This window comes from Cygnus atratus, chromosome 4 (genome assembly GCF_013377495.2).
Source record: "Cygnus atratus isolate AKBS03 ecotype Queensland, Australia chromosome 4, CAtr_DNAZoo_HiC_assembly, whole genome shotgun sequence".
Taxonomy (NCBI): Eukaryota; Metazoa; Chordata; class Aves; order Anseriformes; family Anatidae; genus Cygnus; species Cygnus atratus.
In genome coordinates, this window is record NC_066365.1 from 58,498,078 (window position 1) to 58,563,552 (window position 65,475).

Consider the following 65,475-nt stretch of genomic DNA (forward strand, 5'->3'; position numbering starts at 1 on the left):
CCTTAAAGACCACCCAGTTCCTACCCCTGCCATGGGCAGGGACACCTCCCACTAGACCAAGTTGCCCAAAGCCCCATCCGGCCTGGCCTTGAGCACCTCCAGGAATGGGGCATCCACAGCTTCTCTGGGCAGCCTGTACCAGTGCCTCACCACCCTTACAGTGAAGAATTTCTTCCTTATATGTAATCTAAACCTACCCTCTTTTAGCTTAAAGCCATTGCCCCTTGTCTGTCACCACATACCCTTGTAAAAATTTCCTCTCCGAATTTCTTGTAGGACCCTATTTCATTTGTTTATTTGCACGTCTGGAAATATGTGTGGATATTTAGAAAACAATTGCACTTATGATATCTTACACAGCACCAGTTATCCTACCAGTCATTCACAGACCCAAGAAATGCCTGTCCTGCAGAACATACATTCAGGCATAGGTCCACTTAGAAAACTGTGTCCCATAGAGACCATCGTCAGTGCCTGTTCCTGAGGCAATGCCCCCAGTCCAGGTGAAGCAATTATAAATTCTTCTGTGATTTGCATCTGGGAGGATTGCCAGGACATTAACAGATAGTGTTGAAATGGCCCTTCCTTCTGCTCAGACAGGAGGCCCATCAGCAGCACTGGGACACTTTCCATTAACTGTAGGCTGCCTTGTTGAACGTACACCGAAGGGATTTTGCTGCCCAGTCTCGCTTGTAATCTTCTTAAAGTTTTTCAGTAACGCTAAGTTTGATGTGAAAGCACTAGGTGTTCACTCTCTAGTGAGGAAAAAGGCATTCCACAAAACTGATCTAACATTTCTTTGGGACCAAAGCAAACCAAACTGAAATTAATCTACCCTCAGCTTTAATCCGCTTTGACCTTTTCCTCTTGTGCTGATTGATGACTCCGGAGAGGAAATTCTTTCCTGTAAAGCAAATGCTACCATTGTAAAACATAGTAGCTTCCTTGTGTACCACATGATTTCCATGTTGCTGACAGAGATCCCTTCCTCAGGCTGTGTGTGCTTAACTCTTCTCCGTGGCACTGCTACGGAGGGGGGGCAGGATCTGTCCCAGTAAAACAACTGAGGTAAGTGGGAATCAGTCTTGCAGGCATCGTTTTGCCATTAATTACTTGTTTATGGTGATGGATGAAGCATTTGGGTATGGCACCAGCTTTTAGAAAAATGGCAAGAGAAAGGAGAATCTGTCCAGGCCAGGCCCAGGAACCGGGGTACACTCAGTGCCCGACACCTGCACTGTGCTAGTTGAACCCTGGCTACTCGCTCCTGCCGCATCTCCTGGTTCCTCACTATGCCTGACCTGGGTGTTGTACAACAGCCAGCCCTCCTCACCCAATGCTCTGGGTGCCTCTCACCAGATTTCAGCAGTTATTTATTTCCCAAAGTGCTCTGTCTGGCCTAACAGCCACCTGAAGACTGAGACTTAACAATTGCTACTGATACCCACTCCCCTCTCTTTATATTTTCTTCTACACTTACACCCAGTATCCTTTCTTCCTGTGGGGAAGCACATCATGACCCTAAACTGTCAATCGGGTTTGCCAGCCAGGAAATAAACCCTGCAGGCACCCAGGGCTAGCCTCTGCTCAATCCCACAGCACCGCGTTTTGATTCACAGGCCAACCCCAACAAAATGGGTGCAGCTATACCAACACATAGTGCTGACAGCCAGCACACCAAAACCTCTCTGTGTGCATGTACCTTAGGAGAAATGGCCAGGCTACCATCCTGCACAAGGAGAAAGGTCTCCTCAGTCACTTCCCAAGCAGTGCCCACGATGAAGCCCTGTTGATGAGGTGCCCCTGAACACCTGTGGCTGTTTTCCCTCCTCATGGGCCTCAGCAAACGCCTTGAGCCCACTTTATTGAGGGCTTTGTTGAGATTGTGAATGTATAGGGTGTGGTCTCCTACCTGATTAGGAAGTGTGGGCTGGAGATGTTCCATCACATCCATGATCGTGAGGTGTATGGGGACTGCCAGCTCCATAAACCTGGGCTTAGGATGCCTTACTAAGTGCTTACTATGTGTTTTGTTTTACTCCAGGGGAGTAAAATGGATTCCTTTCCCTGCACCTCAAACTAGTGTTGAAATTGCTGATGATGAATCCAAAGTGATCTCTGCCTGCTGTGATGCACATGCAGTCATTTAACCACCTGGTCCAACCTGTCACCCAGCCCCAGTGTTAATTTCACCTCATCTGCCCCCAGAAGTCAGCTGTGTTTCAGAGCTGTGTTCCCCCAAGCCCCGCTCCTGTTCTGTGGTTCCTTAGCCCCCAGCATCCCAGGCTTGCAAAGGAGGAGAAAGGTAGGAAAAAATGACATCTCATTCGCTGCCCCTATTTTCCCAAGCTGGGTGAGCATTGCCTTGGGATTTCCTTGTTTCAGTGCCATTGTCGTGCTTGAAGGGAGGGGAGAAGAGCACACAGGACTGAAGGCAGAGATGGGATCCCACCTGAGCTACAGTGAGATGCTTGCTTTTTTCCTGTTGCCTTCTCCTTTTCCCTTTCTTAGAGAGATGTCACCTGTGAGGGAAGCGAGGATAGGCCCAGGCTGGCCGAAGAAGGTAACCAGGCTAAGCAGGACAAACGCAGACCTCTTAACTTTCTTTCATCTTCCCCCATGAGAGCCCCTGACCTGAGTCTGAGCTGGCCAGGCTGCCTTGCCAGGCCGCACAGTTTGGAAATGGCTGAGAGCAGGACAACCACCACACTGCCGGGCCATGGACTGAGCTGCGTAGCTCTGTCCTGACCTCAGATGGCTCAGCTGGAGACGGAGACACTGAAAGCACTTCGGAAAGACCACAGCAGGAGAACATCTGGCGAGAGCTGGCCCTGCTAGGTTCACACTCAGTGAAGAGCACTGCGACCATCAGCAGACATTTATTGATAGGTACATCTAAAAACATCTTCTCAGGCGATGTAACAGCTGGAAGCAACAAGCAAGAGCAGATATTGTATGTATATATTATACAGCAACAGCAAAGCTGACTCTCTGCTGGCAATCATTTGAGATCCAGTGCCTGAGGCCATTGCATTAGTCAGTTAAAACAGGGCTTAATGCTATCCTAGTTTACACGTGCACAAACTTTCCTAATGTCAATTACGGTTGCACGTTGCCTAACCAAGGGCAGCACTTGGTCCGTAAGTTGTTTGCATGCCCTGTAATTTATACTTTTTGTACTCGGTAAAAAAAAATATACAACAATCAGCTGAGCTATTGATTGCAAAACATCTTCTCCTGTAATTACCCTGATTGTTTATGTCATGGTAATGTGTCCTTAGACGTTGAGCAGTGTAAAAAGATTGATACACCCCAAAAGTGTAAATGGTAATTAGGAAATTTCATCAGGTGCTGAGTAAGATGGAATGTTTGTGACATTTTAATGCTAGCCTTCGCTCTGTTCCTCTGTCTTGTTGAGATACGTAGATGTCAGTTGTTGTGGGAGATCTGTTTGGGGGCAGTTCAGTGAAAATCAGTATATATTCAGTATGCCAATGTTCTGTTCTTTCATACAAATTATGGGTTTCCTTTGTAGTAAAATTGTAATAAAGGGACTAAGATCTACACAATATTCACTATAAAAATATCACAAGCAGGTTTACACTTACAGTGTCATGCTTTTGGCATGTACCAACAGCAGGAATGGCCATTAGCTAGAGAAAAAAACATCTGAATGCAAATAAATCATGGGATGGAAGCACAGCCTGTGGAAATAGTGCAGTTGCAGTGTGGCCCAGCATTTCCATGAATGTGTATCAAGCATATCCTCCTTCATGAAATAGCTTGTGAAATAGCGGCTTTTTGCTTGGTAGTATTAATTTTTAATCTTTGGCTGACAGGATCAGATCCTTTGCTGTTGCCAAGGTACTGCCAGTGGTACCACACCAGGCTGCATGCACAAACAATCTGCTGTAAATTAGTGAGCAGCCTTTCTCAGCAGCATGGCCAGGGCTATTTTGGGGACCTGATGGGGTGCCAACCACTACAAGGTAAGCTGAAGAAAACAATGATGAAGAATTCAACCTGCATTTCTAATTAATGGGAATCCATCATAGTGGTAGTTAAGTGCAGTGGTATCAAGAGAGTTTGGATCTGGGGGAAGTGAACGAGAAGCTTTGGCAGAGGGTTAGCAAAACCAGAAGCACCAGAAGGAGCCATGACCATCATGGTTAAGTCATAAGCAGAGAGGAAGAGGACTGATCCCAGTCACAGGATCAGGAGCAACTTGGCAATTAGCTGAAGCGTTATTTTGAACGTTTTAAAGGCTTCTGGCCAGTGCAGCACTTCAGCATGTGTCTGTTGTTAAATACGGATAGGCGTCGCTGAACTTTGCCCTAGGTAGCTCTGCAGTCTGTTTGGAAACTGGGAGATGGATGGCACAACCTGTGCATGTTTCCTGGATGTGCTTTGATTCCTGATGGACAGTGAGTCATGGAGGCTGATGGCACACGGAATTGCAATATTTCTGCTTGAGTGTAAGAAGCTGTAAGTTTTAAATCATGGGCCTAGGGTGATTACTGCTTACATTTTAGAAGAAGACTGTTTATACTGTATTGCATAAATATTTATGTTATAGGAAATACTTCTGTTATCTTCATTTCACTAAAATATGGTATAGTTTGAAATGGCAGTTTTTTGGGGGGCTGCTTCCTCAGCTTCTGCTGAGCTTAGAGTTAGGAAACCTAACAACCTTTTAAAATAATCTTTCAGGCATTTAAGGAATACTTTTTATTTCTCTCCATCTCTTCATTTTAAGATCACATGCAATCAAAAAAAAAAAAAGAGCACGATGGCTATTTTTGCCTAGTCATAAGCCAGACGTCACTCATGTCAAGGGAAGCATTTTGGAAATACTCTGTGTGCCATCTTTCATGTAAAAGGGAGAATCTGAGCCTAGCACAGTGAAACAGGCCATTTGCATCTGGTTGTTACAGAAGCCTTGGCTTTGGTCTCCTGTGCTTACCTTCACTGAGGACAGACTGCAGAACCCTGCTGGAAGACATTTCAACCTGCGCAATTGCACTGAGCAATTTTTTTTTTTCTTCATATGAAAACCTTTATTGGAAACAGCCCTCTGATGGGTTTCTTTAGTGTCTGGGGCTAACCTCAGTTCCTTTATGTTGTACTATGTTGTTCTGCAAGCTTCCATGATATGTGTATAAACAGTATGAAAAAAATCTTCATTTTTTAAAACTTCTCTTTATTTTTACATTCGATGCACGAGGACAGACAAGATGAGTATTCAGGACAAAGTATAAAGCCATATACTGTCCTAAAAACAGTAAAAGTGATAAAGTTTGAGAGTTTAAAAAAGTATTTTAGAAACAATGTATTTCCAAAATTCCTCATTACAGAAAATTCAAATCTTTTAGAAAAGTGGAGTTCAATATCCTTGTGCATTAAGCCATATGATGAAAGTATGTAGGTGTCTTCCATCCTTATTTTAAGAAATCTGTCTCTGCATTACAAACAATCTTTACGTAACCCATTGAAGGAGCCAACAGCCTCCATAATACGCAGTATACACAGTTACAAACAATTTTAAAAGTTATATTACAAAATATACAGTAGTTCCTTTTTACATTTTTATAGATAAACATTGCATAGTTTTCAAATACGTAATATATAACACAATCACATGAACCTCTTTCTGTATAACTTATGAAAAGTTCTGTACACTCAAATAATTATAAATAAAGTGTAAATATCTTTTGTTAAGAGCAGGGGGGGAAATATACCAGGACATGTTGTGCTGCCAAGTGTTAATCAGAAGTCGTTGTTTGGAATCTGCCTAAAACAAAGGCACAATATGGCCTGAAGTTCACCAGCAAGGAGAGTGAGAACTGAATATATCATATGGGAAATGTTACAATGAGGAACATAAAGTACTGATAAGTCATAATTTTTACCCTGATTCTTTTACAAGAACTGCTTTTCCTCTAATGCTTTGCTGAAAGTTATCACTGTGCTTGATGGCTTTACTTCGAGATGCAAAAGAAGGTGCATGTTAAGAAATGAGTAAGAGTAGATGAAAATGTTTCCTGTTTCAGTGGGTGTTCAATGGATGCTTAAGATAACTTTGAAATAATTCTGGATAATTTTCACATTTTTTTTTCTGTAGAAACAGAGCATGGGAAATGCACGCTAGGATCTAAAGAAACACAGATCATGAAAGCATCCTGAACTGAGAATAAAATGAAGAACAATTACTGAAGATACCACAATTCCACTTTGAAAATGAGATGCTGACAAAATTCTGTTTGAACTCTATGAAGGAGAAGGTAAATACTTTTCAAAAGAATAGTTAGGTATAACTCTGCTCTGTTACTAAGCCTACAAGGAGCAGAACTACACCAAAATTAAATGCTTTTGGAAAATCACTCTGATTCTAAGCATTTTGTCATTGGCTTACAATTGTAGCAACAGTTGGACTCTCAGTATGAATGTAATTTGCAAACATGTTTTAGGCAACTTAGTTTGCCATTTTAAATGTCATCTTTAAAAGGAAGTTTAAAAAAATCCCCCTCTAAAATGTGTGCTTACCTGATAGCTGAATGCAGCCTACTGATCCTAGTGCTTTGCATAAAACAAACTGTTCAGAAGTAAATGTGTTCTAGCAGCACTGAGTGGCTATGCTAAACTAAAGGTCTTCTCAGCATTTCCATTACAAATGTAATCTCAACTCAGCCATATAAACTGGCTTTAAATTATACTGGTTGGACTACACCCAACCACATGATTTTTTTTCTTTTAGTGGTTGGACCTCAGATATTATCCCGTGCTCACTCATATCTAAGCTATTGAAGGCCAGCAGAAGTACTCAATGCGTCTTTGAAATGTTCTTTTTCTGACACTGAAATGATGCCTTTTCTAAGTCTGTGATTCAGAGCAGTCTCATGAACATTTAGTAGAACATCAGTAATGGTAAGATCTAAGCACAAGCAGCTTCACACCAAGTGCTACACTACCTATGGATGGACTACAAGTGGCAATGACTACGCTACCTATGGATTTTACAGGGGATTTGTACTGCTACATTCAATTGCCAGTAAAATTCACGTTATTTCCAAGGAGCATACAGGGATGGCGCAGAGTGAACACTCCTTTCTCACCATTAAATGCTACTGTATGTCCCGCACTAGCCATAATCTTCTCTCTGGGTTCCCTCTTTTGTAGCCCTAAAGCTACTCTTATAGCTCCACAGCTGCTCTTAAAGGTCACTTTGTGGCTCAGCCAGACAGAGCCATAGTTGCACACAGGTCTCTTGGTGTCAGCCCAGACTTGAGTGGCTCTCTCCACACCTACACCAGCCACTTGTCCTCCCTCCTGTACCATTCCTCTAATTGTGCCAGGGCAAGAGCTTGTGGGGTTACATGGTGAACAGGACTGGGGAGGACTATCTAGACAGAGGAATGGCCACGCAACCACATCCTGAGCCCATCAAGCTCTTTCATAGCCACTGTCTCTCCAAACCCAGTGCTTAACCTTCAGCAGGCAAAGGGATCAGCAATTACTTTTTGGCCTTTAGTGTGAGATGACAAAAGACAACAGCTCCTGTCCCCAGTGTTACAGGAGACAGAAGGCTCAAAATGGGCTTATGCATACCCTTATGCCAGACCAGGACTCCCAGAGCTTCTGAGGAATGTCCCAGCATTTCACTTTTCTCCACACACGGACAATAGATTTTGTCTATATTGGGAATACTGTTTTCCATTTTGACTACTGCAGCCACTGCAGGCAGGCCAATGAAAATGCTTGGATGCTTTTTGTTAGTTAGTTTTTTGTTTTTTTTTTTCATTTCCAGAGCATCTGGGGTATCAAAGTAATTTTTGCTGAATAAGCCAATAGGCCAGAAAGGCTGTTCTACAGGTGCCTTGTTTGTTTGGTTGTTTTTTTAATTAAGTTTGAATTGATCACATTCCTTTCATCCCTCTGTTCATGGGACTACATCAGGATTTCTTTGGTTTGCTACTGATAGCATTGGATGAACGTACAACACAGTAGATCCTCTGAAAGCAAATCTGTCTTTAGCGTTTCAAATGATCATAGATTTTCTAGGGACTCTGTCAAGCTTGTTTGACTCCATTCCTTGATGAGTGATATATCACTGGCTGCAGGAACCTAACAAAATGTTCACTCTGTCCTCAGTGCATTGTCCAAGATGGTTTTCAAGAGACTAACCATCCTATGCTGTATCTCTGTTGATCCGCTACTATAAGGCTGTGTTGTTTGTGCCTGTTTTTTCAACACAAGCTGCAGCTGGTGCCCTTCTTACACCTCTTTCTTCATCAGCCGTTGCAATGGTGTTTTCATAAACCTCCATAGTTTTTAGCTGATTGTCTTTGGCACCCTCCTGTTCTGCATTGACTTTGCAGCACTTGCAGAAACCGCAGCAGTGTTTCCCACAGAAGGCAACTGTAGACATAATCATATTGTCCCAAGGCTCTAGAGAGTGCATCCAGATGGGCAGGAAATCCCAGTTTTGGAGCTTCTCAGGCAGTGAATGTGGTCGTTTCGTCTGCATAACGTTAATTACAATCACAGCAATACACAGAGCAAACAAGGGAAGGCAAACACCCAAAAGGACTGGCCAGCCTGCCAGTGACAGACCAAATACAAACAAAGGCAAAAGAAAGAAGCAGACAAGAAGATAAAATATAGCAAACCATCTGTACTTGGCTGTTATGTTCCCCAAACTCTTGCACAACCGTATTGGGAGCCGGGTAAAAGGCAGCGGGTAAAATAGAATTATCCCAGAGACATTGAAGAAAAAGTGGCACAAGGCAATCTGAAAGAAAAAAAAAAAAAAGTTTGAGAAGTTTGTTCCTACAAATGCCTTTAAATGCTCCTACCTACATAATAATAACTTCCAGTGGTGGTGACTTCATAATTTCCCTTCTCTTGCTCCTCACTTTTTTTTTTCTTGTCTTCCATGCTATTTCACTGCCAGGCCTTTCCTGCACGAAGCAAGGACTGGGTAATACCTCATGCATTGTAAAGATCTAAACCTACACACAGGCCATGGCATTTGGAAACAAGGCAAGCCTAGAGGGGACAACAAACCGCCCTGCAGATGGAGAAGTTTTAAAATGCAGCTTTCCACTGCAAGAAATTGAGTCCACCAGAAGTACAGCTGACAAACCAAGCAACAATCAGGAAACAGTTCTGTTGTTAGTAAGGCATGAGAACCACGTGAGAACTGTTCATTACTAAGTTCTGCATCCCTAAGTTTTCAACTAAGAGATGGGAAGACTAGATTAGATATTGCATACAGGTTATTGAGAAATTGCTAATTGTACGAACCTGGATTTTCCAAACAATTAGCAAAAAGTTTACAGGGCACTGAGGAGATTCCTGAAATGTGACTTTGTCTAAATCTTTTATGATCATTTGGTTTACATATTTCAAAATCCTTTTTAAAAAAATAAGCATGAAGAGACATGTACTTGCTAAAGCTTTCAGAAGTTGCTTGGACAGAATAAGCATACACTGAACAAAACAGTACATTCCCTGCTCCCATTATCTTATTTTTCTTTCATAACTGTTATCAGACTAAAGCAAACATGAAAATACTGGATTCTGATTTTTAGAGTATGTTATAAAAATAGCAGGTTAACACGAGAGCTGATGTTGGTCAAGATAGTATCTTCACGTGATTACATCTGTTCTGTCATGCCTGAGGACAATAAAATAACTTCTGTAATTTTCCTAATTTATTGTGGCTAGTAAAAAGCATTCATCCTATTCACAAAGGAAACTTCGTTATCTTTTCACTCTTTGATGTAGAGGGTTCATTGAAATGTTATCTTCTGACTGGAATGTTCTTTACCGGATGGTAAATGGGAGCCCAAAGCCAGGCTGCCTACATCTCAAGTAGTATGAGGCAAAAAGAAATTCAATAAAAGCTGGCCAGATTAGATTTACAATGAGAATGTAGTTGTCATGATGCTCACTGCAATGTCACACAGGTTGACAACTTGCCATCTTATGAGTTTTAAAGCCTCCACTTAGATGACAGAAATCCCTGTATACTGCATGAACAGAGTTTGGGTCCTGAGCATGGAACTCAACATAAATTAGTAACCCTCGTAGGGAAAAGACAAGAGAGTTGTCAATGTGAGCATGAATTCCAAAATGCTAAGATCCCATGCTCTGTGGTCAAGTGGCCAATCCTGTCTGATTTCTGAATAAATTAATCAGATCAAGCTAAATTTACGAAAGCAAGATCTGACTATATATTGACATTCTAGGAATGCTTAATAGAAGCTTTTTGCTCTGATAGTTGAAATTAATGAGCAGTCACTAGTAGCACACAAAGAATCAAGCCCAATTTCTATGACATATTTGCATCAGAACTAATTTTGTCAAGTCTTTATTCAGAAAATTTGCAATTCTAAATGAATTCAAGAAAGCACTGGTTTATACTGACCTGTAATGAATATTTTAATGTACTGCCTGGGCTTGCTAAAGCTGCAAGTATAGCTGTTGTGGTTGTGCCAATGTTAGCTCCTAAGGTGAGGGGATAAGAACGCTCAATGCTTATAACACCAATGCCTAGGAGAAAAGAAACAGCATTGAATGATTGCAGAATGCTGAAAAAAGATAAAACATGGGGATAAAAATTACAATATTGACAACTTACCAACAAGAGGTGTAATAGCAGATGTGAAAACAGAACTACTTTGGACAACGAAGGTCATGCCAGCCCCTGCAAGCATAGCCAGGTATCCAGCTAGCCAAGTAAAAGGAAAAGGGAAATCTAAAAAAAAAAAATAAAAAGAAAAAAGGAGGACATTGTCTTTAGAATAACAAAATGTTCCAGTCATATAGAAAACACTATTAAGCATTTCAAATGTAAATATACTACTTGCATATTGTCTAAAACAAGAAGATTTGGGGTCAGAGCGAGTTCTATTACTTTAATTTACCCTGTTCTTTGTACTCTCTCTCCAGCCTTCCGCTACTGGTCACACTGTGAGATGGATACTAGACTAGGTAGACCTTTGTCCTGACCCAGGGTAGCATATATGTTGTAATACGAGTAGGTACCAGAAATTTTTCCACTGAGCTCAACACAAAACTTTCTAGGTGTTTAAAGCATCTTGGTTTTGGCAAGCAGGCACCTGCTACAGGAATGAGGTCTTCAGAAAGTTCTGAAGACTATCCTGAGAAAATAAGGTGGTTTGTTTTAACTAATTTTAAGCTGATCATCTCCTCATAATTCACTTGTTACTCTTGCAAAGAAAAGCTAATCACACTGATCAGAGAAACTAAGCACAATAGTCTGCAGATTTATGAGTGACAAGAGGTCAGGACTCCATCAGTCAGGAAGACATAGAGGGATTCCAAGTAGATCACAAATGAACAGTGACTGGCAGCTGATCACTTTCTACACATTTATTTTGATTTGGGCAGTGTTCTTTGCCCAGGAGAAGATAGAAAGGGGACCACTTTGTTGTCCTCCCCATGTTTGTGAGCACTCTCTTCTAACAGAATCAGGTGTATGCCAGGACTGCTTTTCCCTGGTACAGGTCCTGACCTTCCATTCAATGGAAAACGAAGAAAAGGCAGCCAAGTGGAAAACAAACAAAACAAAACAAGACAAAATAGCTGTTTGCACACAATGAAAACAGGCTGAAAAATCACCTGGATAACACAGGGAAAGACATAAAGTACCAATATGCAGGGCTGCTTATCACCCTGAGGAGACGGTTAAGGAATGGAGCAGGGCAAGTAAAGGAAATTAGATCATTAATCTCTACGCACATTTATTCAGCTTACTTTAAAAGAAACATGCAGGCCCTGTGCCCAAGCAGGCAGTCATGATCTCAGCACTATCTTTTGAGGATATGAAGATTACATTTCCAACAGCTAATGATTATACATCAAGATACAGAGCCTGAACTTTGGTCTCTGTTGTTAATCTGCAGTCCACAAGCAAGCTGTTAACTAATAGCTTTTAAAAGGAAGAAAATAGCATGCTGAGCTGAAGAAATATCAGGGGGTGATGACTCTGGTTTAATACTGTTTTCTTGAACCTATTCTGTAATAACTGCATAACAGAACAGGAGATGTCGATAAATGTGCCTAATGTCCTTGCTATTTCTAAGAGCAATCTTCAGGAAAAGCAGGTAATTACCAGTGTTGATTGTCTTCTTGATAACAGTTGCCACTTGTCCTTTAAGTACAGAGTTTAATAGCTTAACGATCATCACCAAACAGGAGCACAGAACAAGCAGGGACAAAGCCAAAAGGATGAGACCGATGGCAAGATCAGGCAGGTCTGCTTCTGCAAAGAGATGCCGGCCTGAAAAAAAAAAAAAAAAGAAAAGGAAAACAAATAGGCATAGTCACATTTTTTCTTCTGATCCCAAGGCCAGCTCTGGTTTTCATGCATAGCCCTAAGAACGTGAGACCAAAGCACACGCAGCTTGAGGCGGTGATGAAAAGAGTGAAAATGCCACCTCCCTGGCTGCACAAAAGCTATGCCTGAGAGGAACTCGTGTATGTACACTTTCATAAATACACAGCGGGCACATCTGCAGGGCAGGCAGAAGCAGGGTGACCACGTGTAAGGAAGGAGAATAACAATGGAGTGAGGAAATTGTGGTGTGCTCCAAGCTGGGCTGTGAGTCAGCTCTTCCCAGGGAGGGCTGTGTGCCTGGGAATGGCTGCTGAACATCCTGAACATATAGGGATGGAGGTATCCAAGCAGCCACCACAGCACAGTAACTGTAGCACTGAGTCACCTGAACAGCAAGGGTGTCATGATACCGAGGACCCCAATTACTGGTATCAGGGAGCATGGAAAGGGATCCATGCGCAGCCAGATGCAGTGATGATGATGATGTAGCTGTACAGCAGAGCAGAGGCTGTTTTGACTGCACCTGTAGTAGTACCTTGTGTATGCATACAGGCGAGTGCCTCTTGATACAACTCTGAAGTGGTCTGTAGGCACCATTAGGAAGATAAGCACCTCTGTAAAAGTCTTGCAGAAGGAGAAATAGTTCTACTACTCACATTTGCTGATATATTCTGTTTCAGATACATTTTTCATGGTCCATGTCACGTTTCCTTCAGTCCAGCAAAGGTCAGGAGACGTGCAGTTTTCTGAAGGTGAAATTGTGACATTCTGCAGTGTCTAAAATTGCCAGAGAAAGTGGATGGTTCAGTCACCTACAGCCTTCTTTAAGAGCCCGTACAAAGTTCTGGGTTTTTGCTGCAACCAAGAATTCATCAGCTGCAACTACACGCAGCTTTGTAAGCTGGAGTATAATTAATGACACCAGAGAAATGACATGGCAAAATTTTTTTGTTTTGTTAAAATAAACAGCTGAGCTGTTACTCAGGTCAGTCAATATGACTTTTAAAGATGAAACCTTCTATGTCAGAACAACCATATCACCAGATCGTCAGTAGCTAAGAACCATAATTACTGATCTCAGGGCTCACAGAAACAGGTTCACAGTTCAGCCTGCACTTTCTGTGCCATTGCTCTCCTTCTAGGCGTGGGAGGACTGCAGGATGCTGATACTCAGACCTGAGGGGGCACTGGGAGCAGCAGGCCCGCCTCAGCCTCCTGCTACACCTGAGGTGGAGCAGCCAGCGCCGCTGCAGGTAACCCAAGTGGAGTTTGACGCTACCACGGCCTGCTCCTGGCCCTGTCTGCCATGGCTAGCATTTCACTGGCCATCCAGATCATCACTCAATAGGAGCAGGGCTCCTCTGAAAACTTAATTTTAATCTCCACTCTGTGTGTCCTTTAGCATCTGCTGCCTCAGGACTTCGGGAATCAGTTTTATACACCCACTAACAAGTAGAATAACTCTCGTTAGAGGTCCAGGGGCTGTTCAATGCTCTAGTTGTTAGTTTAGCTGAACAACACAAACCAGACACAGCTCCACAGTCCACCAAAGTACTCCTTGGTGCCGTTCTGGGCAACAAGTTCCTCAAGCTGCAGTGTTGCTCAGGTGAAGAACAGATGATTTTAGCCACACAGAGGCTTTGTCTGAAGGCAGTTTTCTGAGAAAACTGAAGTAACCAACTGCCAGCAGACCACCCTAGCACATAAAGCTGCTTAGATCAGATAGGTGGGCAAAAAGAGATTTTCTTGGGCCTACGTTGCAGATTTTTTCCACTTTCAGGGATCCTGCAGGAGTGCCAAGTTTAAAGGCATTTGTATGTGAAAGGAGTAGAAGGTTTGGCTCCAAACCACCAGTTCTGATAAGCAAGGGCCTGCAAAAGCAACCAAGTCAAGCCTGCTGCTGGCATGACATGCTTGGTTTAAGCAGTACAAAAGCTACATTAAATTGTCTTCATTCTTTTTCTGCCGCAATAAATACTCATTTAAAAATCTAATTTCACAATCCTATGATAAGCAATGCCAGCTATGGATCAATAAATATTTCCTGAGGAGCCTGACAACTAATTTAACATAATACTCACCACATTGGTTTCAGTTACGCACCAAATCTTTACAAGGCTTTTGTTTTTTGCTGATTCGTCATTTGTAGCAATTGCATTTATTACAGATTTATCAAGCTTAAAAAACAAAGAAAAACAACAGCGTTAGTCCAACTTCCATCACACACTTCTGTTCAGCTCTACCCAGATAATGACTTCCCTTTTGGAAGCTCAGCCACATGAAGCCTACATGACCATCTCTAATGCTGGAGCTGCTGCCCAGCAGGGAGGATGGGTTTTACTCCCAGAAAAGGTACAACTTCACATGCACAAATACACTGTGTCTCATTCTCCCCAAATCACTCACCCCATCATCTCAGCCGTTCTGCTTAAACAGCTACACTGACACAACTGCCTGAAGCAACGGGCTGCCACCCTCCACCCCATATGTCACCTGCCTTCCCAGCCCTCTAGCTAGGCCTACCCTCATGAAGGTGAAATGTGTGGGAAATAGAAGTGGGAATTATGGAGCTGGGTCTTTATGAATCCACCTGCTAATGAGCTTTACCCCAAGGACACAGAGAAGTGATTGAGTCCCTTTCCCATATTCAGAGCATTCCGTTTAGCTGTGGTGGTACCAAGCAAGTAGCTTCATTAAAGAGAGAAAGAGCTTACCTCAATGATGAGCTTTGTAAAAGGGTCTGTAATAACTTTTAGTAGCTCAGGGGCATCCTCACCACTTTCAAGATGAAAGGACTCCACTATAACATTAGTGAGATGGTAAAGATAGCCAGAAATTACTTCAATGGGCAACAACACAAACACAGCAAGCCAGTTGAAGAAATCATGGATTGTTGCCCCAGCAAAGGCCCTGCAAGAAGAAATTCAAAAATAGAGCTGCTTTTAATTAAACAATATGTGCACAACTTCAATTAAATATGAAATCATAAGGGTGGGGATGAAGCCCATTTCCAGATAGGAATTATTTCATTTCTAAGGTCCCAGAAGATGGTTGCTTTATTACAGAGCCCTAAGTTTTTTCCACACCGTTGCCCAAGTGAAAGAGTCAGCCAAGGCAACCAGAACAAGAAAAACTAGAAAATACAAAAGTAATCCTCAACACAAGGCTGCCAAGAGTACTTAACAGCTTACATTGTTTTTGTATCGCACCCTGTTTTGGTACACTTCTAATTCTCAACCAGGATTTGCTTCTAGGATCTGTTCTCCCTGACTCATGCAGAAGACGTCTCTTTGCAGCCCTCTCACGTGCTCTTGCAAAGCATGGGTGTACAGCTCCCTTCCAGCCTCTCCTTCACAACCTGAGGAGCCACAGCTATTTCCTCAAGGGCACTCTTTCCAAAGTTCCTGGTAGGTGCTTGTGCTCCTCTTAATTCTATGCAATATGCCTGTATTTGTTTTAAAATATAGCTCCTTAAATTAAGCATTGTAGAGGAAGAAAAATGTGGAGGAAATATTCCTTGAAATGCTAATCCTGTAGTTTAGGTTCCAAACTGCTTGAGGGGAAATTAGGTGAAGCATTCAAAGTAGGCCAACAAAATTGAGAGTGCTACCACAGAGAGAATATCTTAATCGGTGGTAGTCACCAGAGTTTTTCTTTCCATTTTGTGAAAAATACACCTGTGAGTGCCCTACAGAACAAGCATACGCAGAGGGTATTTAGAGACTAAAGTGATTGTTAATGACTACATTAAAAATCTTCTTTCCCATTATTATTTATTTCATTTCTCTTGACTAGAAACTACTAAGGTACTTTGTCATTGGAATTTAAGTGACAGAAACTAGCTCAACCAAAGATTCCAAACAGCAAATCTTGGAGAAATATGCCTCAGCTAGGTGTATTTTTTATGTTTGGTATGCCATAAATATAAGATACTAAAGTCTTATATCCCTCCCAAGTTAACTGCCCATCTCCAGTTAATGAGAGCTCTATGTGATAAAGTGAGCTCTTAGTGATAATGCCAAGTGACAGCAAAAAAAGTTGCTGCTTTATTTATTTGACAGCCAATACACTTCATTTTTCTATGGCTACCAGCTGTTGCTTACTGTAGACTTCAAAAGCCTGGAGCACTGGAGTCCTTCTTAAGGAGAGTAGATCAAAATAGTGTAATGTCAATTTATTAGCTCCTATAATTAAGAAGTAATCAAAAGTGGGTGGCATCATTGGAGTAGTTTGAAAATTTATCATTGTGTAAGATCCTGTTTAAAATGGTGGAGTCTTACAAAACCACAAAAATTTAAAAGAATCCAATATGCTTTTCTTCATGTATATGAAGCCATATATCTAAACAGTACTTTGGCAGTTGTGCGAGGAATGACAACAGCTTAAAACTTGCTATCATGTCAAAGCGGACGGTTTAGGAAGCTGAAAATTACAGAATTCCCATCATAATTTCATAGGACAAAGCAAAAAAAATGAACTTTTTTTTAAAGCTTCACTGAGATAAATGGTAAAATCCCTTATGATTAAGATCTATTGCATTTATAGGTCATTAACCTTGCTTTAGAAGTTTCTTGCAATTTTCCTAACTAGACATTCAAATTCTGGTCAGTAGAAGGGTTGAATGGCTGTAGTGCTGATAGACAATATAGGAGAAAACCTAGTAAGGAGGAAGAAAAGCAACTTTTCAGATCTAGTGTTTAAGTACAATACCTTCTAAATTCATTCCTGTCCCCGGCTTGCATGAGTGCCACAATTGTGTTTGTAACTGAAGTGCCAATGTTTGCCCCCATAATGATAGGAATAGCTGATTGCACAGTCAGCACTAGAAAGTAGAAAATGAAGCATTGAATGAAAAAATCAGATCATCAGCGAGCTATTTGGTCCAATGAAAATTAATCTATGTTAACACCACAGGGACCTGACTTCCCTTGATGTCACTGGGATTAGACACTCTAATCCAGACATGTTTGCTTTAACCAATCCCCTTGGGAATGTGGTACTCTGATAGTATAGTGATCCCCCACTGCAGCCCGTGGTTATCTCCTTTCACCGCATGTTCGAAGGCCAGAGTAAGAGTCTCTTCTGTCCCAGGCATTTTCCTACTTAGTGCAGAATTTTGAAATGATGCTAGAAACATATGAAGTTTGGTAATTGGCTAACAAAAGAAAGCAATACAGATACTTTAGAAGTTAATGCATTCAGTACCAAGGCTTCCAGTGATTTTCTTTGCTATTATGGACACTATTTTCTGCAGTGTATTAACTTTTTCTTCCCCCTATTTTTTTTCCTTAATTTGGTATCAAGGCAGCAGTTGTGAAAGGCTTTTCCTGCTATTCCTACTCCTACACCCAATGCTTCTACAACTTCAGCACAGGTGGGAACATTTGTTCAACCCCACACTGCGATTTGTGGGTGCTCTTTAGGAAGATACTGTAAGCAGACTTACGTGTGGAGGACACCATGCTGACCACAATGGATGAAGAAGTACTGGAGCTCTGGACCATAACCGTCACCAGAACTCCGATCACCAGTCCCGCAACAGGATTAGACAGCACTGAATCATCTTTAAAAATGTCCCCTGCTGCTTTACCTGCAAGAACATATTCTCAGAGTGAGGGAAGTACAAGGTGAAGTCAATAGGAATTAGCAGAGCATTTAATTAAAGATCATTCAACCATTTAATAAGATGCATAGGTAGCCATGCTTGCCAGCCAAAAAATGTACAAGGTGATGTAGCCCAGGGATCCAAATTCAAGTTCTGAACTCTCAGTTTATCAGTTATCAGGCAATATGTTATATTTTCTCATTTCAGTGACTAAACAAGCTACAGTGAACTCTTCAAAGAACTCTGCATATAAAACCATCATCAGAAGAAAGACCGTAAAGAAAAAAAACACATATACATAGATTTAAATGCTATTTCTGCCCTGATGGCTTTTGGCTACTGCTTCAAGGAAAGCTATTTTAATAATTTTGAGTAATTCTGCTCCGGTAGCTTTCCGTGTTGCTGAAAATCCAGATAATTCTACAGATCACATACATCTTTGATAACCACTTCTGAATCCATCAGCAGAATTCAACCCTTGGAGAGAGGTGAATGTGAAAATATATTTTAATAGTTTTCATCTTTGAAGGATTGGGAGACATTTCAGTGCTGAATGCTTTGATCAAGAGCATAGTTTTGATACTTCTCCTTGTTGAAATGACTTTCACATGGGACAGATTTATGCTCAGGTGCATTTGTGTAAACTATCACTAAAGTAACAGGAACCTCCTAAGAAACTGGGGCCAATAATCCCTACATCAACAGCTCTTTGTAATCTGAGAAACAAAGGCCCTTTTTTATTGCAGAGGACAGTCAGTTTTCAAGCAGAGATACTTACTTCTGAACCTGTATCTCTACACATAAATCTATGCATTATGCTCTTGAAGAGTGAAACTTGCATTTTGTTCACTCGGATGACATTTAATGCCTCATTTGTATTCATTATTCCTGATATTTTAGATGCATTTTCATACCTACCTCCTACCAGTTGAAAAGCAGAGCTCAGTACATCCAGAGAGCACACGAATAAGTAGAGTAATCCAAGCAAGATGATAAACTTTCCTATCCCGTAGAGTACACGAATGATTTTTCCTTTTCCATCCAGTTCTGCAAAACAAATACATTATACATTAAAAAAAAAACTTATTTATGTTATCTAGTGTTTTCTCCAGAACAGTTTCATGTGCAAGCAGAGACTACAGAGTTAAGTATGGTGTTATGACCCCAGTGTATAATTAAAAGAGTGTTATGGTTAATCCAAATTTTAACTGCAGAAATGGGTTGTTCATTTAGCTAGTTTTACCAGGAAAAAATAAATAAATAAAAAAGCCTTTGGTATATGATAAATGCCTTATGAAGACCAAGACTGATCCTTGGTTTTACACATTCATCCTACTGAGTAAAGAAGGATAAATAGGAGCCTGAAAATAAGATCAGACGGCTTTTGGGTTGTTTTCCATATATCCCCTTGTGTTTTAAGGAGGGTAAGCAACATGTTCTCCAATTCCTTCTAAGCTGCCTAAATACAATATCCCAATTTCACCACTGTGGAAGGTGACACAAAGTGTAAAGCCTACATCTGAAAACTGCTCAAATCCTAAATTCTGTTCTGCAGCAAATACCATTTCAGAAAAATAACTGAGACAAAGACAGCAATAGTAATGGAAAAAAAATAAATGCAGGTAGCTTATTTACTGAGAAACGTCTACCTGACCACTTGACCCCAGTGTCCTGCAGTTCTGGCAGAGCCCATGGGTCTTCTTCTGGTGTTGTCTCATCTATCAAGGCTATTGTGGAAAATGCAGGTTGAATTTCCACTTTATTTCCAAGTGAAGTCACGTTGCCTGATGAAATAGAACATTAGAAAAAAAAAAAAGTTTAATTACTTTCCCACTTCTCCATGGAGCGTCAAACTTACATATCTCTAACTCAGAGGTGAGAGCACACGTTACCTTTGTGATTTTCTCCTTCTTTTCCCGGCATGTTCTGGTTTTGTTTGGAAGAATCCCCGATGTAGTTATTGGTTTCAGGCTTGTCCACCTCAGGCCAAGGAGCCATGATCTGTGACTGATAAAGTAATGCTGATTAAAATGTATGTGAACTCAACATACTCAATTTACAACAAGGTGTGCGAGAATATGATTAATTTTAAGAGAAAAAGAAATGGAAAAGAAGTAATTTGTCTTTGACCGCAGCTTTTTACTAATTTTTATGAGCTATTCTTTTATTTGTGAAATTGATATCTCATTTACTTTCGAAATCACACAGTTGATTTGTTGCAATTTATGAAATTAATAAAAAAGTCAATCATGTCTATATTTTTGTTCACTTTTAACTGTCATGAAAGCAAAGGTTTCTCAGCTTTCCTAACCTAAAGCATTTCTTTAATTCATTTTATCTCCTTTCAGCAAAAAGTCAGAGTGATTTATTTTTTTCCATCTTCTGGTTTTAACTGACTACCTTTACCAAACTGATAATTCATTCTTCCTCGATGCATTGCCTAGTTTGGGGCATGTATGCTAAAAACAACCTTCTTGTTGCTTCTACTGGTTCATTCCCATGGAAGGATGGAGGACTATGTGACTCTGGACAAGTCAAAAGAAGACCCAAGCTTCAGAAGGTCCAGAATGACTCTTGCTGAAGGACCAGGCGAGAGCATTATTAAATGACAGAGGCCATTTGCGGGTCTGTATTTGGAACTCCTGCCGCTGACACTAGAAGTGAAGCGGAGCTAGTAGCAGCAGCTGCAGGCTCTCCCATCTCACACAGACTGTCTGCATGAACTTTTTCCTTCCTGACCCCTTTTGAGGTCAGGCATTTAGCATGTATTTTAATATTATCCAATAATAATTCAAAAAAAAAAAATAAGAAATTACATGGCCAATTCCCGCTGGAATAACTAAAAGTACATGTGGAAGACCAAGCCCAGGCCCAAGTAGAAGAGGCAGATGCTTCTTGAACCAAAACCTGGAAGACCCAAGCTACTTACTTCACCAGTATTAGGAACCAGGGGGAGAGATAAAAGAGGGGCAAGGTGACTGTGGGGGCTCTAACAATACAATGATTATAATTCTTCCCTCCCAGGCTTGTAAGGTGGTTGGTTACCTCAGCCTACGTGACCCAAAACTCAGTGGAAGGGACGGGAGAGGTGAACGCTACCCAGAAAAGCCTTACCTCGGGGTCTGTCTCTTCCACCCTCTCCACCACACGTGTCAGACCATGCCACAGGCAAGGCTGTGGCCTGCCTGGTGGCCACCACATCTCACACCCACACAGCTCAAACAAGGATGAACAAATTTGCCTGCAATGCTCCTCATAAACAAGGCACCTGCACCCAGCCTCCGAGGGTCAGTGTCGGAGCGGGTAAACAAGGCTCAACCACGTTTAGCAGCCACTCTCAGGGAGTATAATTAATCGTTTGTTTAATGATAATCATTTATGTAGCTGAAGTTTTGTCCCTGCCCATGTCAACAGCCACACATCCTACTCCTGAGTTCAGCTTTGGCTGGGAAGGAAATGGCACAGAGATAATCCCTGATAATCATTGTTTTCTGGTACTTCCCAGATTAGGGATTTCTCCCCTTCCTGATTAGCAGGAAAAGTCATTCTACAATCTCTTTGGCAAAAAATATACTTTCACACAGTTATTATCAGTGGCATGAGATCCAGTGCAGGTCCTAAGACACACAAAGATCTCAGAAGAGATAGATGAAAATCACTCTTGCTTGTTTCAACAAGGCTTTCCATCTGCTTGAAGCAAATTCTCATATTTTCATCCATGCCAGAACAACCTCCAAGCCCCACCCATGCCAGAACACCTCAGTCTTGTTAAACAAGTTTCATTTATACATGTTCAGCATTTAAAGAGCTCTGAAAAAAAAATCTGCTCAGCACAAATGCTCCTTAAGTGAAACAGAAGTCGTGAAAATGCATTGGAAATTCAGGTGCAAAGTTGCATTGATGACATATTCCTGCCATGGAGAAGCACAGGATATACTGAACAGCACCAGCCCGAGAGATGCCATCAGTACTTTTACAGCTCTTCTGCTCAGCTCAGTATGGAAATGAAGGATTCAGCCTGCATGGTCACAGTATGGAAACTGAACTGCTGCATTCACTACAGAAACTGGAGCTTGAAAACTTCAACAGAAAACCAGCCTCTAGTTCTGCTAAATAAACTCTCCCTGTTCAAGAATTCAGCAAGGCATCTTAATAAGCATCACTCATGTTCCCGAGGTGCTCGGGATCCCACAGGTACGTCATTATTGTTTTTGCTTTATGTGATTAAATACCCTAGAATGAGAATTGAGCACCTCTGTGGCGGAAGTTTTTTTATAAGTATGTTTATAAAATTATTCATATGAGTCCTAGCCAACCTCTCATTTGGCAAGGTAGACCTGAATACCAAACATCCTAACAGTATTTGCCTTGTGCAGTTGGGTTTGCAGTGGTATTCCTTGAACAGCCAATTCTGTCCGATCGCTATCAGGGACGGGTGAAATCAGAACCACGTAGGTCCTTGAAGTGCTACCAAAACTGTCAGCTTTCTCCAGATCCCAGATCTTGTTAGACGAAGCATCTGAGAAGATAATTTACAGCCACCCGATACTCCAGTTGTCGGCATCCTGTCCACAGCTACTTACTGTTAATTAATCGCTGCACTACGAGGATAGAGCTTTCCCTTCAGAGAGCTCTTTCTTGCCCTGAATACAGACATTAAATACCTTGAGAGAAACGTGCAGAAGAAAACCCAGATGCTGCGGAGGAGCAGGGTGACAGAGCTGCCCGCATCCCTCCCCAGCCCCTCGGGTTAGCTGCGCCCTTGGAGAGGCTGACGTCAGTCATGGCGTGAAAGACCAGCAGCATTTTACGCAAGATATACACGACTACGAAAGCACTAATAGTGGTTTCCTCCTGAGCACTGACGACAGCTGCAAGGGAACATGTCAGGGAGCAGAGAGAGGACGGGCCAGCGGCTGCACAGCCTGCCAGAAGGAGCCACGTTCCCTTGGACCCGCCAGTCCAGGTCGAAGCAGCCACAACTGCTGGACGAGGTGCCCAAAGCGAGGGGTGCTGCCGGTCCCTCTGCCAGCCCCGGTGCCTCTGCAACACATTCTGCTGCTGTGTTAGCTGGTGGGAAGCCTGGCCTGGTGCCTGCATCCTGAGCATCCTGCTCAGGGCTGTGCTGAAACGGGAGCCCGCTCCCCCCCGAAGGTGGCAGGTCACGGTACGCTATGCATATTGCAGAGGCCTGAAAACTAACGCCCGTGCAAGCTGTAATCCAGCCTGCTCCAGCGAGCCCTGTGGCAAACCCTCTCGCGCCGCGGCACAGCCAGTATAGTCTTTCCTTCGGAAAATGCTAACTGCCTGTGACGTCCTTTCTGACTCCAGGCGAAACGGAAACCTTCCACGCCTCAGGGGGAGACCAACGTGAATGAATGGAACTCAAGTGCTGGCATAAGATACGAGGGGTATGAAGTTGAAGCCATATTTCCTCTCTCACTGCTGCATCTCAGAGTTGAAGTCCCTGGGGAAGGACACGAGCGACACTAGGTGTCACACAGCCACCCCGTATTACCTTCCCCAGTGACTCACCCAGCTGTAACAACGCTTCCGCTGCTGTAGAGCTGGCTGTCAGTGCTTTTCGGTCTTAAATCAACAGCAGTAGTAAATCTGTTTATTTTGCTGGTCTTACCCTGGAGAATATAAAGTTCCATTTGCACGTGCCTGGACGGTATTGTTTGTAGCCCTCCAGCCGTGACCATTCACCGAGAGGGCAGCTTGTGCCTGCAGTAAGAACTACAAGCTGTAAGCCTTAAATACATCTAACCTCGATGGGAACAGACCCAGCGAAACCACGGTGAAGTAAAATTTCTGGGCAAAAAGGTTTCCCCAGGTTGCTTAAGCAGCTCCAAGTCAAGTTTGGGTTTCTGCCAGGCTTTTCCCTCTCCCCTCTCTCCTCTCCCAGCTTTTCCACAAATGCATGCCACTTTCTTGTCATGAACCATCATGCTACATCTTGTTCTGAAAGGAGATTTACCAGCTGATCCGAGATCCAGCTGTATGAATTAGTAAAGGTGAATATTTGCCACACGTGCTTCATAGCAGTAAATGCATAGCTACATTGCAATCCTTCTTATGCATAGTTGGAAGAAATACAAAACTTTTCCTCAAAATTTCAGACACAGAGGCAAATTATGTCAGGACAGGAAGGGAAAGACTCTTAGCCAGCACAAATTAATTTAGTTGCTTTGCATCAGTGGACAGTTTTGCCCAAGAGCCTGGTTCGCTGCAGCCACAAAACCCCAACAAAAGAGGCAACAAGTTAAATAAATGCCAGCAAGGGTCCAGCCTTGCTCGGAGCAAGTCTTGCCTTTGCTCTGGCACTTCCTTGAGGCTTTTTCTCTGAATAAGTTAGCAGGCTCAGCTAGGATGTAAGTTTTCAACTAATGTAGCAGCAAATTAAAAAATAGGTGTGTGAAAGCTAGAAAAACAACATCGTACTCACTGTTTATTCCTATGAATTCCTGAGACTTATTTATCACAATTGTGAATCTAACACATGGCAAAGCTGAAAAGTAGATAAAACTAACAAGGAAAACTAATGTCTAAGCTAGTGCAGAGAGAAAACAAATCCCAAACATTATCTGCTGCATTCACAACCAAGCAAAGCACCAGACACAGCCACTTAAGAGCCAGAACCAAGAAACCTCAATGAACTGCTTGAAATGCATGGTAGGTATTTAAAAAGAACAATTCCTTTTTTTTTTTCTTTTCTTTTTCTTTTTTTTTTTAAGAATAAAACAGCAAAACATGTTTCCAGCAACAAGGAAATACAACAAGTTACCCCATCCCGAACACAAAACACACAGTAAAGAATGGAGAGGAGAAAGAATAATGACATTAGAAAGACTTACTGATCTAATGGAAGAGCTGCTAATAAAAGTTACTGGGAAACCAGCTGATTTCTGCCTACTGTCACATTAGTTGAGCTAACTACATTAGACTAATGTATTCCTTCTACCTCGGTGTATCAAACTGAATTAGCATAAGAAAATGTTTCCATCGAGAACAGCCCGGCACTGCCTTTTGCAGCACACAGACCTTACGTGCTATCTATGCTAACACATGACTGACAGTATTTCCTTCCAATGTTTCATTAATCGTATCCCGGACATTTTCCAGTATCCAGTACCACTGTGACTTAAAATCTCACTGCTTTTCAATCCAAATAAGAGTTAAAACAGTAACACCTTATGTTATAGGCAGTTATTTTATTTCTGGTTTTGTTCTTTTGACAGCTGTTAATAGTGTTTTGTTTTTTTTACCTTTACCATATTCCATTAAAAAGAAACTAGTTACTTTCAAACAAAAACTAGCAGAGTTCATTTTTGGAACTATGATTTTTTAATCCTTTCCTCAAAACATAAATTCATCTGAAAGCACACAAGCTGAAAATGCTAACAACTGGCTGACATTTCACATGCCACTCCAGTTCCCTGCACTAGCTCTCTGCTGCCTTTTCTTGAGCTGCGAAAGCAGAGCTTTTGATTTATGAGCTAATTAAGTTTTAAAAAAAGAAGAACAAGAAGGAAAAAAAAAAAAAACACCCTTGGTCTTAGTTGTTTTTACTTACCACTTCTTTCTTCCCAGGCAACAGAGAGAACGGATCAACTGGGCAGCCACTGCAACCTGCAATATATATAGACAGGTGTTGAGCAAAGTTTGCTTTCATCACTACGCACTAACATTCCTATTTTACAGTCCGGAGGCACTGCCTACCTGCAACTTAATGATCACAATCAACCTTTTTTTAGCAAGAGTGGGCAGCACCCAAGAGTGATAAAACCACAGGCTATTTCACACTTATCACATTCTAAAAAATGTCCCATCAGCATTTAAGTAGGAGTTGCTAATGTGTTCATGTGAGTGCTACGGGACGGTTTATTCCAGCCTGAGAAATTGCAGCCTGCCTGATCGTTCAGCAATCTTTTTTTCCAATAATAATTTTCAAACAATATTTTGCGATCTCGAAAGCCTGTCAAGAGGGTGCAAAGAAGAAGTAGTACTGTTATTTGTCTGTTCGGGTGCCTATTAATCTGCCTAAGGACAGCAGCAAGGGAGAATCAGATAAAACGCGGTGTAAGTACGAAACACGTAAGAACTTCTTTGAGAAGAGAGGATGGAGTTTCCTTCTTATCAGTGCTCCGTGTTTACAATTAAGGAGAACTCATTAGCATTTTGGCTGTGGTTCTCCTTCTAAATGAGATTTAAAGATGTAAGGACACCTTTGATAATTGCATTCAGAATGCTATCAAGGAAGAAGACTATGATAAAGAGGCACGTTATCCAATAAATACAGTAAGCTATTATAGATTAGGCACAGAAGTCACTGGCATTGCTACCTGTTTTACTAGTGATTTTAATGGGGAGCTTGAAGGGCTGCATTTGGCAGCTTTTGAATTTTTACTGTCTCAACGGGCGACCAAGAAAATAAGCTGTAAAGCAGCAATTTGATCAGCAGATCTGCTTCATCTGCGTGTATGCAGCCATATCTCCCTGCAACTCAGTGACTTAGTAACTCGGCGAGAAAAATAAAACTCTTGCTTCTTGCACCTTTCAACCCGGTAGAGACATGCAGCCTTTGGTGCTGGGAGCCAGAACTAAGTCTTTGCCTGTATCAGTGTCAGAGATGTTTAATAAGTGCTGGTTGTGGAGCCTCCACAGCCCCGTCTGCAGAACCACCGAGCTCCTGCCATGGACCTGCTGGTGTAAAGCCAACCACCCCCATGGCCCTGACTAGTGGTGATGATGGAGACAAGGAGACCTGAAGAGAGCCTGAAGAGGAAAGAAGTGATAGGAAACAGCCCCAAGGTCCATTCGCACAGGCTCAGTTTCCTTAATGGAAGTGTACTTTAACATCACCTTTAAAAATAGCCGGTTATAAACGATGCCCTGCATGTCGGAAGTCAGACGAAGCTTTTAACTGGGAAAACCTTGTGTTTCTGTGAGCTGTGGTTTATTAAGTCCTGAGTCACTGTTTGTGAAACCCAGCTCTGACGGTGAGAAGTGACGAAGTGCCGAGCTGGGGCTCGGCTGGCACATGGTGACGTCTCCGACAGCATTTTTATTCCGACGCTGTTCAGTCTATTTGCTAAGCACAGTCCTATGCACTGACCACACTCATGCTTTAGTCAGGGATCAGACCCATTGTGTTCCCCCAAAAATACTTTTGGAAAGAAGAACACGGCCACTTAGGGAGAGGCAGGCAATCTAGAGGCTGTCTTTGGCAGTCCGGGGCAGATTTTCCGTAGTCAGTGTGGAACAGCCTCCATAAGCAGCCGCAAGGGATGAAGGCAGGTCTTAGTTATCCCAGAAGCCTTTCCCTTGTTCAGGATCAGAGGAGAAGAGGCTGAAACTCTTCCCAAGACACCAGGCAGTGACAGCTATAGCCCAGAGCACTAACTTAGCATGCTTCAGGAACAGATTCAAGAGAAGATGCTACTGAGGAAGACTAACCCAATGCTCCTTTTTCCCCCTTTGAAGGTTTATTTTGAAGCAACTGACCTAACATCAGAAAATATTCCTGAACAGAGAACATTTAATAAAACAAAACAGCAAGCGAATTTCAGGTGTTAGGATTTCCTGTCACAAAGGTGTTGGATTACTCCGCAGTTACCTGGGATCAGTCTATATGTCAGCCTAAAACCCACCTGAGACAGTTCTGGGTTGCACAGAAAATGTCTCAAACACAGAATGAGAAAAAAATTCCTGGCATGTGCAAATCTCGTGAGAGCTGAACTCTGTCCAGGCACTGTTATATGTTGCAAGAAGCTATAACACAGGAGAGAAACACGTCTGCATAACAGGCTTCTGTGCTACAAGGTCCCTCGCGGCCTTCTCACACAAACGAGAGGCTTGCTTGGAAGGTGTCAACCCCGTTCAGATTTAAGAACCAGGCCCTAGTACAGTAAACCAAGTGTACCTAAGTCACAACTAAAATCTACGTAAGTGAAGGTAGGTAGCGGAAATGGCCCTCTGTCCTGCAAAGGTGTCAGAGCAGCCGGGGTGTGTTTCCACTAACCGTAACATGCACAAAATTGAGTTGGCTCTTTCAGTAGACAGACCTCCAAAGGGTAGCAGGCATGAGGGAGACCTCTCAGCTATGATCAGCAGAGAAAGTATTTCTCTTACAGTTGAATTTGATTTTCAGTGTTCCAAAGAATGCACTGCTAAACATTTACTGGATATTCAGGATGCTGGGAAACTAGAAAACAACTCTGTGGCTCTTTGCTGGAGAGAAGTGGTATTGTCTGTGGCATTTGGAAACAACGTTGTCCATTTCAACCTGTTTAGGAGTCTGGAACAAAGGTGGCTATCTGCACTTGGGAGCTGCAGTAGTTTAAATTAGCCTTTCCTCTTGCAGATATGTAAAACCATAAAGCACTGACCAATAAAGAGAGATCGGTGCTGATTTCAATGTGAAGTACAGCCACAACAGCTCTTTGGGTAAGGACTTGCCCCTACTCAGCTGAAGAGCACCTTCTTGCCTTGCACAGCTACTTGCAAGAGTTTAAGCTCTGGCTTTCTCTATTGTCTGAAAAGTATTCAACATGTAAATGTTTTAACAATGCAGTTTGTTAATGAAAAAGCCCAGTCAGATATTCATTGTGATTATTAAATTCCACATTGACATACAGCTGGGTATTTTCTAGCAATCAATATTTGTAACAGGCTCTGTCCTTGGCATTATATAGGATGTCTTGATTTAGGAAAAGAATGCAAACTTTTTTTTTTTTTTAGTTGATTACCTCATTCGTATTCCATTAGGAAGTGTAAATTTGTCTTTAAAAATTCAATGCCTACCAGGAAATTGTCTGGTGGGCATAGCTGCAATGAACATTTGTTTTTGCCCAAAGTTTCTACTGTAGTCAGAAATAGTAAAGAACTTACAAGGCTGCTTTGACAGCAGTAAGAAACCACCTGATTGAATGTATAAAGAATCTGAATCCTATCACAAGGTTCTTCATTACAATACTGTCTCTCACATTAATGATATGCAAAAGAACTAATGGAGTTATTGTAGTTAACATACTTCGGGAGCTGAGTAATGAGTAAAGTCATAAAGAGGCAGCAGTCAACAGAGTCAGTGCCAGGAATGGGAGGGAGAAATAAAATGCAAAGTGAAGGAGTCAGAAAGAGAAAAATTACAGAAAAGGCTTTCATAGATAAAAAAGGAAAAGAAGTATTTCAATACAGGACAGTTTTTATGAAGGACTCATATGGCCAACAATTTTAGACAAAGTGATGAGTCTGAAAGGAAAGAGGGACCTGGTTTTGTAATAACTGAGCAGACCCTTCACTATAGAACCAGTTCATTCTCATTACAACATGCTTCAAATATTTTAGTCGGTACAAATGCATCCTTGGGAGACAAGCTAGTGGGGTTTGTTGTTCACATCCTCCATGATAGCTGTTTTTCCATCAAGGACAGAAATGACAATTGTTTTTATTCTTGTTGGAGACCCTAAATACGTCCTACCCTCTCCAGAGAAACACAACAGACAAAATGGTACAGACACAAATAGGGCTTGTGCAAAACAGCACCAGCACAAGCCTGAATTTGATTTCAGTCAGAATGCTAAAAATATTAATTGTATCAACCACTTTGAAAACTAAAACCCGGATACATTTAAAAAAATATCATAGCAGTTCTGAACTTTTATCATTTGTCTTGAACACTTAATTAAAATTTGAGAAATGTGCATTAAAAAAATAGAAAAACTCCAGAACAAAGAACTGCTGAGTTCTTTAGGGTAAGAAAATTTTAATCACAAAAGAAACCCAATATTACTCCCCTCTTGCTAACCTTTCCTTACCCTTTTTATAGTCTCACCCCCACCCCACGTCCCCCTCTCTTTCCCCCTCCTGTTCAATCTCCCAGCCAATCTTGTATTCCACATCCTCCTGTTGCCTCCCATTTTGGACACATATTAATATATGCAAATAGCACCTTCCCAACAAACAAGTAATGGGGAGGAGGAAGAAGAGAAGAAGTGAAGGGAAATGTGAGAGCTCTTAAATAAATAATAATATTTACACTCTTATGTAAACCTTAATTTACAGATGTCAAAGTGCTTCAGGAAAGTAGGTATTGTTAGCTCCTTTATTATTCAAAGACAGTTCAAAGACTCTTTTCTTTTCTTTTTTTTTTTTTAAATCCATTGTTTTCTTCCTACACAATTTGTTAACCCTTGGCTGACACTGGACGTGGTGTTGCCGGCAGCAGGATGAGCCAGTATAATTACCAGGCAGCCAGCCGAGTGTGTTTACACTGCCGAGGAGACTCATCTCGCATTCCCAGCCTGTCCACTTCTGCTGCCCATGGGCTGGCCAGCCCGCTGGCCTCCACGTGCCACTCACAGGACAGCTTGCCGCTTACCATAGCCATGCTTATTTATCTTCTACCTAAATGACTTCTGCCTAAAAGGTTGATTTCACAGTGACTTAGCATGAGGATTTTGTTAAAAAAAGTAATCTCCCACAAAGATGCTACTCTTTCAAAAGGCAATTAGGTACTAATTTTGTATTGGAATTGCACATTTCAAGTATTAAACACCTCAAATTCCAGTTTAGAAATTGAATTTTTTTTTATCAGTGACAATGCTTTGTTACTTATTGTTGCAGAATCCTTGGCAGTATTTCCTTTCAAAATTTTTGTCCCTGAGATGGCTTTTAGACAACTCAGCTCTGGTTGAGTTACTAAAGCTGACATGTTGCCATAAGGCAAGAGAATAAATCTGTTTTCTTTAAACTTACTTTCCATACAACTAACTATCCAACATGCTAATTTTGTATGTATCTTTAAATGAAATCTGTAAAATTAACAGTAAAATTAAGCTCTCTGGTATCTAATAAATACTCTATCTGAGTAACATTCTGTAAAATATAGTTCCTGAACATGAATAGTTTGTACTTATCAGCTAATATTTCTGTCATAATAATCACTAATGGACCTCAGGTCAAGTTTTTCAAAGAAGTCAGTGCAAGGATGGATTTCTCAGGAGTTAGCGCTACAGTAATTTTCTTATTGCATTTGACAAACTAGTTTTGCTGCATAGTTGTAGGATCTTGTAATTAGAAGACTTTTCTGTGCCACACATCAGAAAAATGTTTTCCTTCTCTCATAGCAACTTCTCCCAATTGCACCTATTCCCCATAAACTATTTTAATACAATCCTGCTATCACCTATAAAAACTACAGGTAGTTTTGGAGGATTTTAGTCTAGTAAAGATGATACTCTGCATGACACAGGAACTGAACCTGTCTCCTTGTAGTTGAAATTGGATGTTGGTCCTCAGCCTTCACAACAAACTACATACAGAGAAATGTAATGGCAGTCCTTCCCTTCCCTTCCCTTCCCATTTCTATTCCCACAGACTTTCCATAGACTTCAGGTGCCCATCTTTAAGATGTACACAATGAGTGACCTCACCGGAATAAGATGACCATCTCTATCTGTTAATGGTATAGCTTCTTGTAAACCTTTGCAAATAAAGATCTACCACAAACACAGTACTTATTGCAGTTCTTATTGACTTAGAGGAACTTACATACATTTGCCTATATGCATGTAAGACATATTATATTCTAGTTAATCCTTTCACACAAAATATTTTTGGCTTTTTGAAGGGGTATTATAGGAGTAATGAGAGCAATGTTTGCTTTTCCAAAGGAAGACTTCCATTAACGTAGGGACACACAAAGGAGAACTTCAAGGTATTGAATAAATCTCTGAACTTTGGGCTCAGTGCTGGCAGAGAGAGACTTTGAGCAGTGAGGCAGGGAAAAGTAACCAAGGAAGTTAAAAATGAAATCAAAACAAAATATTCCCTGACCTGTTGTTAAGCTGAATTCATGAAACAGGAATTTGAGCATTTCTGGTAAATACACAGCGATACGTCAAGGATATCTGACTCCATCATTAACATTTTTTCCTAATGCAAACTTTGGCTTGTCACTCAAGCCAAAAGAAGTAGTACAAAAACAGAGGCAACCTTCTTGCTGCAAAGGGCGGATGTTGTTAACTATTAAATTGAACAATTCCTCTGCATAGGTAAACACAATTTTAAATCTCTAAAACAGACCAATTGATAAACCTCTGGGTACATAGTTTGGTTGCTCTCTAAAGTCTCTTCAAAAGCCAAACTTAAGCCCCAGTCTTGTGCTTATTGATGAGCATAAATTTCCTGGCATAATATGATGTAAATGAGCTGATGATTTGAGTCTTGCTAAGTATCTCTGTCACTCTGTATGAGCATAACCTTAATAATCCATTACTCAGCTAACGCCTCTCCTTTAAAATCATTGCAGTATCAATAAAGTGACAATAACACAAAAATGAGACTTCCATAACTTGAAAAATAAGTGTTTGTTTGTTTGAGAAACAAGCATAAATTACTGCTGTGAGAAGACAAGAATTGTTTCTTAATTGTTCTGGAAGGACCTTTTTTTTTTTTAACCTGAAGGTAACAAATGTCATTTTGCATATATTAAGATTTAAACAGGCTTCTCTGTTTCAGATGATGTGTAACCCAACACTTACAGAGTTGTAAAACTGTAACTTTATGCTAATTTCCATAAATTATGTAAAGCCTATTTACAAATATGTTATGTGCTGTCCTTGATCCCCATGCTATGATCTGATTGGCCTGCTATTTATTTATCAGTTTGATCTCCAAATGCCTCATAAACTGTTAATGGTTACAGGAAATATGATTTATGTCTTCTCTCCTTCTAACCTTGAAGTTAGTCTCAACACATGCCACATATGACATTAGTGTTTCATTTCATCATTGTACAAGTTTAAAAACATCCGTAGCGCTTCTTTATTTGAAAAACGTTATTGAATAAAAGAGGATGAAATACAGGCATTATAATATTCAGAGATATTTCAAAACAGACATTTTTGAGTAACTATTGGATGACGTCTCCAGATACTGAAGCTCTTACCGGATGTAATCGGTATGTTTGCAGTTATTCCTTTCACTGGAGCACAGTGTCAGGACTCATGACCGGGATTCTTCCAGCCTAGCTGCACTAAGGGCAGTGGGGCACCGCGACCAAAGCCTGTCTGAGGTGCTCGGGGACCAGCAGTGCCGCTGGTGTGGTAGGAAGGAGCTGTGTCTGAGCTCGCTGTGCCAGGAGGCAGCCCCAGAGGTGCTGCAGAGAACGGGAAAGTCCCTGGTCCTGCAAAGGTGTTTGGTGCACACCCCAACAGCTATGCAGAGGACCGGGAAAAATTCAGCTGCACTTTCTAGATGAAGGCTGAAGGGAATGTGGTATCTTGTGAAACACATGGGTATTTCTCTTAAAGGAATAAATAGGAAGTACACACATTCAGAGGAATGCAGGAAAATGGGAACAGAGCGAACTGTTGAGGTTTCCAGTGGAGTTTACGATGTGATTGCATGCACCAAATGTACAAGACTAGACCCAGTCCCCTTCTCTCTGCTTTTACTCACAGAAGTAGTTCATGTAAGTGTTGTTACTAGCTGCAGCTGCTCTTTCATGTCTATGATGCATCTCATGCACTTACCTGCAAAAACGAAGCACTCCTGCACAGTAGGAAATGATGCAGATTAACAGCGACGACAGCAAAGGATAGCATGGGGCAGAAGATATAGCTCATGCAAACCACTTATTTGTAACCAAGCATGTTATTACATCTGTTCTATTGATTTCCTGATGTTTACTCAGTAGAGGCACTGTTTCTTGTTGCATTAATCCCACCCCTTTCTAATAGGTGTAGTATTCACTACATAGACAGATTCAGCTAGCATTTGGCACTCTGAGGATTAAAACAGCCCATAAATGGTATTTAATGCAAAGCCAGCATGATCTGTTGAGGAGGCATACAGAACAGTTTCCAGCATCTCTGATGTATTCTGTAAAGAAAATACATACGGCTAAATGTGTCTGATACTAATATAATAATATCTGATGTCTGTAGAGTGCACTTCACATTAAAGGGAATTAATCTGCTACAGCATGCTGAAGATGTAAGATTAAGAGAGATACAACTGGCTGAGAGAAACTCCCGATGAAGGACAAGTTAATGCTACCTGTGGCAGATGTCACACCATACGTGACATACCAACACTTCCCCACTTCCCTATTTTGCAATCTTAAACTTTCTAGATTTTGGATGGTCCTGAGTTTAAAATTGTTTTTTGAAGGGGAGTCCAGGGAAACATCCATCTTAAACAACCATTTCTGAGAACTGCCTGTGCTTGAAAGCGCTTTCTTGAAAGAAGTGGCTTAGTGCCAGCTCTGTCCACGCTGGTAAGCACAGGAACATTCAGGTGGCCAATGTGAGAAAGCTGAAAAAAATTCTACTGAGCTGTTCAAAATGTGCCACCTCTCGGCCAGGTGACAGCATCACGTAGCATCGACCCATGGAGCAGCTCCCTCTGACTTTGGGGTAGGTCAAGGCTGCCCACTGCACCCCAGCTTGCACTACTGCCATTGGAAACAATGTTTGGGGCTTAACCAAGATCTAAGAAAATGGTGGAAATCTTCCTGCCATAGCCACGGGCCTTGCTTTGATGCTCTGCTGTCAGCTGGACCATGCACACCACCGTCAGTGCATCCCCTCACCAAACACCTTCCTCCTCCTGCTCCCAACCCTGTGACACCCCATCCCAGCTCTGTCTGACCACAGCAACCTACAGCGCTCTGCTTCTGGAGGAAGAGCTGACACCATCACAGCCAGGAGCAGACAGACCTCGACTGACGCCCTAAAATCACCAACACAAGCCCCAGCACAGGGCTTGGGACCAGTGCGTCCCGTCCCCTCCGCAGATACTGCCTCCTGCAGCGGGACGCACGGCAAGCACCCGCAATGGGACCACCCTCTGAGAACCACCAGGGGATTCACACCTCGGCAATGAGGAAGAGCTGGCAGGGCTGGGGAACGGCACAATAGCGCCATTAAGCCCCATAAATGCGCATCTGACAGTTTGACAGTTATTCGCAAGGTCGTGCCTGCACCGAGGGAGGGAAGGAGGACGATGGCCCGTGTGTTCCCAGGAAGGTTGCAGCTGTTACTGTGTAAGCTGCTCCTCACCCACGGCCAGCAGCAGGTCCAGCTGTGCTGCGATTTGTCGCCACACACACAGAGCTGTTGGTCAGCAGCTCTAGCAGTCAGGGAGAGACGTGCAGAGCTCATCCTCCACCAAAGTGTTTACAGCTTGCCAGAAGGAAAGACAGTTCTCAGATCTGGAGATGCAGAGATGCAGACGTGCTGCTGCTTTGTCTGTTCCATAGCTCCCGGTGATATAGCAAAGCCACTCACAGATAAGAAAATGCATAGTTTTTTTGTGGGCTTTGCATCACAGGGATTGCCAGAAATGTTTGCGAGATACAGCTCCACTTTTTCTTTATTTTTTTTTCTCTTGTTTTAGGACAGTCTGGATGCTAAGGCCCTTTCTGCCACAGCATTAACTCTGTCAGATGGGAACAAGCTTCAGTAAAGGAATGTTAGCCTTGGCTAGGTATTCATAGTTAAATTTTAATTTAACCTGTGGCGTTAGAGCTACAGAGGAGTTGCTAGCGGTTGGAAGATGCTTCTGCCAGTGCTACGGGAGGACAGCACATAGCAATTATTGTCTCGATAAGCTACTCCACCTAGACTTCTCCAGCTAATGCAAATAGTTTACTGCTGATATTCTTGCTATCCACCCTTTCTGCACTTTATATCTTCATGTTTAGACTGATTCATAGTACTATAGTCCTCTTTTTTTTTTTTTGGTATGACACACTGAACCCTGTCAATACTGACTGACATATGTCAATCAGATAGCTCCTCATCTGTGTCCCACTTTTCCTCCAGATTGAAAGATTTTTCTTTCCTTTTTGAGAATATACTCAACATTTCACAAGAAGCCAGATAAGGAATTCATCAGGCCTAGAAGATAAATGTTTTCTGTTTTGTTTTGTTTCCAAAAAGTTGTGGTTCAGCACAACTACCTCCATTTGACTTCCTTTTCTATCACCTACTATATGTTAATAATTCTTACCCTATAAATTGTTCTGAAACCTTGTACCATGAGATATCTGTATTGGTTTGATCACGGTTTTGTTCCTTCTTACAAGGAAAACATACTAGTTTTGCTATTCCCAGTCATGTTATAGCCCTCTTGGACCAAGTTATTTGACCCAGTTCCCCATGCCCATTTTTCAGACTGTTCACAACCAGGCTTCCCAGTGCATTTCAGCTCTTGCTTCCATTTTGGATATGGTCGACATATTCCCATGTCTCCAACCCCAGTAGCTACCCTGCATTTTACTCTCTGAAGAATACTTTCCTGTTTTCCTCCTCAGATATGCAGCTAACCTTGCGAACAACAGGAGACACAGATACCCACATAGCCAAATTTCTTTTAGTGACAAAGAAAGTAAGAAACCATCTGAGCAATATTCAACAAACACACTTACCTACGGAATAATCCTCCCTGTGCTTAGGTGCGTAAGTAAAGACTAGATTAACTGCTGTTTAAAGATAAAACACACACCTGTCATTCCTACAGACAGGAAAGGGTTGTACAGAGGATTCCTTCTGCTTTACACTTGTGAGAGAAGCTTTTTGAGGTCTAGGCTTTTGAGCATAATTTCATTTTTTAAAATTCCTTTCTTGTATTCTCTTTCATTAGGTAGATCTTGGAAGTAAGAATTGCCTTGCAGAGCATTGCATCACCTCAGCTGCTGTTAAACCAAATAACAACACATAAGACCACACCGTGTCTAGGATTGCATGTGGAATATGTGAACTTGCTGGAAACTCTTATTTTCCAAATATAGTTGCACACAAAGCGCTGTGCCAAAAATGCGTGAGAAACAAAATGGGGGACGCTTTCGGTCATTACAGTAAATAATACTTTCCTGCCTGACAGCAGAGAAATTTTATTTAGTGTGTCATGCAGTGCAGCTGGCGCAGCCTTCATCTGGTGCCAAGTCACATAGCTCGTGCCTCTGAGAAGTACCTGCTCAGTTCGATACTGCTGCCCACAGCCAAAGGCACAGGCAAACAGGGCCAGCTCGGGATAGGAGCTAAACTTGAAGTGGTAGGTCCAGGACAGAGAAAGCCTCTGAGGAGCGGAGAACCGCTCCACAGCCTTTGAGTACAAAAACAGAAACCATAAAAACTCACAGGAAATTTCTCCCTCCTTTCCTGGGAACTTGGTCATGCTTGCTGGTGCAATTTGAGCCTTGCCCAATACAGAAACCACTGCACAGGAGAACCAGCAGGACGGATCTCAGGGACCCTGGAGAAGGAGGTGGCCACTCTACCAACCTCCACCTTTAAGCCCTTTCAATTAATTTTGTTTCTCTTACAGTTGATTCAAAACACTTTCTACAATTTATTTATATTTTGTAGAAGGCCAGCACAGTAAACACTGACGTGTGTTCAATAATATTTTGCATAAGAATAATCAGGAATTTGGAAGTGAAATCGGAAAAGACGATGCTCTCCATGAAGCTCAGTGGAATAACGTAATACTCCAGTGTCTCACTGGCCATCTATTCAGTCTTCTGTGCATTTCAAGAGAAATTGGAGTGGATCACCCAACCTGCCTTTCTGAAGCATTGCCTAAAACCCGAAGGAGATGGAAAAGGAGGTTAGAGGTGGAGGCGTTCAAGACATTTCAACTCTTAGGGAATGCTGATTTGTCAAAACTCTTTGTGATTCATGCATTTTTTAATGATAAAACTTCTGAAGGAAAGATTTCTTGGACTGGAAATTGGACTGCTGTTCAAACAGGAGGAAAGGTTTGTGGGATGTGAGCCCAGAGGTTTCGTTCATGAGTAACTCCCAGTAAGGCTTGACTGTACATCCTCTTCTAACCACAGCTATTCCATGCAAATGTCTGGGGGCAGTGTCATTTGAATAGCAATTGCTGGGGACAAGAGCTACTTGAGCTCATTTTCATGTAAAAAGATCAAGAGTAGATAACCTGAGCAACTTAGTCAGCAGAGCTAGCTTTGGAGCAGAGATGGCCACCTGGCAGGGGCTTGAAGACACGCCTCATTTAGCCCACATAGTTATCCTTCATACAAAGAGAAACAATCAAAAATGTCAATAGCAATCAGCATATCAAGTTTTCCATGTTTATCACCAAATGAAACGTAAGATTAGAAATGTGTGTCTTTCTCCTAATGGTCACAAAAGAGAGAAAACATTTGCCTTTGTATAGTTGCCCATATCAGATGCGTATCATTCTCAGATGTAAAAAAGAATTAAGGGCCCGTGCATGAAAGTAATTTGTATCCTAATAACACCAAGCCACAGTGAAGCTCAGGAAATCAAAGAAATCTTTTACAAGCAAACAAAACACAAAGGTCATCAAATACAAAAGTTCGAAAGTTCAAAAAAGGGAAGGAGGAAGAAATAAAAGATAATGGGTATAGACAATAAATGAAGCACCACATGAGGAATGTAGTTAAATAAAAAGCTCTGCCAGAATCTTAACATAACATGCTTTATAAGGAAAGTACAAAACAGTTTCCAACTTTGATAATTTCCTTAAACATGTCTCTTCTACTAACTCGTAGGAGCAATTTGAGGACAACACATACATATTCCAGGTACCTTAGCAAACTCTGAAATAATTCCACCTTTCTTTGATCATTAATTCATGTTAAAAGTCCTTCTTCTCAACACTACCGCTTTTACATTCATTTGATGCAGATGTTGAAATCTGATTAAATCTAACAGTGACTGTTTACAAGAATACCGAGGAATTGCCAAGAAGAGGTAAAAAGCACTTATGGACATGATGAATATCATCAAAGAACTCAAAGAAAGATCTGTGTGTTTAATGACGTTATTGCAAGCTGGCATTTCTGGTGATACAGACAGACAAGAAAGTACACGATCTCGATGGTGCTGAGGTTAACTGTCTCCATTTGGAAAAATACAGCTTCTGTGTAAATCCCCTATTCCCACTGAAGAAGAAGAAAAAGATCCTTCAGTATCCTGTATTCAACCAAATACTTTGCAATGAAACAAAGTAAAATCAATTCCTGTAAATAAGATATATGTAGAGCTGAAGAGAGAAAGAGGGCAAGTTTTCAGCAGATTCTTTCAATACTCCTACTAGCTTCATAGAATCATAGAATGGTTTGGGTTGGAAGGGACCTTAAAGATCACCAGTTCCAACCCCCTGCCATGGGCAGGGACACCTCCCACCAGACCAGGTTGCTCAAAGCCCAATCCAGCTTGGCCTTGAGCACCTCCAGGGATGGGGCATCCACAGCTTCTCTGGGCAGCCTGTGCCAGTGCCTCACTACCCTCTGAGTGAAGAATTTATTCCGAGTATCTAATCCAAATCTACCCTTTTTTAAATTTAAAATCACTACTCCTTGCCCTATTACTATTCTTCCTGACAAAGAGTCTCTCTCCTGCTTTCCAGTAGGCCCCTTTTAGGTACTGGAAGGTCACTCTCTGGGGAGACCTTTTATGTGGAAGCACACGTTGACCATCCACTTTAAAACTAGGATTTTAATTGTAAGATATAGCTACTGACCTGTAATTAATTTCCACCACTTCAGTTTGCCTTCCATATTTCTAGATGACCTAGTGACAGAGGTGATAAGTTGTGTTGTCATATTTCTCTTCAGCTGGTTCCTTGTTCTCATCCTTTCCCTTATTCTCCCAAGTGTAAAGACCCTCTGGCCACCAGAGCAACAGCAAGATTCATTTCTGGAAAAATGTGGACACCTCCAAAAGCCATTTCATTCCCCTACATAAAACACTTTATCTAAAATAGATTCATCTGCCTTCTGTTAACTGTAGACACCCTGGAAACCTAGTCTCTTGACTCTCACTGAGTATAAACTCAATGAAATTAAAACTACCATAATAGTCACCATCTTGTTGAATGGAAAAATAAAAGGCTGAAAAAGGAATGGGGAGATTTTTAACATTATGTATAACTTTCTATGAGAAAAGAGTCACCAGATTTTGTTCTACTGCCACATCTGCCAATGCCTTGCAAAATTCTAACAAATACCCGACATTTCTATTTCACTTACCTCCACACAATGACTCTTGCTTTTAACATACAGATAAGGAAGCTATAAAAACCCTGAGCATTACACAAAAGTGCTAGAAGCGGCACTTCAGAGGAATTCATAACCACCATTCTCTCATAACTGGTAATTGAGAGAGGTACTGAAATAGTGAGATTTATCCTCACAGGGTTACTCTTGGGAGCTTCCAGTCAATCACAATCAATGGAGAGAGACCTGCTCTTTCAGAATGTGTTCAGTGGTACTTACCGCAGTACCACTGCAGAAAAGCTTTTTTTCTCTGCTAATGAAAAATGCAGTCCACAAACATTTGGTCAATTGAATTTTTTCTCTAAACTCATTTTCTGAACTAATTCAGTATACTGTGATCCCAGCTGACTGATGGGTTACATCAGAGAAATAACCTTGGCATTTTGATTTCCCAGAAGGCAGTGATAAGTAACTTTCCTGTCCCTTGGACTAGGCTGGATGACTTCAGATATCAGTTGTGAGGTTCTTCCCTAGGATAGGTCTTCCTGAGAGAAGAGGAGGAACCAGAACCAAACCCATGCTCAGAGCAGCGGGGTAAGGCCAGAAGACAGGAGAAGCAAAGCCCTATGAATATTAAGGGACTGTCCTTCAAGAAGGAGAAAAGAAGTGGGAAAAAACCACCATGTTTCCAGTTATGATGTAGGCTGGACCAGAGTCTGAGCCTGCTGTCTATCAGTGATCTCTACAGAGACCTGAGATATACATGTGTATATGGAGTCAGTATTGGGTTTGTTGACCTACTGCCAAACCAGCTCCAGATCTGAAATGGTGTATCTGCCTGATCCAAGTAGAGCTGCAGAGGACATTTTAACTAGTGCAGAGATAGTGCCCACCTAAAGCAGCAATCATCTTTGGAGGCCCTTGCGCTACAGCCATGTTACTGCACTGTACCACGGTCACCTCGCTTTGAGAGTTCAGCTATGACGATGCACAATGCTTTGCAAACATCAGCAGTTGTCACAGGCATGAAGAAAGATTGGGTGTTGACTTTTGAATTACACAGTTCAGAAAAGAAATGCCATGGGATACTTAAACATAGTAAATACTTGGGAACTCTGATTTATGTCTAACTCACAAGAGGGAAACAAATAACAGTGCCCCAAACCTAATGGCATGCAAAGCACGACAAAGGAGACGTTCCCCGTTGCTCAACTGTTGATTGTACATACTAGAGAAACCTCAGCTTTGCCTCTGGTGACAAACAGCTTGTAAGGTATGAGGAGATTACAAGCCAATGCTCTGTAGTTGCAAACCAACAACAACAACAACAAAAAGGCTGAATTAGATGTTCCCTATTGACAAAAGAATGCCATGCTGAAAAACAAGTGTAAATCCATAAAAAATAAAACATGGTGCAGAAGTATTATAGAAGTTGTTCTTTCCCTCTGAAGTAACTGTGGATTTCTTTCATGCGCAGCTAAAATCCAAAACCAAGCCAAACCTAAGCAACATTGCATGACTTTAAACAAATAAGAGGAAGACTGGGTTTAAAGTAAAGACACCCTAAAATACTTGAGTCTTGTGTAACTCCATCATTTTCATCTTTCCTCAGCAGTGGGACTTCTAAGATTAAATACTAAATTTTTAAAAATGTGTATACCAGACTCATGACACAGAAACCTCCTATTCGATATAAGGAATAGTCCAGTTTCACCCCTTCTATCAGTTCAAGTCTGTAGCTTGGATTTTCTATAGTGTATTTCTGGAATTTATAAAAGATGCCAAGAGAGGCTGCATCAGCATTGTGCTCTCAGGGGATATGCCTACAGCTCTGGATCTGTGTGCAAGCTGCAAACTTCTTTTGTACTTCACTACTGCTAGAATTCAGCATGCACTCTAAAACAATTTCAGTTGTTCTAGAAGTAACATTAAGACTTTAAATAGATGCTTTTACCAACTTCGCACACAGTGCTGATTAAGAAATAGTGATGTATGCAGACCCGGATATGACAACTTGTTGCTGTACCTGTAAGCCTATAAAGCTGTATAGTGATGCAATGCAACACACAATCCTAAATACGTATCTTTATTTATGTCTATTTATTCACATTAAAAAAATCTGATTATTCATTTCTATTTAGATTTGTGTAACATTCAAAACTACACTGACATTGTACTACACCCAATTGCCAAAATCAGAAACCAGCCCTCCTATGTCAGTGAAAAGAGTTGTATGGAAGGGGCGTTGCCTCTGGATGAGCAAGCGTTGGCCAATGTTTGTGAATCAAACACAAAGATAAGACTCTTCTACATCCACAAAAGTGGAAAGGGAGTAAGCAGGTGTTATATATTTGTGGCATTCTCTGTTAATACTAATTGATGCCAGATCCTTTTTTTTCTCCATCCATATTAATTCTATTAAAATTTCATCCTGCTTATATTTTTCAGGATTCCTGACTTCCACAGAATCAGTCTTATATCTAAAGCAAGCAGGACTGTAAGAAAAATTGCTTCTTGAGATTACAGTGAAAGTGCCAAGGAGCACATCGTGTTGAAGAGCAGTGCATCTCAAGCTCCTTACTTGCCCCCACAAAATGCTGAAACAGAGCGGGGGTACACCTGAGGGAACATAATTCAAAAGGGGTAAGTGGCACAGCCACATCAGTGCTAAGCAGTGTCCGAACTACAAGTTCTTACGTGACAGGGTGCAGCATTTCTCTAATGCAACCACTTTGATTTTGGATCCAAGCGTGCAGTTCTGTGTAAAGACACTGCTTTTGAACAGACAAGCTTGGCATTGGCATTACTTCAAGTCCTTCTTGCACATTCTTCCTGTGGCTGGTGCTGACCTGTCCTCTCTGAATGAGCCCAAATTCCACTGTTATCTAATGAGTCTACTTTCTACATTCCCAAGGACTTCATTTTATTGTGACCACAACTGTCAAGTTACAGGTACACATGAGGGATCACAACATCCCACATTTCAGGGTACCTCTTCAGCATCCCTTCGTCCCATAGCTGTTTGTATGGTGGGTCAACAGCAATCTTCATTTCTCTGAGCATAATAAAATTTTGTAATAGAATTGTATAACAACAATAATGTACATATTTCTTAGTAAAAATAGTTCAATGTCAAAACAAAAAGCTAGCTTTATAAGTAGAGGCTTGCAAGGGATTGCAAGCTGTGAGGTGCAGCTCCCCACACCACAGCCTGTACTGCAGACTACAGAGGCAGCAGCACTCCAGTCACACTTTGCAGCTCTGCAGTTTCCAGAAGAACACATAGGACGCTCATAGATAGATATTTTTTCCTGATAAGAGGCTTAATCTTTGGGAAATTGGTGATGCTAACTACTAAAGCCTAAGCTCCATAGTGCTGGTTCTACAACCCTCTCGCTCACCACTCCAGTCATCCTGCAGGAAATCATCTGGTCTCACAGGATCATGTATTTTGCACCAACCAGAGATGTGAAGAAATGTTCTGCAAATATTTTCATCTTTGTTAGTTCAAAGTACTGCATTTGCTTACACTGCAGCATAAAGCCCCTGTAGAACCATCCCTCTCCTCTTCTACGGCCCTGTAGCCCTGCTATGCACTTGTTAAGCTTTTCACCATATGTAGATAATACATTTTTCATCACTTATAACACTTATGTTCTGAGGGTTTTACTAGGAGCTACTTATTTTGCTCTTACTTGTATTTTATCCTCTGCAATGAAAGCCTAGGAGTCAACAAAGCAGGTTGAGCTGAAATACTGATGCAAATAAATAATTAGAAATGTGATGTTAATGGTTAATGAAGTGCCCCATTTCACAGAATGGGAGAATAACATGAAAGAGGTCTACCAGAATGCCTTTTTTTTTTCTTCAAACAGTTTTTCTTTTACATTTTGCAGTATTAGAATGCCTAAATGCCTCTCCAGCTGGTGTGGCAATGAACCACAGACGAAGGTAGAAAAAGAAGCTGAGAAGTCTAGATTTTTCTAGTTTCTAAAAATGTCAAATTTTGCAGGCGAAGCCTCTCTTGAACATTTAACATTGCTTCATTCCCATGAAGCATCAGGGAAGACAGCTTTATGATCCAATAAAAAAGAAGTCAAGTGGTTTGTTTGAAAAGCTCTTTAGCCTTTCAGATAGGTTCACAGCTAAGCTGACTCTATCTGTCAAAGTTTCATTTGATCAAAAATAAAAAAATCCAAATCCAAAAGCTAAACACTGACCAAACCTGAAGACTCGCGTCCTCAGAGTTCCCAGATTTTCTCTTCGTTTTCTTTACCTTTGTAGTCATGATTCTTTGTTACTATCTTTAGCACCAGCTTCTCTAAGCATTAACAAAACAAGCAGAGTCACATTCCTGGAACTAAAGGAAAGTCAGCTAGACAATAGGGCACCCCAACCTAGCTGGAAGAAGACTATGCACCATGAAAAAAGTAAATTCAAGTAAATAAATAATACCCCCTGTGAAGCTTGCAAGTACCATGCTTTGACCAGACATGTGCAGGCACAAGCTGGAATATAATAGGACCCAGCTATCTTGATTCCAGGGCCACCGATCAAAAGGTGTGTTTCCCAACCAGCAACGCAGGCTCACCACCCACTGACTTCTCAGGAAAGAGCTGAACCTTCCCCATTTGCAACCAGCACGAAAACAATATCCAAAGAGGTGGCTCTGGATGGAACAGCCTTTGCACGAGACTTCTTCCGGAACAATAACAAATGAAAGGCCAAGTTTTAAGGCTGCATAACACTCAGAACTGCAGGTATCCACAAGGCTGACCCATTTATCACTGTGAGCTCAGAGTCTTTAAAGAAAGCCTTGTTTTGGAGACACTGCCTCTGAAACCTGAGTGAATACAAACAGGTCAGTACTGGTTGGTACAGCACACATTGCAGGTGAGAGGGGCAGGCAAAAAGCTGGATTTTTGTGTCCACGCTCACAGTAGGTAGCACCTTTCTCACTTTAGCAGTCCCATTTAAATGGGCCAGCCCATAGAAAAGTTTTCTCAATATAAATATTGGATTCTAACCAACCTACTTTCCATTTACACATCTGGGATTGCTTCAGAAAGGCAAGAGGAAAGGTTCTCCTAATAACTCAGAGCCAGAACATGCAAAGCACTTTTAGGCAATTTGTCCCTGGCTAAAGAAAGAAACAATGGCACTGGCATAAGTTTGCTAATAGGCTGGAAACTCCTATCCACTCTGCTTTCCCCTGCAAGCCAGAGATTGCAGCTGCCATATCTTGTTCCTTAATTGTGATGCTTCATTTTCATTGTTTCAGTACCTGAGAACATGTACCATATCCTTGCAGGACATTCGAGAAAAAGAAGAGCTCTATAAAAGCAACAACTCAGGAAAGCTTCCCACACACTGCGAGGGGAGTGTTATTATTTATTATCTCCTCTGAGTTATGCACGTGCAGTGTCAGAGTTTACCAACTGACTGTACATCAAACCCACAACTTTAGTGGGTTGAAGCCTACAGAAAATCTGGCTTACAGAAAATACTTAGCCTTGGTTTGAAGAGAACTGATGAAGGCAAAGTCAGTACCCCCCTAAATTAACTGTTTCCAATATAAACAATACTCACAGTTTAAAAAAAAAATTTGTGGACTGTATTCCAAGTCTCTCTCTGTCCACCCTTAATATCTGAAATATTTTTCTTAAGGTAATGAAATTAAATACTTGGTACTATTCAGATCCTAGCTTGATCACACTGCCAATCTGCCAAACTGAGTAATTTGCACAGAAATTTTAAAAACATATATTTTTAAGTACAGAGGAAGTACTTTTTCCAAGTTTTTTTTTTATATAACTTTAGAACTGAATGCTATAGGCAAATCCAAGCACAAGTCCATTCTTCATTTTCTGAATTCAACCTAGCATGTTTATAGTTAAAAGAAAAAATTAAAAGGATTTAAAATTGCTAATAAATATTCACAGATAAGAAATATAAGTTAGACCGTAATATGGAAAAAAAAAAACATTGCAAAAAAAATAATTTCTACCTCTATTTGGTGTATTCTATGGTTTCTCCTGTGTTATACTCACTTTGTACACTCCTACTGCCAGACATTTTCCACGTAAAGTAAAATTGTAATTAATATCGGTCGTGCATTTCCATTAAAGACTATGACAGCAATGGACGAAAACTGGCATGTGTACTAACACACTTTTTCCATAGCTGGTAAAATTTTAATTCATCCCCACCATGTACCTACATTGAAACTGCCTCATTTGGGACCGACTGACACCAGCTATGCTGCCAATTGGTCAGTGGACTCATTTCCAAACGAACAAGCAGCCAAATCACACAAACTTTATTCACATTCATTCCTGTACAGCATCCCTCAACTATAACATCACCAGAGATGCTCTGAAAACCTACAAGATTCTTTGCCCAGAAAAGCAGTGCCTTCCAGAGACAGCAGGTCAATAGCACAGCCATGGAGACAGGGCAGTCTCTCTGCCCAGTAAGACTGTGGGACTCCACAGATAACAATCAGGCATCTTTTCATTACCTTTGTTCTTTATATAAACGTTCTTTATATACTTATGGAAATAAGAACACAGTTAAACTTAGCAACAGCCAGTTTTGGAAGTTTTGGAAGCGTTTTGGAAGGCTGCCTGCTCTAGATGCATGACAAGTTTCTCAGACCTGCTGCTGTGACATCCGTACTTACTAAACAAAAGGATACTGGGCCGCGCCCTTTTTCGCACCAGGTGACATTCAGATATAACGCAATCTGTAATTTCATTAAACCTGTCTTGCCAAAGTTTGCAATGATCTCAGCCTTAGTGCTGCATCCTCACCTTCCTTCCTTCGACACAGGAGCTCACACTCTTCCGCTTAGTGTTGCCTTCTTTTTCCTTCACTATCAGCCTTCTGCTTTTCTTTTACTTCTCTCACAGTTCTCAAAGGAGTTTTGCCTTTCCAAGTCCTCTTCCAGTCTCTTCCACTTTCTATTAGCGCCCTGTAGGTCTTTGACCTTGGTTTCTTTCTCTCCACCTTCAAAAATTCCTCCTAGAATCCCAAGTGCAAACACAAGTTACAGCTACTGTTTCCGTGCCACTCAAGTGTTAAAGGTAGAGAATGTCTTATGACTTATTAAAAAAATTAGATTCATTAGCAAAATAAAAATAGCAATTTGTGTTAGAAAGCTTCTCAAATGTTTGGAGTGACTGGTTTTATATACAACTTCCCTAAGATTTTACATACAGAATAAAAAAAATTAATAAAAATAAAAATCCAGGGCTACTACAGAGTGGAATTCATTCACGTTCATTCTTACAAGATGCACTTCAATTTGGGGCAAAACCTGACTTGTTAGCATATTACTTGAGAAAGTGCACATTATACAACAGAGACTCGTACTCGTAAACAGGAAGCAGCACAATTTTGTGAGTGCAGGCTTATGTGGCTAAATTTTGTCTTCTTACTACTTAGCTACAGACTTTTCACATTTTCAGCTAATTCCTGAAGACACACACACATCGGTAGCCTACAGAGGTAACTGCAGGGTGTTAGGCTTTGAGTGCTATGAGCACGGAAACAGAAACCAGTCACTATCATGAGAAATCCTAGCTATGAGTAATGAGTAATCCTACTGAAACAGGTATCAAAATCTCCACTGAAAACACCAGCCAGCCTTTCATCTCCTTGTTTAAAACCAATTTAGTCTATTTTTGGAGACAAAAAGTTACCACAAGCACTCCTAAGGAGAGCAGAACAACATGAAAGCACTTAAAGATACCAGCAATAAGTCGCAGCAATGGGTTTTGTACATAAAGTCATCTGAGCTGGTTCCATCTCAGCACAGCTCTGGACTCCAGCACTGCAAAACACATATCAGCCCAAAACAGCCAGTGCAACACCAGGTGAAACCTGTGCTGGAGCTAGGACCAGGGAAGCCTGGTCTCCTGTGCCCCTGGGGGCCTTGGTGGCACTGCCCACCACCACGGCAGGGAGAACCATGTAACCCGAATAAAGATGTGTGGAAAAAAACAGATTGGAAGAGGAAACAGATGAGAGTCTGGCAAGAACCGATTATCTAATAGAGAGGAGATGCAGTCATAGCTGGTCACAGATAGATAGTGAGATTAGGGTCTCGAAATCAATGAGTGTTCTAGGATGAGTAAGAAGGGAGCCAGATCTGAGGAGGAGTACTGGTAACTCCCGTAAGGAGTGGGAGACAGCCAGGGAAGGAAGCTCTGAGTGGAGAAGCAGACTGTAAAGGAATTCTGCCTGAGAAGGAGGGAAGGATTAGAGGAAGAGCAGTTAGGTGCAATAGGAACCAGCCAAGCAGGCAAAATGGGGAAAAGCTGTGGGTCACTGATGGAATTAAGACACTCCAGAAGGAGAGCGGTGGCTGGGGAGGGAGAGAGGTTTGCAGGCTTGGGCAGCGATGTTCACAGTTAAGTTCAGAGGGACATCCAGGACTGGAGGGAGAAGGAGGCTGGTACAAGGTACCTGAAGAGAGCTGAAGAGACAAAAAAGCTGTCAGGGTGTGCAGAACTAGGTCAGGCTCAGACCAGAGAGGAGGGGAGAGAAGTGACCAGCCTGGGGAGAGAGAGGAGATGAGGGAGCAACAGAGTCTGTGCCACCAGGAACACACCTGGGATGCAATCCAGTACTCAGGAGCCTCTTCAGCCTCTCCCTGTGTCCCAGCTACAGTGCCACTTTCTATTTTAAACAGCAGCACGCTGCTGCTTTGACTGGGAGTGCCTGCAGGAATTAGGAGCTCAGGTCATGTTATTAACCACCGCCTCGCCCAAAGACAGATACAGATCTGTTACAAGAAACTTGAGGTTATTTGTATATCACTTTCTGATCTTTGAGCTTAAGCGTTGGTTTTTAACATAACTATAAAGCTGTTGCTAATGTTGATTACAGCAAAGGAGAACAAAAAAAAAATGTAATCAAGAGCAATCAAACATTATCTAAGGATTAATCTAGCCTGGTTAAGGAGCTGCATAACTCACTGAGTGTATTTCAGGAGTTGGTTTGTTATGAGATAATGCCAGACAGCTGACTTCTGCAAGGAACTTTTTTTCCTCATCAGTTTAATCTTAGAAAACTACTAGAATTACAGAAAATTATGATTGATCAAGCCTGTTCATTAATTTCACTGCAGTAGTGAATTGAATGCAGTTATCAGAGTGGGAAAACACTTTAAATCACTGTTCATCAAGAAAGATGAAGTCAAGCTCAGGAAAGAGCACCTGAAAATGGACAATTAGCGGCCTATGCACCTTGCTGTCAACCTGCTCTTAGATCGGTTCACATCAGCAGCAAAGACCGACCCTCTCAGCTGGCTGCAGACCTCTATTCTAATACTCGTTTTGCACCTGAGAGAGCAGGTATTATGTAAAGCTGCTTCACTTGTGAAAGAAACAATTTCGCTTGCATTGAGGGGAAAAATAGCCTTTTTTAAGACCACACAATGACAATTTAAGGAGACTGTTCAGTTCAGCTGTTATTCTTGTTATTCTATATAACTTATATCTGGCAAGCACTTCAGAACAGTGTTGACAAGGTGACTTGTTTTCTCAGATGTGAATCACAGTTCCTTTTGCTTTGCATATGCTTACACATATGTGTGCAGCTGTTCCTTGCAAAAGAGAGCATGACAGCTGCACTTCCATATTGCTGTCTTTCAGGGAGGGTAATACCAAAAACTGAACCTACAGCAATCTCCAAGATATCTACTCACTAACCTGCACTGATACTTTTGACCAGGTGAGGATCATGCATCCCCCTCAAAGACAGCATTCATTATTTCAGGAGGCTCTGTAAAATTGCAAGTTGTATTTCTTACTCCATTTTCATGTATTTTCCTGCCTCCCTCCTTACTCCAATATTTAGAATGCCTTTCCTTGTGCAAAGCCGCTCAGTTGGTGGTTTAACATTTCCCCAAAGTAGCGGGGAGTCATTCTCCCCTCTTTCCCTTGCAGGAGAGGCCTTAGCTTTTGGTTTACCTCAGTGTTGTCCTTTGTGTTATGATCTAAAACCATGTCAAATCTTGCGTTTCCCATGCTCACCTGATCACTGACCTCTCAAAGGGATACACAAATACATCCTTTTTTTCTTCCACATCTGTAAACTCCAAAGTGGGTTGATGTCATCCTGAGAGTCCTCGTCCCCTGCAGTGCCAAATGATCTTAATGACAAAAGAAACAAGAGCTTATTTAGGAAGATTTCAGGTCATGGTAGGAGACCGAAAACAAAAGCATCACAAATGTAGAGCGCAACCCATCTGATGTTCAGCTGGATACCTTCCAAGATGCTTTTGCCTCCCTTGCTTCAGAGTTCCCCAGATGTATCCCATGAGCTGGAGCTGGGAACACAGGTTTTACTGCACCAACATGTCTTCCAGGTGTGTGCCAAGTTCTGAAATTTTCTATGGCAGGTTGGAGTAGACAGAAGGTTGGTTCCCATCTTCTCCCTCTGTCAACTTCACAACTAACATTTCAACTGCATTTTTCATTTTGTACCTTCTTCTCAGGATAAATGGCCTTAATATTGAAAAAACTTCTTGACTACTAATTCTGTGTAACAGAACAGCTTTCACTGTGTCCTTACTCTTGTTTAGAGTTAACATCTTAGAAGATAAACATGCTGCTATTTTTTTTCTTTGTGAGCAGGAAGAAACTCGCCAGATGACAACCTGCCTCTGCTTTATGACTGTTGACTAATGTCTGTGCCTTATCATCACACAGCTCTATCTGCAGACTGAACCCTGACCTCACCTAGAAGATATTACTGGATTTCACTTACATCCTATGGGTCTGATCCCATAGGGATCGGATTTGGGACATTTAATGCCAAAAATCCCAAAGTCCTAGATACATGGGCTCATTCTACACCATTTTCTCATCTCTCAGCAGTTACAGGTTCAAAACACTGGTAAAATTACCTGATTTTTTTCCATGTTTAACTACCTTCTTCCAGTGATGAAGGGTATTTTATTTTATTTTTTAATTCCTGCAATATTGTGAAAATTTGCATAATAAACCATTAAAAAACATAATTTTCACAGCATCACAGAATGGTTGAGCTTGAAGGGGACCCCTGGAGGTCATCTGGTGCAGTCCTCTGCTCAGGCAGGGCCTCCCCAGAGCAGGCTGCCCTGGACCATGTCCAGGTGGCTTTGAAGATCTCCAAGGAGGGAGACGCCACAGCCTCTCTCGTAAATGCTCTGTCTCCCACACAGTAAAGAAGTGCTTCCTGGTGTTTAGAGACCTCTGACTCTGTGGCTTCCTCTCCAGAAAAGCCAAGAAACAGAAAAATCACTCTCAATTGCTCATCCTGCTCCTATTTGCAGCTCTCTCTTCAGAAACAAAGCCCTACCACCTTGTAGGTAGAATCCTGACATTGTCCTTGCACACACTTGAAGCTCCTACTCATCCTCTGGTACCAGAGCTGCTGGCCTCTAATCAAGTCTAATAAGGTGACCATGGATGTTGGCCCAGCCACAGGAATAGGAACAAAGTTTTATTCTTGGGCTGTCAATTTGACACTACCAGAACATTGCTAAAATGTCCTGAGAAATATTAACCATTTCTGGATGCTGTTACACAGTTTTAGGAACCAAGGACACAACTTTGTATTTTGAGTCTGCTTTATAATTGGCTAATATCTTCTCAGGCAGCACTTGCACCCACATGTAGGTATCTGAGCAGCCCCAACATCAGATGTAAACATTATTTCAATCATTAATTCAACACTGGCTCAACAGTGCTTAGCAGTTTTGGAAAATCATCCCTGAACCAAATGATTCATAAAGGTTGTGGTGTTTGGAGGTCCATATTCAAAGGATGCTGATTGCTTGTGTGAGTTCCCGGAGGGAGTAAGTGCATGCACTTGCTGAAACACGCACAGTGAACTATACAGAACAGGCAGAAGGTAGGCAAGTGCTGTGCTGACTGGTGTTCTTAAGATTTGGGTTTTACTTCTATAAAAATGAATTATTTTGTTCTACTTACCCAACACAGCTACATTACTTTTGTGTACAAGCAGTGTTTCTGCTCACTCTCCTACCTTTTATTTTTGTTTCCTCCATCTCTGCACTTAAGGGATGTTTTCGAGCTCCAGAACTTAAATATTAGCCATTAGGTACTTATAGAAATATCGGGAGTTAAAGATACATCTCACTTAAGAAACCCCATGTGTACTGCTCTCTGCACCTCCTCTGGAGATCAGCCATCCTCCACCTCTTCCTCTGGGACCACTTATAAGTTGATTCATCTTCTTTAACTTGTTTGACATGCCTAATTATGACATAGTGCTATCATTCAAGGATGCTGTCAGATAAAAAAGAGGGTGTAGTCTCCATGCGAACACGTTTTCCTGCTCCTAAGTCAAAGGCCTTCCTTTAATTAGAGTCATCTAATTAATTTAGGCCCAAATGAAGCTTCACAGGCAAGGGCAAATCCAGATGAGGCATCATAAATAAGCAATACAAATCACTCATTCATCCTATAATTATTAGATGTTTTCAAAACAAGCCTTGCAAGGAGGTTGAGGTCCCCTTTTGTTTCTATCAGGAAAGGAAGAAAAGCTTCTTTAATCATCCTATTTTTAAATGTATTTATAGAGAAGATGATTAAATGAATAAATACAGTAATCTAAAGTGCTTGCAAAGCAATTAAGACAGATTTTCAAATTATTTACAACAGCTAAAGCTATTAGAGCGATGGACAATCAAATCCTTCCCCTTGAAACAGTTCTGGCAATTAGCATGTATTATTCCTGATTATTGAAAGGCTGCTCATATTTTTAATTTGGGAATTTCTAACAGAGTGAATCACTAATCCAGTCCAAACAGCACATTTCACCTCAATCAGAGAGTTGTACTTAAAGCTTACACTTTAAGCCCCAAACTTGGTGGTATTCTGATACCAAGTGATGGCTCAGCTGTCTATCCAGCATCTAGCTACCAGTTTCCCCATTTGCTTTGGTCCAAATTATCTTTCAGTACACATCAGCCGTTAGTCCTGGCAGGAAAGGATGGCAGAATGAGTCCACCACTATTTTCCAACATTTCTTTTTGAGGCGGGATACAAGTGGTCTGTGAGTAAGCAGTAAAGGTGATGTGGCTGGAGGGAGCTTTGTTCTTCCAGCTGCACCACCAATACAAGGTGGATGAGATGAAGAGACAGAAAAAGCTGCAGTTCAGTGGGATTTCTGCAATAGGAAAACTGCCTTGTCTCTGCTCCTTTGCATCTGACCAGTCCACACCTCCAAGGCAGCACTGCTCACACAGGCTATAGAAATAATGCAGTTATTCTGGAAAGAAACGAACAGACCCTCCTGTTACAACTTAGAAAACAAAGATTTGTGCAAGTAAAAGAAAAGAAAGGAGAAGCCAGGTCTCTGCTCTCATCTCTCAACTCCCACAGCCCACTAGCTCTAGTTTGTCTGCACCAGCATGCAGTACACCATTTGTGTTCAAGGCCTTCCAAGTACATTCCGAAGAGCATCTTGAAATGGCAACCAAGCAGCCAAACCAGACACAAGTTTACGGGACGTGATGCTGATGAAGCAATCACAGCAACTCCACCACTTAATCTGAATACACAGAGGTAAAATTTTCCCCTCTTGATCTGGTGAGCTCAAACCCATTTTCAGTTTCAGTGACTATTTGAGTGAAAGAGCAGATTATCATGAGCTGGGAAGATGGCCATTAATTTTCCTCTAAAGCAAAACAAGTTTTTAGGAAGAAGTAATATATATATATATTTCCAAGCAATCAGTTGCTCATTGCTGTAACAAATGAACTTACAGACAGTGAAGAAGCAATTTTCCTCCTTAAAGTAAATCTGCTTTTTTTGTTGTTTTGTTTGTTTGTTTTTCCCTAGCTTTATCTGTTGGCCTGGTAAAATATATTAGTTTCTCAAAACATCACAGGTGTATCATAATCACCACTACAACAACTGATTACGGTAGGTTCTTATATTAAAGAGGAATTTTAGGACAAACCCAAAGGAAGATTAAGCCTTTTTTTCTGAAGTGCCAATAATTAGGCCAGAGCACTTCAGCCTGTGCAAATGAAGAAAGGACAGATTTAAGTAGGCCAGATAAGGCTACCAGTAAGTGACATGCATTTCCCCAAAACACTTCCAGGATGAGCTCCTAATGATCAGTGCTTGGGACAAGTTTACTGACAGTGGCTGATCTACACACCTTTGTACCAAAAGATTCCCAAACATAACCATTAGGTCAGTAGAGAAAGTGTCCAAGTGCCCTGGCAGGTCATCCTGCAGAGGACACCGGCATTTGAAGTGTGCATCTGATATAATAAAAACATTGCTGGAAGGCTCCCAGAAATACCTGGTTACTTAAGACAAAGACAAACAGGAATTCAATAGCAGCTTTTGCAGTTAGAGAACAATGAATCCTGTAAATATTTTCCACTCATTTAATTTAAAAACAAATCCACCTAATCTGCATTCTCATTTTCTGTACTTGCTTTCAGTTGTTATGGCAAACAATTGGGCTAGACGGAATACTCTCACGAGCTGGCTGCTAAGCAATTAATACAGAGATCACTCTGAACTTAGCAGCAGCAAATATGTCCAAGCAGACTGGACAAGAGTAAGCTAAACAATCAGAGAGGAAAAAAAAAAAAAAGTTATTCTGTATAGTCAAAATATGTCAGTAATAAACGAAATGGGTCAAGCTGGCTTCTTAAGACCCATAATCGCTCCAGCCTCATTACCCTCCTCCCCAGTTAGCCCAGTGAACCCAAGACACCAAACGTCACATCATAATTCCCTTTTTTTCAGGCCATTAGCAGTCAGTAAGCACCAGCAAAGAGGGCATGGTGATATTCCTCCAGAATCACAACACAAACAGTCAGAAATGGGAAAATACAGGTTTAACCAGAAATCTTAAGTCACAAATATGGACTTCAGCTGAAACAGAAAGGATGCAAAGGGAAAAGGACAATAACAAAAGGTCTTCCAAGGTTTCTGTCCTCTGGTACAAAGTCAAAGCTTGGCTTAGAGAAAGTAATGAAAGTGCCAAACATCCAGAACTGTAAAATAATCTCAGTGCTTTATGTAATAAACCATGCAAATCATTCACCAGTAAGGAAACGGTATCGCCAAGCTTCTGGGGGTTTCTTCCCACACAGATCCTCTCCTTCCACTCCAGAAAGTTCACTTGGCCATTTCTCTGTGTTTTCTGGATGTTAGGTAACTGCTAACAGTTACCTAGCTAGCTGGGCTACCAGGTATCCAGAAATTCTTGATAAATGGCCACTTCACAGACCAACCCGACAATGTGTGTGCACTGACTGCTGGCAGTCAGACCTACTAGACACAGAGTGCATGAGCTGTGCACGTGTGGTAAGCTCATCATGTGCAGGACACCAAAAAAAAAAAAGAATAAACGATGTATGTCTTTACTTAACACACACAGCGAGCAGGCTGGGGGCCAGCAATTTTTACACTGAGGCAATAAAATAAAAATCGTACCTTTCAGCAAGCTTTTCACCGATCTGTTGAGAGCCTGCATCAGGTCCATGTGCATTTCAGATGTGCTCATAACAGTAGGAGCGCATGACCACCTGCTGCAGTCCCATCTCAGGAGAAAATTCCTGGCCAAGCCCGGATGTTCAGAGCTACGTGCCTGGTGCACAGCCCCTCTCACAGTCACACGAAATACCCAGTTAGTCCTGGTGAGCCCAGGAATAGCAAGAACCAAGGCAGATATACATCATCCAGTAAACCACAACCATTATTTTTGTATGTATTCTCTATGCGCTCATTAGAGTGATATTAAAAAGGATCCAGGTTGTTCTTTTACCAAAACCGATTCTACTTTATAGGAAGATGTGAGGATGAGACTACCTAAATGAGCTGCTGTAAGGTGAGGTAGGGCATGGATTTATGGCACACTAGGCATTCCACAATAATTGCCCTTTAAGCGTGCCCTTATCAGTGCCAGTGGGCTTGCTCTGCTCTCACTGCAAGGTAGCTACCTCGCTTGTACTACCAAATGACAGCGTGTGCGTAGGCAGGCACCACTCACTAGCTTATTTTTGTAAAACCAAACATTACTACACAGTAGTTTGTGGATCCATACATACTGGTCCAGGTTTTTAAAGGGATTTGTGCGTTTAAAAGACTGGCACAAGCAAGACTAAGCTAAATCACTGCACATACTACAACAAGGACAACTTGGTTCTTTGTTTAACTAAGAGATGCAGCACGGGTCTTTTCAAAGCACAGCCCCACCTGCCCGTGTGAACCTTGAGAGTTGCCCGGTGCTAAGATAGGAACAGATGCCTTATTAGCATGCAGAAGCAGTATTGGGGTGGTATTGGGAGACATCAGAAAGGCATGCTTCATTTTAGTTCATGTATTTCTGGATAGGTAAGGAACTTCAGCTGCATTTTTAAAAAAAATAGCACTACATCTTTGTCATTGCAGTAGTATTATCAATATTTGCCTACAATACTGGAAATAAACCTTTCACTATGTCCAGACATGATTTACAGATGTACTCCTTCAAATAGAAGCACTGTGCTAGTTTTAAGACAAATCCTTTCTTATGTCCAGATCTGATTTAACAGTTAATTTCTTTCAAATAAAAATATGTGATGCAGATTTCCATTTGCTTTCTGCCAGAATCTTTTGTTTTTAGATGCAGGGCAACCTTTAACATGCCTACCACTCCTGTACAGCAAACGGTACACCTTAGCAAGCGCTGACACATTCCACTAGATAAAATGCAAAATTGATGACAAAATTGAATCAACTTGATAAGAACAGCAATGTGTTTGGACCTCCTACTTGATGGAAGCATGCTAAAGAAAATAACTCTTTTTTTTTTTTTGGTCATCACTTTCACATGAGGAAACAAACCAGAAAAAAAGTAGCTCTCCAGGCACACTCCATGCTTGAACCAAATTGCTCTAAGACAGCATGTCCGTCTGCATCGGACAGGTTGGGGTTGCTCTCGAACTCTTTGCTGCTTCACATTTCCAAGACGCAAGGTCTCATGTCATCAGCTTTGACTAATGTTGTCTCCACCTATGTCTGTCTCACTTCCTCCCACATTCACCTCCCACTCTCCATGCTCTACCCAGATGACTGTCCCTTTTGGATTCTTCATCCACTCCCAACCCTGGTCCTTCTGATATCCCACCCATGCTAACCAACGCAACCTCGCAACCAGTATCTACGAAATACTTTCCCTTCATCATGAGCTCCCAGAAAACTCCTGTCCTGAAAAGATTCCTGTCACTGTTAAAGATTACAAGGATGCGTAGAAAACATGTTGTGTGCAGTACCTTGCGTCTGACCCTATTTCCAGTGTATGTTTGGTAACGTCCAGACAATACAGATAAATACTTTGTTAGCTAAATGAAAGTACTAAAATAGTTTTGCTTTTCTTTTTCCCCCAAGAGACAAACTTGGTTTTAGTTTTTCAATGAAAGTGTAAAAATTGGACACATTTGATACGTATTTTTTTCCCTTTCTCCTTCCCTATCTCAATATAAATCTAATAGGGTTTTCCTGATTGTAAAAACAAGCACTTTATCTATCTTGTCTTTGCGATGGCCTCTATTTTATATTTTATGAAATGATAACTTTGAAAACATGGATTTGAATACATATTGGGAGAGGAACATACATTTACCACTCTCCCCAAAACTAAACAGTTTGTTATCCAAAATGTGTACATGCAAACATAAAGGACTTAATTTACTAATTTCACTTTCCAGAATGCCTCTGTAACACAAGTAAAGTGAGAGTGAAGATCATACAGCTCAGAAATACCGTTCAAGGGATCTGTAATACTCCTTCTCCCAAGCTTATGGGAAAAAATCAAGTAGGAAAAAAACTTTTATTTTTCTTAGCCAAATGATTTTGAGTTATTTGAAACTGAATATTGGCCCAAATGTTTACATTACCGAGCAAATGTTTGGTAGACTCCACCCAAACAATGAAGCAACTTTGAGCAATGAGTTACAGAAACTGTGCCTCCCTCACATATTTACTTCAGTAAATGTCTAAAAGCAATCCCATACTCATGTATCGCAGCGAGAAATGAAAAATACTGGGAGGATCATAACATTTGGATCAAAAACCCTCTTTCACCATAATGTAGATAATGTCTGTGTAGGACGAGAGACTTTGTACTCACTTTCATGTCTCACGGGTGTTCTCACTTATCTATTCTTCTCAATGCTTGCAAAGTTATTTTCTGCTTTGACAAAAAAAAAAACTATTTTTAGAAAATTTCTCAACTCTGGAAAAAAAGTTTTAAAAATAACATCTGGAAAGCCTACTAGAACGAAAAATAACTTACATCTTCCTCTTGATCAATCTAACTGGCACTATCAAATATTTCCAGTTTTATTTAAAACACTCCCATAAATTGAGAAGACAAGATCCTGGAAATAATTATACTTAATCCACAATACTGATTGAATAGGAATTCCACTGAAAACACAAATGCAGTCTCCCTCACATTAATGATCAACTCCTTCAAAATAAATTACTATAGAATTGTGTGTAAACATTAAATTAAGAGCTTTGTCAAAGATACGGTTATAACAAGTTACATGTTATGATATGGTTATAACAAGGATATGGTTATAACAAGTTATGGTTACTACTACACAGATTAAAACTGGAGAGCAGAAGCATGTGGACAAAGTTGGAGTTTTACCAGTAATCAAAACTCTGAGTTAACTGTGGAAAATACTAGATTACAAAAATACTATTTACTCATTTTTGCTGTATGACATTTTCTCTATTTTCTACTGAACTAGCAAACAAAGGTGAAACAAGAGTATCATCTAACCAGCTTATGCAGTCATATGCAACATAGTGAACATTTTTTTCTAAGCCAGTGCCTGAAATTTTTGCTGGCTACCCATGGCTAATACATTCCCTTACCTCTCAAAACAGACCTTTACTATTATGGCACTACAGCACCTTGCATCTGCCCCACATTTCTAAAGTGCTTCTAGATATGTTGGAGGAGGGCTGAGATTTTTAAATTTCAGTTTTCAAAGAATGCAATGTCTTTCTTTCCTAAAACAAAACAAAAGAATCAGAGGCTAAGAACCTAAAGTGTTAACAATAATTATGTATGTTATTAAGGAACATTCCTGAAAATTACTACAAAGTTTGCCTTGGGGCCAAATAGTTACGACAGAAAAAGTGTAAAGTCTCCAAAAACTAGACCAGAAGACAGGAACCCAATGCCCTGATTGCAGAAACCAGTACAGAATTACCACTAGAGCTGTTTCTCTACAGGCTGCTCACCTCTGGCAAATCACCTCTTATGAAGAGCTGGCTTGAGGAGCAGACTTTCACTATGGAAATCTGCTATACCAAACCAGCAGCTGGAAGAATAGAAGACAAGGAAAGTAATGGCATGGCACGATCCATGTCCAACCGCAGTTGCTTCTCAACCTGAAAAACAAATAATAATAATACTTTCTAACCTCAAGGTGTCGCAAAGTGATGGCATTTTCAGATACTGCCGAAGCGCTGACACACAGCACTGGTAAGTCAAACTGTACTTGGCAAGGACACCAGCTTTAAAACAAATCTCTGTCCCGGGAGAGGGAGCTTTAGGAAACAATCTCAACTGGCATCACTTCACAGCGCTGATACCTTAGTGACATAATATTTTACTGCCAAGTCTGGCATCCTCTTGTGAATCTAAATGGAGCAAAGAGGTCATCATCCCTGCCTGTTTACTACCACTATTCAAGCACAGGCAGCAGCAAAGTTCTTGTGAGCAAAGTCATCTGGATCAGCCTGTGCTGCAAAGAGTGGTATAAGCACTGGCTTTGCAACAGATCAGGTAAGGAAAAATAGATCAGTCACAAAGTCCATGCCGTAAGTGATGGTAACAAAGAAGAAGGCAGTAACGAAGAGCTTGGAGAGACAATATAGTTGCCAAATCAATCATGTCAATCATAAGACACTCAGGAAAAATCCATATACCCCCCTAAAACACCAGTGGTATTCCACACAGCACCTAAATTTCTCTTGTTCAGCTCCTGCCTCCATCCACTCATACTTTATTTGTGAGATATGAGATAGTCACAGCAGTTTGCTATAAATTAGCAAAATTATATTTGAAAATACAAGAGGGTTTTACAAGAGGGTTATCCACAGCTGTTGCAGGTGCCAAAGCAACCAAATGCATCAGGTGCCAATATGTAACAGTAACTAATCAATTCTGAATATCTAGGAAAAATATTACAGAAAAGATACTGCTGATTTAGGCAAACATTTTTGAGACACACGTATATACAGTATCTGGGCTCTGGCCTGGGTGTATTTCGCAGAGGGACACAGACCTTTCCATGTTCTTCCTTTCTACAGCTCCACAAAGGTAGAAGGCTGTTCTTTCAGTGCAGGGTTGTGCCTGTGAAGTAGCTTTTAGCAAATTCATACTGTCACTAGATTTTTAGAGAATCCCTCAAGGGCTTGTATCTAATTAGAAACTAACGAGGCAGTATACAAAAGGAATGCAGTTGAAAGGTAAGCACAGTAAATGTAGACCTTACACATTAGGTGAGGTAAAAATGTTTTAAGAACTCCTCAAGGGATAAGCCTCCACATCCAGATAAGAGTAAATCTTAGGTATTTTTAAGATCAGATAGGGGATCAAAGGCAAAGCAAAGAAAAAATTGAAAAATCAAAAAAGGAAGGGGTAGAAAAATAGAATTATTTCCCTACTTCTGGGGGGGATGACTATGTCCATGGTACATTCCAATTAGATCTGTTGCTTTGGTCTCTCTTTTGCTATGCTATCACCTCTAAAATGGGGTTTCCTCTAATTAGACTCTAAATAGAAAGATGTCTTGTGAGAACAAATGAGGCCGAACAGGGTTATTTTGAATCAGAGCAAGAAAATGGCCTAGAAATTTTATATTGTGCACTGGTCACCCTTGATTGCTGTCAGCTCAAGCCTAGAAACATGCACACAATACACCAATCTCACAAACACGATCTGCATCCATTGACAAAAATGCAAGCAAATTCTCCAGCGAATTTACTTACCTACTTAGGTGAGAACACAATGGGAGCCTTGCCTGTATTCTGTATTCTTTATCTCTTGCTAGACTGTTATCTCCCAGGTACAAACTGTCTTCTTACTCGGGAGCACAGCACACCTAGTACATTGTAGATTTGCCTGCAGTTCAAATAATACTCAATTATTATTATTATTATTATTTTTTTTTTTTTAAGGAAGAAAATTACCTGGCTGTGAAGTAACTGACAAATGAGAGCCCAGTAATAAAGTCACTTCTGATTTCATGTGACTGCTGTTAGAAGGCAGAGACCAACCATGAACTTCATCCACTAAGCAGAGTTTCACCTTACAAGATAGGTAGAAGTGAAAAAGCACAGTTAGGAAGCTGAACGTCTTGGTCACTTGTTACTTGGAGGCACCATTTTAGGAACATCAGTATTTTTTTTAATTTCAAGTGAAGCAGTTAGATCTGCTTTTTTTTTTTTTTCTTCTTTGTTGTACTATAGTCTGGATATTGATTCCAAGTGTGAGGAACTCTCTTTATCTGCTTATTTTAAGTCATGATATCATTGACTCTGCATGACCACAGTGTTTCCAATATCTGTGATAAACTCTAGTGAGACACCAGACCAGGAAGTAGATCAGATCTAGAAAAAAATGATTTGCTAACACTTGTCATAAAGATAGTAGGAATTTAAGGACAGAATCTGCTTTCAATTGTATCCACAAACCTCCAGTCACCTTTTACAGGGATAATCAAAGGTGGAACTTGGCCCAGAGCAACCTGCTTTTAAATTACATTCAAACATCAAGGTGATGAATAGATACCACAGAAAAATCTAAATATCCCTAAACTCTGGACTGGTATGTTGATTTATTCTTCCAAAAAGATCTCAGCAGATGCATTGCTAAAAAACCTTTACACCCAGTTCTTGCTCTCCACTTTCATTCGCCTTAGACTGGGTCCATCCTTTCAGTCTTTGAAAACCACCCGGCTACATCCATCCTCCTTGCCATTATTTAAGTAATCAACACTGTAGCAGCCACACAGCAAACCTTAAAGTCGTCAAATGTAAGAAGAGAAGCTGATTTCATTTTAAAACAAAGCTGATTTCATTCATCCACACTCACGCCCTCATATTCGCGTACTCACAAGTACCTGACTGGATTCATGTATCCAAGAAGTCTGTTCAACATTCAGGCACCAAGACTCCTGAATCCAGGTCTGTCTAGGACTCCTTGTGACCACACAGGGGGCAGGGAACACCAGCTATTCAGTTCTTTTGACTTCGGGCTCTTCTCAGACTGGCAACTCTGTGCTGACTGTGGATAGGCCTTTTTATATCCTTCAGGAGCTCTCAACAATCACTCCGTAATCACTGTCCATTCTGTCCTGCCTCTGAGAGTCATCAGGATTGGCTCATCTGCTTAGGGCCTTTGCCTCCTGACCACCTGCAGGTAGATGCATGCTAGGATTTTGAAGACAGCTAATCTAAGCGACATCAGCACATACCATTCTTATAGCCCTGCCGTTTGTTCTTTCTGGTACCTCCACGCCCAGGCATTCCCATTCATACATATCCTAGCATTACAATTCTCCAAAATTTCAGTGACCACCAACCATGGAAGAGAACGACAGAAATGGTAATCCTCTGTGGAATGAAGCACAGAAATTGTCTTACTGCACAGCAGAGCTATACAGTATTTTAAGGCAAGCACTGAACTAACCACGATTTGACCATAGGTTATGGCCATCTCCTGTTAGTTTCTTCATTAGCCTTTAAACAAGGTCATATGCATGCTGTGTTCTTTCTCTCAAAGGATTACTCTACATTGAACAATGATCTAGAAAATAAACCCATTTATAAGATATTTATTTTTAGGCATGACAAGAGAAGCATTAAAAAAATCCAGCATTCTTATCCGCTTTACTCATCAGCACTCACCTGGTCTAATACTTTTTAAAAAAAAGCAAGTCACTAGAAATTAGGGCGAACAGTATGTTGTTTTTCACGCAACTGATCAAAATAACATCATCTCAAAATTAAACTACACTGTCAGGAAATCACAGTGCCCGCAGATACCTTCCATCTTCCTCCTGCATTTCAATATCCTGAACACAAGCTAAGTAGTTGGAGCACTAACTAGCACAGACTAGCTGCAGGAGAGGGGACATAACAAATACAATTCATTTCTAGAAGACAAAGCAGAGCATTGTCCATTTGCTTCTAGCCTACTAGGATTCCACTATAAAGGGAATACTGTTAATTCAACAAACAGAAAGGCAAACTTTATTTTCTTCAGATGATCCCAACGTTTGAAAGCACTTGCCTTTTGCTGTCCTCAGGAAACCGTAGGTTACTTCAACAGCCTAAAATAAATATGTGACCAGATGAACAAATTCCTTACCTTTGCCCTGCGATTCTTATCTGTAGTGGTTGTTTAAGAGAATGATTTTCAGTGCACCTTAGGGTAAGTCTTCATCTTCATTACAGAATTTATATATGAATTTTCTTGAAAATGATAAGGAGCAAAACCAGTTTTTAAAAGACTCTATTTTAGTTACGCATTTAAGAAAGAAAGAACAGCACAGAGAAACATGGATATGCCTTTCATATGTATAAAAATCACTAGAGTGAGAAAGATGTTGTGGGGATGTTTGTTTGCTTTGTTTTTTCTTTTCCCAAATCCTGTTTACTGCTCAGTTTGGACGGTCTTCCGAACCAACCTCACTTTCTCAGGTGGCCGGCAAGAGCCTCAACTCCCAGGTTGCAGAAAATCAAAGATTTTTCAGCCAAGCAAATCACTGGTTTGTTCAAAGCAGAACAGATTTAGTGACATACTGAGAGAACTCCAACACCAGATCCAACATGCACGAGCTCTGCTGAGGAGGGACTGAATTCCCTTTACATGACAGTAATCCATATAACAGTATGGATTTAAAAACTGTGTCTTTTACTTCCTATACTAGGTCCTAAGTAGTTTTTTCATTTCTTTTTTGCAATGATAGACTCACTCTAGGAGGTAGGGCTCCTGGTGAGATCTGTAAGAACGAAAACTGATAGGATTCTTTACTTTATCTATGAGGTTAAGGTGTGGGAACTGGAGGGGGAAAAAAAAAAAACACCACCCAAGGTCTTCTGATTCACAGTAGCAGGCATGATTACATCATTTGCACCGAGCTGTAAAACAGCCAGACAGGAGCAGCAGCCTTATAATACCCCCTGGGGGAAGAATGCCAGAACACCGACACAACATTTATATCCAATTATAACCTACTTCAGCGCTGGGCTTTGCTGGCACCAGTCGTCTCCTGATTTGCTAGCAGCTCTATTACTCGACCTAAAGGTACAGTCAAACACATTTTATTCACCTACAAGTGGCATTTCTTCTCTTCTACTTCCAGAGTTTCGTTTTCTCTTTTTCTTAGAATTCTTCCACAGTGGCATTCTCCACTGAGAACCTTATGCCATTTTGCATCTCCTCCCGTGAAACTCACTCACCCTATGACAACCCTTTTCATCCTCTCTCCTCATTCACATACATCTCCTTATGAAGTGATTCATGCTGAAGTCTTCATTCCCCTCTCCAGCATGTCCTTCTTAGACTGCTACCATTGCTCCATGGCACAACCTAAGCTGGCACTTCTGCTAAAGCAGCTTGTGAAGCAAAAAATTAAACTGCAAAAGCAATAGCTAGTTTAAGGTAGCAAGAGAGATCTCAGATATCACTGCAGTATCTGATGACACGAGCCAACGCTGACTACAGATATTAACACAGGCCACAGAAACTTACTAAAGAACTTAAGTACTCACCTAGATGGCTTTCCCATTTTGTTGAGGCTTACATAGGGGCTTAAACAAATGCAAAACAGCCTTAAGTGAGTTTTTCAAAGCAAGCAGCATCACAACCAACTGCAGGTATTGTTAGAGAAATACACATCTCTTTTCCACTCTGCAATAAGAAACAGTTAACTAAAGCAAGCCTACATTCACTATTTCTCTCCATTTACTTCCTGTCTGAGAACAGCTCAGGTGCCTGTTTGTAAAGACGGATGTGAGTGGGCAATCAAATCCTCAGAAGTGGGAGGCAACAGTACCACAAACAGATCACGGCATGCCCAGACTATGAAGCAAGGTAGCACTAATTGGGGAGAAACTGAAGCAAAAATTTGGCAATGTGCTAAATTTGCAAGTCATGGAGACCAGGCAGAACAGCCACGGACAAAAAGTCTGAAAAAGGGACTACACGAGACGAATGGCTGAAAAATAAAAGAAAAGCTGCCAAAAAAAACAAACAACTAGAAATAACACATGCAAAACAGGCAGACGTTAGAAAAAAGGCAGCAGTAGTTGACTGTTAGAAACCTAAAGATTAGTATTACAAAGAGCAGACTGGGGGCATATCTGCTGAGAAATAGATATATTTTTTACTATACTACCAAGAATGAGAAATCATTTACAGCAGAAAAAGGCTGAATGAGCCTTC

At 41.2% G+C, this 65,475-nt stretch overlaps 1 protein-coding gene across 1 annotated transcript; it reads right to left on the reverse strand.

Moving 5' to 3' along the window:
• Positions 1-5,221: 5,221 nt before the first annotated feature.
• SLC34A2 (solute carrier family 34 member 2) lies at positions 5,222-59,398 on the reverse strand. The gene is made up of 18 exons (XM_050710322.1): positions 59,259-59,398; positions 58,887-59,024; positions 58,129-58,191; positions 50,013-50,131; positions 46,785-46,995; positions 25,546-25,601; positions 19,862-19,970; positions 19,619-19,753; positions 18,888-19,016; positions 17,811-17,954; positions 17,075-17,186; positions 15,079-15,274; positions 14,446-14,541; positions 13,021-13,141; positions 12,140-12,307; positions 10,643-10,759; positions 10,430-10,554; positions 5,222-8,788 (listed from the first exon to the last, which is right to left on the reverse strand). Exons 7-18 carry the CDS (start codon positions 19,965-19,967, stop codon positions 8,213-8,215), a joined length of 2,025 nt encoding a protein of 674 aa, XP_050566279.1. The 5' UTR covers positions 19,968-19,970; positions 25,546-25,601; positions 46,785-46,995; positions 50,013-50,131; positions 58,129-58,191; positions 58,887-59,024; positions 59,259-59,398; the 3' UTR covers positions 5,222-8,212.
• Positions 59,399-65,475: the final 6,077 nt, after the last annotated feature.

Excerpts from the sequence above, each read along its gene's own strand:
- SLC34A2 (XM_050710322.1), bottom strand. The coding sequence starts at position 19,967 with ATGGCTCCTTGGCCTGAGGTGGACAAGCCTGAAACCAATAACTACATC. Across the intron at positions 17,955-18,887 it reads TGCTTTTCAACTGGTAGGAG|GTAAAGCAGCAGGGGACATT; the intron begins GTAGGTATGAAA and ends ATGTTCTTGCAG. Across the intron at positions 17,187-17,810 it reads CAGCATGGTGTCCTCCACAC|TGCTGACTGTGCAATCAGCT; the intron begins GTAAGTCTGCTT and ends TCTACTTTCTAG.